Raw genomic sequence first — 64,654 nt, 5'->3', positions numbered from 1 at the left:
TGTGCCAAGTCAGAAGGCTGGTACAGGTGTATCCAGTGGCATGAGTGTCATTTACAGGAACAGAATGACATCACCCTGTTAGAGTTAGTAGGGTATTACCCAATTATGCCTGAGAAAATTTAGTAGGATACAAGGAACACCGGAAATGTAGCCTGGGTGAATGGGATAACATGGACCTGCACCATGAAGGTAATTGTGGGACAGCATTTTCCCGTACAATCTGTATAAAGAGGGAAGGATGAATATTGTGTCAGCATCATAACCGGGAATACCAGTACGGTACCAAGTTGACTTGTCCCATTGCGACAGGAATTTTTTGTTTGACCCCCCATCCAAACTGTGGGACTTGGGGCGTGGGTTTCATTAAGTATTTATTTGCATAGACAAGTAAATATCACTAAGAAAGGAGTTAAAAGTATAACTGCCAAAGGGAAGATATAATGAATTTGGATAGTTAATTAGGCCAATTGGGGACCAAATACAATGGGCATTAAGCAAAATGGGGAACAGAGGCTAGACGGTGAGGTGATACTTACGGTACATATGATCGAGATAGTCTGACAATGAACCACGAGATGATGTGTGGTTTTCATGTTATCTATTGTCACACACTATCGGTATGTGGCATGTGTGGGGGGGGTGGTGCCGTGCACGAGGCTGACATGCATCATTAAGTGTATAAAAGATTGCTTGGAACTTTGTATCATTGGAGAGGCCTGGCTACAGACAACCAACAGGCAGGCTCCCCACTGGTGCAAAATAAAGACTACTTGAATCTGCGAACCGCGACTTGATGTCGTATGTTTATTTTAAATACTCCACTACAGAGGGAGTTTTGATAGAATAAGGAGAAACTGATTCTATTGCCGTTCCTACTGATGTGAAGCAGTTTCGGCCCACATTGATGCAGTGGTGTAACCACTACCTTACCGTGGGTGCAGTATAACTTCAGCCTGCTGCAAAGCCACATTTTAGGTCTAGGGCATTACCTGGGAAGGTCATAAACTTCCTGTTCAGAAAAAGTGGATACTTGCTCCTGCTCACTTGTAAACTTAGAAAGAAGTAGCTAGCTCTTTCTGAAATATTCATCTATTTTACTCCAGATACTGATGTACCTGCTGTAGATTTTCAGTATTTGCTATATTTTTTTAATTAAGAATTAATTGTCTAGATCACACAGCATGTTACAGCCATTCGCCCAGTGACTCTTTGTCACTGAGCTCAGTGTGTTACAGGCAGCAGTATAGCTTGGGTTTGGTGTTGGTGTATTGTATTCCACATAGACATGGGTCTGGCAGCTTGAGTTAATAAAGGCCCAGGTGTGATGAAAGGCTAAAGAAGTTAGACTTTCTTTGGACAAGGCAAGAGTGATTTGACTGACATTTTCAAAAGGCAATTAACATTGACCAAAATTTGGCTGGAGCGAAGAGCAGAAGACTAAAGTCAGAAATTAAATCAAGTGGGACTTTTTTTTAGCCACAGAATAAAAAAAATGAACAACACTTCAAAAGTGTTTCTTTAATCTGTTAATCATTCAATTGTAACATCTACTTCAGTTTAAAATCATGTACAATGGAAGTCAAATACATCCAGTACGAATGAGTCAAAGGGCTACAGTTCCATGTATAACTACAAAACAGTCCTACAAACCACAACATGAAACATAAGTTCAGAAAAAGGCAATGAGCTCACACTTTGGCCCCAGTTCATGTGTTTCAGAAAGTCTCTGCCTTTATCTTTTCCAAACCAAATTATTTGAGGGACCTTGATACTAGCTATCCTGCACATCAGTGACGTTCCAAAGCAATTCATACACATCTCCAGTACAAGCAGAACCCACATATTGAGCATGCCTCTTTGGGATAGCAGTGTGGCATAAGAGTGACCGCAATCGAAGGACAGGGTAGGGTCGAAGCAGCACGATGCGACTGCTGAATGGATAAATGGCCCTGTCCCATTCTACAACAACAAATGTAAAATACTTCTGGCTGAAAGAGTATTTTGATAAATCACAATAGCCATGTGGATGTGTGTTCAAAATTGTACGGGCAAGTGTATAGTGGATCTTTGAATACCTATGATCTGGAATGCACTGACAAAAAGGGCGGTGGAAGCAGATTCAATAGTAACTTTTAAAAGGGAATTGGAAAAATACTCGAAAAGGAAACATTTGCAGGGCTACGGAGGAAAAGCAGGGTAGTGGGATTAATTGGGTAGCTCTCTCAAAGAGCTGGGACAGGCACGATGGAACGAATGGCCTCCTTCTGAGCTATATGATTCCATGAGTTAACAATTTTTCCTTTTGTTGGAGCATCTAAACTCAGTCACGCCACCATTTATTTTGGTAAACATCTCAAGACACTTCGCTAGTCAAGAACTGGATCCTGTAAGCTAGCCGTGACTACAGTGGAAATCCCAGAGAAATCTGTCATTTTCACTTTCTACGGGTTTCTATTGCTTTTCCTCCAAAGTTACGACAGCCGATCAGGAACCACCTGTGGAAATGTGTTTCCTGAATCAAGGACTGAAATCCTGAGAAGTGGAGAAGGATTCCAAACCTAAGAGTAGTGAGAACTGGATCAACCCAGCATTAACCAACGCAGCTCATGCAGTGCTCTTTGCAGAGATAAAACTGGCACTTATTTGGCTGATATTTCATAGCACTGGCAGAAAGTACTTTAAATAATAATGCAAATTGACACCTGCATTGAAGGGTATCTGCCTTTAGTCCTATTATCTTACTGAGTACCACCTCCTTAGTGATTATGTTAAGTTCCTCCCTCCCATAGCCCCTAGACTATTCACTGTCGGAATATTGTTAGTGTCCTCTACCGTAAAGACTGATACAAAATATTTGTTCAGAGTTTCTGCCATCTCCATGTTCCCCATTACTAATTCCTCTAAGGGATCAACATTTACTTTAGCCATCCTTTTCCTTTTTATATACGTATAGAAACTCTTGCTATCTGTTTTTATATTTTGCGCTAGCTTACTTTCATAGTCTATCTTCCCTTCCTTAATCATTTTTTTTAAAAAAAGACGTTCTTTGCTGACTTTTAAAAGCTTCCCAGTCTTCTGTCTTCCCACTAGTTTTGGCCACTTTGTATGCCCTTGTTTTTAAATTGGATAACATCCTTTATTTCTTTAGTTAGCCACGGATGGCTATCTTTTCCTCTTGCATCCTTTCCTCCTCGCTGGAATATATTTTTCGAGTTGTGAAATATCTCGTTAAATGTACACCACTGTTCATCAACCTTCCTACTCTTTAATCTATTTTCCCAGTCCACTTTACCCAACTCTGCCCTCATACCTTCATAGTCTCCTTTATTTAAGCTTATTACGCTGGTTAGAGATCCAACTTTCTCACCCTCCATCTGAATTTGAAAGTCAATCATGCTATGATCACTCATCCCGAGAGGATCCTTTTGTAGGAGATTGCTTATTAATCCTGTCTCATTACACAGGAGCAGATCTAAGATAATGGGACTAAAGGCAGGCAGTGACTAGTAGGGTGCCCCAGCTATTTACAATATACATTAATGATATAGACAAAGGAATTGAATGTAATAGCTCCAAGTTTGTAGATGACACTAAGCTGGGTGGCAGTGAGAGCTGCTAGGAGGCTGTAGGGGAACTTGGACAGGTTAGGTGAATGGGCAACTGCATTGCAGATGCAGTATAATGTGGATAAGTGTGAGGTTATCCACTTTGATGACAAAAACAGGAAGGCAGATTATCTGAATTATGACAGATAAGTAAAAGGGGAGGTGCAACAAGACCTGGGTGTCATGGTACATCAGTCATTGAAGGTAGGCATGCAGGTACAGCAGGCAGTAAAGCAAGCAAATAGCATGCTGGCCTTCATAGTGTGGGGATTTGAGTATAGGAGCAAGGAGGTCTTACAGCAGTTGTCCACCTTGAGTATTGTGTGCAGTTTTGGTCTCCTAATCTGAGGAAGGACATTCTTGCTATTGAGGGAGTGCAGCAAAGGTTCACCATTCGGATTCCGGGGATGGCAGGACTGACATATGAAGAAAGACTGGATCGAATAGGTTTATATTCACTGGAGTTTAGAAGAATGAGAGGGGATCTCATAGAAACATATAAAATTCTGACGGGATTGGACAGGTTAGATGCAGTAAGAATGTTCCCCATGTTGGGGAAGTCCAGAACCAAGGGTCACAGTCTAAGGATAAGGGGTAAGCCCTTTAGGACCAAGATGAGGAGAAACTTCTTCACTCAGAGAATTGTGAGCCTGTGGAATTCTCTACCACAGAAAGTTGTTGAGGCCAGTTCGTTAGATATATTCAAAAAAGGAGTTAGATGTGGTCCTTACGGCTAAAGGGATCAAGTGGGTATGGAGAGAAAGCAGGATTGGGGTACTGAAGTTGCATGATCAGCCATGATCATATTGAATGGCAGTGCAGGCTCGAATAGCCGAATGGCATACTCCAGCACCTAATTTCTATGTTTTTATGTTAAAGCAGATAAATCCCCTGGACCTGATGGCTTGCATCCGAGGGTCTTAAGAGAAGTAGCAGCTGGGATTGTAGATACACTGGTTGTAATTTACCAAAATTCTTTGGATTCTGGGGAGGTCCCAGCAGATTGGAAAACTGCAAATGTAACACCCCTATTTAAAAACAGGAGGAAGACAAAAAGCAACAAAAAGCAGACAAAAGACCAGTTAGCCTAACATCTGTGGTTGGGAAAATGTTGGAATCCATTATTAAAGCAGCAGTAGCAGGACATTTGGTAAAGCAAAATTCGGTCAGCCAGAGTCAGCATGAATTCATGAAGGGGAAGTCATGTTTGACAAATTTGCTGGAGTTCTTTGAGGATGTAATGAACAGGGTGGATAAAGGGGAACCAGTTGAAATGGTGTATTTGGACTTCCAGAAGTCATTTGACAAGGTGCCACATAAAAGATTACTGCACAAGATAAAAGTTCACGGGGTTGGGGGTAATATATTAGCATGGATAGAGGATCGGCTAACTAACAGAGAACAGAGTCGGGATAAATGGTTCATCTCTGGTTGGCAACCAGTAACTAGTGGGGTGCCGCAGGGATCAGTGCTGGTACCCCAACTATTTACAATCTTCATTAACGACTTGGAAGAAGGGACCGAGTGTAACATAGCCAAGTTTGCTGACAATACAAAGATGGGAGGAAAAGCAATGTGTGAGGAGGACACAAAAAATCTGCAAAAGGACATAGACAGGCTAAGTGAGTGGGCAAAAATTTGGCAGATGGAGTATATTGGAAAGTGTGAGGTCATGCACTTTGACAGAAAAAAAATTGAAGAGCAAGTTATTATTTAAATGGAGAAAGATTGCAAAGTGCCGCAGTACAGCGGGACCTGGGTGTACTAGTGCATGAAACACCAAAGGATAGTATGCAGGTACAGCAAGTGATCAGGAAGGCCAATGGTATCTTGGCCTTTATTGCAATGGGGATGGAGTATAAAAGCAGGGAAGTCTTACTACAGCTATATAAAGTATTGGTGAGGCCACACCTGGAATACTGCGTGCAGTTTTGGTTTCCATATTTACGAAAGGATATACCTGCTTTGGATGCAGTTCAGAGAAGGTTCACTAGGTTGATTCTGGGGATGAGGGGGTTGACTTATGAGGAAAGGTTGAGTAGGTTGGGCCTCTACTCATTGGAATTCAGAAGAATGAGAGATGATCTTATCGAAATTTATAAGATTATGAGGGGGTTTGACAAGGTGGATGCAGAGAGGATGTTTCCACTGATGGGGGAGACTAAAACTAGAGGGCATGATCTTAGAATTAGGGGCCGCCTATTTAAGACAGAGAAGAGGAGAAATTTCTTCTCAGAGGGTTGTAAACCTGTGGAATTTGCTGCCTCGGAGAGTTGTGGAAGCTGAGACATTGAATAAATTTAAGACAGAAATAGACAGTTTCTTAAATGAAAAGGGGATAAGGGGGTTATGGGGAGCGGACAGGGAAGTGGAGCTGAGTCCATGATCAGATCAGCCATGATCTTATTGAATGGCGGAGCAGCCTCGAGGTAGTCGTATGGCCTATTCCTGTTCCTATTTCATGTTCTTATGTTAGTACAGGAACAAAATCTTCACATTAAAGGATCAGCAGAGAGTGAAAGGGAAAAGCCAGAGAGCTCGCTGGCCATTCCTTTGGCTTCTCATACAGTCCCGGTAATAAGGAAAGATTATTTCAACAACGATGCTATTTTATAAAGCAAAAGCTTTTTGGCAGCAGAATTTGAAGCAGGTATAAGGGAAATGATATCACAGAAAGCTTAAAAGGAACCCATTTTCTTTTATTTCATGTCAGTTTCATGTCCTTTACCCTCTCAAAATTGCTACATTGGGATAACAACTAGTTTACTAACCATTCCAACTTTACATCATTATGAAATATAGCAATGTCACTGGATTAGACAGAGAGGTGGTTTGGGAGGTTTTTATTTGCTGGGTAGTGGCAGCGACACTAATCTACAGAGTTTACAGAAACAGAAATGCCCCACTACAAAACTATCAGTAAGAAAGATTGAAAAAGTGGATTTTTGGATTAAAGAACAAACTACAATTCATTGCTGTAGTCCAGAATAAATTGTGTGCAAATCACCTTTTCCCAGAACTCCACCAGCTGCTGGCCTGCAGTCTCATCACGTTCTGCTTCTCCTGCGGACTGAAGTGCAGGACGGTGAGAATGGCAGTCAGTGTCTGCTGGCGCCCCAGCGCATCCGACAAGGTCAAGAACCTGTAGGTCACGTTTTTTACGTACTCCAGATTGGCTCCTTCACGTTTCTGGTCCCTGAGGTGTTTCTGTATCTTGTCTTCAAGAGCTTCTACATTTTCTTTGTGTCGTTCTTTCTCCATCAGAAGGCTGTCCTCCAGCTGATGAACCACAGCTTCCACTTGGTGTTTCTGCTTCCTCAGTGTTGTGACCTCAAGCTCCTTTCGAGCCAGCTGTTCTGCATAGTGAAGAAAAGTAGGTTCATTAGGTCCTGAAAATTTAGCACTCTGCTTCAGAATATCTTGACAGAAATCTTCTTGAAGATGATGTTCATTCTGAGGGCCTTCCCCATCTGAACAAAACTTGTTTTCAACATAGTTTCTATGACTAGATAGCCCACTAGAGCCTGAACGTAGAGTTTCGGTGTCTCGGTCTTTCTCAGCCAACACTGCAAGAGCTCTGTCTCTATGTTTGTGCATTTCTTCTTCCAGTTTAATAACTCTCTCATGACATTGGCCCGCTACCTTATCTAGTTCTTTCTTGTGAGCTGCTTGGAGTTGAGTAATATCCAGTTTATTTGCCTCAGTGTCACATTTATGTTTGGCCTCCATTTCGTCACACGCGAGTCGCAGAGTAATATACTTCTCCTTCAGCTCTGCCTGCTGCTCGTGCATACTCTCTAGTTCTTTGGTTGTACTGCCATCTTTGGCATTCTTGTTTTTGAGGACAACTTGAGCCCTCATTTTGTACCGTTCAAACTCTTCCTTCAGCTGTTTCAACTCTTGCTGATAATAGAAAACAGAGGCCTTCTCTCCATCTGATGTTTCAGGTGTGCCTGTCAAATCAACTTCACAAAGCTTGTCCACGTCAAAGGGTTCCTGTGATTTCTGGTTTGCCAACACCAGCAGTCTCTTTAGCGTTTCCATTTTGTCTCTTAAAATATTGACGTCCAGATTAGATTCATCTACCGTTAGATCAGACGGGGCTCTGTTGGAAGCCGCAATGGCTAATGTCTTGTTCTCCATATCTAACTGTATTATACGTTCTTTCAGTTTGTGAATTGTCATCTTGTCTTTCTGTTTACTCTTGTCATAACTGCCGAGGAGCTCAGAAAGCTCAGAGACTCTGGTTTCCAAATTTGCAACTCGCTCCTCCTCCATTTGAGAGAAATGGCGTAGCTGTTCCTGGGCCTGAGCAACCTGAGACAGAGAGTGAAGGAAAATAGTGTTAACCACAACTTGATTAAAGGGATACAAAAGATTTATTAATGTATTTCTCTTCAGAACTACAGTGTCAGTCCGTCCATTCACATTTACTGATGATATTTGTGCAAGATTTTACATCGGGGGTGTATAATTCTCACGGTGGAAGTATTTCCTGTTCTTTGGTTGGTACTGAAAATAAAAACACTGTACAGATTCCATTTGCATATAGTTGTGATGGTGTAAAAGAACATTGAACTTTAGAAAGGCAGATTTTGTGTGGTGAGCTAGGCAGGCTGGACAGGGATGTCGGAAGGGAAATAAAAGAGTAGAGAACAAATGCCCATCATTGGGCGGAAAAGTCAATGTGACCAAGAATGGAAGCAATGGGGAGACTAAGGGCACAAAAGAGATTGTTCATATGGATAGCATAATGGATCAAGATGAATATAAAATCAAACCAACGGAAGTTAAAATAATCAGTACTGGAGCACAATGCATTTATATAGCGTCATTAACGTAGTAAAACTTCCCAAGACACATCACAGGAGCGTAATCAAACAAAATTTGACAGAGCCACATAAGGAAATATTAGCTCAGGAGCTTGATCAAAGAGGTAGGGTTTAAGGAGCATCTAAAAGGAAAAGAGGCAGAGAGGCGGAGAGGTTTAGGGAGAGAATTCCAGAGCCAAGGACCTAGGCAGCTGAAGGCACGGCCACCAATGGTGGAGCAATTAAAATCGGGGATGCGCACGAGGCCAGAATTGGTGGAGTGCAGAGATCTCGAAGGGTTGTATGGCTGGAGAAGGTTACAGAGATAGGGAGCGGCGAGGCCATGGAGGGATTTGAAAACAAGGATGAGAATTTTGAGAGAGACGTTGCCAGACTGTGAGCCTATGTAGGTCAGCAAGCACGTGACCAAATAGCCCAAGGTACAAGCTGCTGCTGAGTCTGTGGAATTGTTCATTATTGAAAACCAGTGTTTCATTTTGACCTTTGAAGAAAACAATGAGACCTGGGGGTGTATGTATACAAGTGTTTGAAGGTGGCAGGGCAAGTTGAAAAGGCTGTTTAAAACGGCATATGGGATCCTTGGCTTTATAAATAGAGGCACAGATTGCAAAAGCAAGGAAGTCATGCTAAACCTTTATAAAACACTGGTTAGACCCCAGCTGGAGTATTGTGAAAAATTCTGGGCACCACACTTTAGGAAGGACATCAGGCTTTAGAGTGTGCAGGAGATTACAAAGTATTTACAGCACTTACAGGCCATTCAGCCCAACAGAGCCATCCCAGTGTTTATGCTCCACACGAGCCTCCTCCCATCCTTCTTCATCTAACCCCATCAACATATCCATCTATTCCTTTCTCTCTCATGTGCTTATCTAGTGTCCCCTTAAATGCATCAAATCTACTCGCCTGAACTATTCCATGGTAGCGAGTTCCACATTCTAATCACTCTCTGGGTAAAGAGGTTTCACCTGAAGTCCCTGTGGATTTATTAGTGACTATCATATTTATGGTCGCTAGTTCTGGTCTCGCCCACAAGTTGCAACATCTTCTCTACATCTACCCTATCAAACCCTTTCATGACCGTAACAATCTCTATCAGATCACCCTGTAACTAGTGGGGTACAAGGGTCAGTGCTTGAGCCTCAGCTATTCACAATCTATATCAATGATTTGGATGAGGGGACCAAATGTAATATATTCAAGTTTGCTGAAAATACAAAACCAGGTAGGAATGTATGAGGAGGGTGCAAAGAGACTTTAAGGGGATATGGACAGGCTAACTGAGCGGGCAAGAACATGCCAAATGGAATATAATGTGGAGAAATGTGAAGTTATCCACTTTGGTTGAAAAAATAGAAAGAGTATTTTTAAATGGTGAGAGATTGGGAAATGTTGGGACCTGGGTGTCCTTGTACACGAATCACTGAACATTCACATGCAGGTACGGCAAGCAATTAGGAAAGCAAATGGCATGTTAGCCTTTATTGCAAGAGGATTTGAGTTTAAGAGTAAACACATCTTACTGCAATTATATAGGGCCCTGGTGAGACGGCACCTGGAATATTGTACAGTTTTGGTCTCCTTACCCAAGGAAGGTTATTATACTTGTCATAGAGGGAGTGCAACAAAGGTTCACCAGACTGATTCCTGGGATGGGGGGGCGGAATTGTCCTATGAGGAGAGATTGAGTAGGCTAGGCCTATAATCTCTAGAGTTTAACAGAATGAGAGGTGATCTCATTTGATCTCATTGAAAGATACAAAATTCTTACAGGGCTTGACAGGATAGATGCAGGGAGGATGTTTCCCCTGGCTGGGGAGTCTAGAATCAGGGTCACAGTCTCAGAATTAGGGGTTGGCCATTTAGGACTGAGACGGGAAGAAATTTCTTCATCAGAGGTTGATAAATCTTTGGAAATCTCTACCCCAGAGGGCTGTGGAGGCTCAGTCATTGAGTATATTCAAGACAGAGATCGATAAGATTTTTGAATATTAAGGGAATCAAGGGATATGGGGATAGTGCAGGAAAGTAGAGTTGAGGTAGATCAGCCATGATCTCATTGAATGGCAGAGCAGTCTCGAGAGGCCGAATGGCCTACTCCTATTTCTTATGTCACTTAGAACCATTCGAAGGTACGATGTCACTAAGAATCATTAGATGTCACAGCTTTGACATTTTTTTATTTCAGCCATTGCTGAATTGGGAAAAAAACATTCCTGGATAGAGCATGTTCAGAAGAGACAGAGAAAGCAAATCGAAGAGAGGTAGCATTACTAAGGATGTGGAAGAAGGAATTATTGATGGTAGTGTTTAGAGTAAGTCTCTCCGAATTGAACAGAAAAGATAAAGGCTCTGTATAAGTGTTGGACATTCATTATAGGGTTGCTAAATTGAGAGAAATAAATACAGGAACAGATTTGAAGGAGTAGTTAGCTACAATAATGGGGAATATCAGCTATCCAATAGCCTGGAAAAACATTGCCAACGGTGGTCAAAACAGAAAGTGTTCATAGTAAACAGTACTGAATACATTCTAAGTATTTTACAAGCCCAAAGTGGCAAGATGCAGTATTAGAACCTGGGGCAAGTAGGTCTGAAGTCCATACTCTACCTTCCTTATTTCCAATTGAAGTTGTGCCTGATAATGAGCCTTTGTCTCAGTCATTTCCTCCTGTAATTCCTGTACACGTGGATCTGGTCTTCTTTTCTCTTCTTCAGCAAATCGTAGTGCACTCTTCACCTCACCTACCTCCCTACTCAGAAGTTTCATTTGAGACTCACAGTCATCCACCCTGTCTGCTGCATGGCTTTTTGACGTCAATATATCCCTTGTATCTTCTAGTTTCAGTTCCACATCTTGACGTAAGGCTCTCTCTTCCTGCAACAACTTTTGAAGTTCATGAAGCATGGAGGCATGGTCATTCTGCTCCCGGCCTCGCTCGTGTTGCTGGGTAATAATGCGAGCTTTTGCTTCCGCTAGCTGTTCTTGGACTTTTTTAACCTCTGCTTCATATTTGGAGTTTTCTTCTTCAAACCTTTGTGTCAAGTCTTCCAGCTCTTGCCTCATTTTCTTCTTGTCTGTTAAATAGGAGGCCTCCATTCGTGATTTCTCCTGTGTGACAGTTGCCAAAGCATTGGTCAGTGTTGCCAACTGACTCCTCAATTGTATCTTTTTATCAGTGTCACTGTGGCTCTGCTGCTCCCCACTCCCAACACTGATGCCACTTTCAGAACCATTAGCTTCCTCAGACTTTGGAGAAGAGGTTCCTCCAGCCACCAGTTCCACCAAGCCCTTGTCCTCATCATTTAATTCTCCCTTGGTGCTATTGGTCAAACTGGCTGCAGTGTCCACACTATTGACTGTCCCCACACTATCCTCACTATGGACTGAGCTCTGGTCATCTCCAAGGTCAGAGACTATACTTCCAGCACCTATGTTTTGTAAACTTTTATCCGCCTCTTGTGATACGGAGAGGACTTTCAAACTGGCTTCTAAAGCCTCCTTTTCTTTCAGGAGGCTTTTATAAGCACGGACAACATCTCTCAGGCGTGTTTGGTACTGGAACAGCTGCTTCTTCTGTGCCTCGATTGTATCCAAAAGCTCTTTCTTATTGGGGCCACCACCAAAGTTCACACCAAACTTCTCCATGTCAATTCAAAGTGGTTCTCAAAGCAAGGAGCCCATCTGTAACAAGGAGATACACAAATCAGAAAATAATTATCTAATAAAAACATGTCAATCTCTTGCACTCCCAGCTGTATGGTTTCAGTAAAAAGTGTAAGGGTGGGTAAGTGAAATTTGACAAACACTTTTCATCTGCGCTTTTTAAGAATCAGCTCAGACAGCGGAAGTCAGTCAGGTAAGCAGCAGAAAACCAGTGAGGGAGAACTAACATCCGCACTGTGGGCAGACAGATATCAGAAAGAATCTGGAGTGGATTTGTTATTTGGTGGTAGCGCAAAATGAGCAAGAGCGAATCAGCTACCCGTTTTACACCCTTCCCAATTTTCTTTTCCAGACTGCCAAAGTCCAATTTCATCCTTTTATCTTTCTACATAGAAACATAGAAAATAGGTGCAGGAGCAGGCCATTCAGCCCTTCTAGCCTGCACCGCCATTCAATGAGTTCATGGCTGAACATGAAACTTCAGTACCCACTTCCTGCTTTCACGCCATACCCCTTGATCCCCCGAGTAGTAAGGACTTCATCTAACTCCCTTTTGAATATATTTAGTGAATTGGCCTCAACTACTTCCTGTGGTAGAGAATTCCACAGGTTCACCACTCTCTGGGTGAAGAAGTTTCTCCTTATCTCGGTCCTAAATGGCTTACCCCTTATCCTTAGACTGTAACCCCTGGTTCTGGACTTCCCCAACATTGGGAACATTCTTCCTGCATCCAACCTGTCCAAACCCGTCAGAATTTTAAACGTTTCTATGAGGTCCCCTCTCACTCTTCTGAACTCCAGTGAATACAAGCCCAGTTGATCCAGTCTTTCTTGATAGGTCAGTCCCACCATCCCGGGAATCAGTCTGGTGAATCTTCGCTGCACTCCCTCAATAGCAAGAATGTCCTTCCTCAAGTTAGGAGACCAAAACTGTACACAATACTCCAGGTGTAGCCTCACCAAGGCCCTGTACAACTGTAGCAACACCTCCCTGCCCCTGTACTCAAATCCCCTCGCTATGAAGGCCAACATGCCATTTGCTTTCTTAACCGCCTGCTGTACCTGCATGCCAACCTTCAATGACTGATGTACCATGACACCCAGGTCTCGTTGCACCTTCCCTTTTCCTAATCTGTCACCATTCAGATAATAGTCTGTCTCTCTGTTTTTACCACCAAAGTGGATAACCTCACATTTATCCACATTATACTTCATCTGCCACGCATTTGCCCACTCACCTAACCTATCCAAGTCACTCTGTAGCCTCATAGCATCCTCCTCGCAGCTCACACTGCCACCCAACTTAGTGTCATCCGCAAATTTGGAGATACTACATTTAATCCCCTCGTCTAAATCATTAATGTACAATGTAAACAGCTGGGGCCCCAGCACAGAACCCTGCGGTACCCCACTAGTCACTGCCTGCCATTCCGAAAAGTACCCAGTTACTCCTACTCTTTGCTTCCTGTCTGACAACCAGTTCTCAATCCACGTCAGCACACTACCCCCAATCCCATGTGCTTTAACTTTGCACATTAATCTCCTGTGTGGGACCTTGTCGAAAGCCTTCTGAAAGTCCAAATATACCACATCAACTGGTACTCCTTTGTCCACTTTATTGGAAACATCCTCAAAAAATTCCAGAAGATTTGTCAAGCATGATCTCCCTTTCACAAATCCATGCTGACTTGGACCTATCATGAAGAATCCCCACGGGTGAGCTGGCGGCATCCCACTTCATGGTACAGTACGAGTTGGTGCAGGAGGGCGATTGCAGCGAAGAAGGACGTCAAGGTCCAGATTGGTGATTGGAGGGTAGGCAGGTACAGCGAGGTCAGGGCGAAGGAGCGGTGAGAGAACGTAGAGGGATGTGATCAGGGCCCAGGAGAAGAGAGAGTTTGGGGCCAGAAGAGGCGAGGGCCCAGGGGCAGCACGGGCCAGTCCACACTGCGATGTGTGCGCACACTTGGCCCGTGCAGCAGAGCTGGTCTCCAGTCGTCTTGGGTAATCCTTGCCACTGGACCAAGACCTAGCTCTGTCAAGCCCGTATGGTGGCTGATGTGCAACAGCCACTGCATGTTAAAAAATCCACGCACAGGCATCTTCCACCCTTCAAGATGTAGTTCAGGATCTGGAATATTAGGTCCTTCATTGAAACACCTGTGAACTCATCTTTTTTTGGCATGGAAGCAAGTCATCCTCGTTTCGAAGGACTGCCTATGATGATGATGATGGTCATTATTTATGTAACTGTACGCAAATAAATATGTTCTACCGATTATACCAAGTGGCTTTCCTCGTACTCTATGTTCTGTATGTTTTACTAACTGTGAAATAAAGCAGCTTATAAACTTATACACTTAGTGTAAACTCAGTCTGCCTTTGGAGAGATTACCCATAAGACCAGGAGATCTGGTCCAGATCACAAAAGGTGCATTTTTACATGCCACGCTAACACATACAGGGCAGTGGGAGCCAGCTTCCTTTAAAAGCAACCAGACCACTTAACGGAGCGCGTGACATCATGAAACTGAGCAGATACCTGCAGCAGACCCGAATGCGTACAGGAGAGTACAATATAATAGCACTATCAGAAATAGAACTTAGGACAGGACAGGGAGCTCAGAATTCTTGGTTAAAAAATATCCAGAAAGAATACAGTAGGAAAAGTAGGATTCGCCAGATTCCATTACAGCACTAGAACACAGGGATGGTGCTCGCTGAGCTACATTAGCTCCTAGTTAAGCTACGCCACGATTTTAAAATTCTCATCCTTGTTTTCAAATCCCTCCATGGCCTCGCCCCTCCTTATCTCTAATCTCCTCCAGCCCTATAATTCCCCCAGACCTCTGCGCTCAACCCATTCTGGACTTTTGAACACCCCGATTTTAAATGCTCCACCATTGGCGGCCGTGCCTTCAGCTGCCCAGGTCCTAAGCTCTGGAATTTCCTCATTAAATCTCTCTGCCTCTCTACTACTCTTTCCTCCTCTAAGGCTCTCCTTAAAACCTACCTCTGCGACCAATCTTTTAGTCATCTGCCCTAACATCTCCTTATATGGCTCGGTGTCAAATTATTTTGGTAACACTCCTGTGAAGTGCCTTGGGACTTTTTATTATGTTAAAGGCGTGATAAATATGTTGTTGCTGTTTAACTACTACTCTAATAAAAATAAAGTAAGGAGTGAACAGTGGAAAGGAGATACAGTAGGTAAATTAGAGAAAAATGCAGGAATATCGAGTGACCTTAATTATTCAACGGTTGAAAGTAGTGAAATTGACAAAGGGAGGAGTTCTATGTGCCCAGCATTGCTTTCTAGATATATGTTTTTTGTCCAACAGGGTAGGTGGTAGTGCTGGATCTAGTTCTCTGAAGTGAAGTAGGACAAGTATTACTATGTAACATAAGAAATAGGAGCAGGAATATGCCATACGGCCCCTTGAGAGTGCTTTTGTTTATTCATTCATGAGATGTGGGTGTTGCTGGCAAGGCCAGCATTTATTGCCCACGAGGTAGTGGTGGTGAGCCACCTTTTTGAACTGCTGCAGTCCATCTGGAAAGGTACTCCCACAGTGCTGATAGGAAGGGAGTTCCAGGATTTTGACCCAGTGATGATGAAGGAACGGCAATATATTTTCAAGTCAGTATGGTGTGTGATTTGGAGGGGAATTTTTAGGTGGTAGTGTTCCAATGCGCCTGCTGCCCTTGTCCTTCTAGGTGCTAGAGGTCGCATTTTTGGGAGGTGTTGCGAAGAATCCCTGGAGATTTGCTGCAGTACATCTTGTAGATGGTACACACTGCAGCCATGCAGTGACTACTTAAGGTGTTGGATGGGATGCCAATCAAACAGGTCACTTTGTCTGGACATTGTTGAGCTTCTTGAGTGTTGGAGCTACACTTATCCAGGCAAGTGGAGACTAATATTAATGACATTAAGTTCCTCACTTTCATTCGTCCTTTGGTTTCCCCATTATGTGTTTTTTTAATGTCTTCTACTATGAATACAGATACAAAATATGTTTAACTTTGCTGCCATTTCCTTATTCGCCATTATAATTTCTCATGTCTCTGCCTCTAAGGGACCAACGCTTACTTTCACTAATCTCATCCTTTTTATATACTTGGAGAAGCTCTTACAATCTGTCTTTATATTTCTTGCTGGTTTGCCCAGTCTATATAAAGATTTAAGCCCCCCACGATTATTGCAATACCCTTGTTATATGCTCCTCTAATTTGCCAATTTATACTCTGTCCAACACTAACTACTGTAAGGGAGCCTATAACCTACACATGGGATTGGGGGTAGTGTGCTGACATGGACTGAGAAATGGTTGTCAGACAGGAAGCAAAGAGTAGGAGTAAATGGGTACTTTTCAGAATGGCAGGCAGTGACTAGTGGAGTACCACAAGGTTCTGTGCTGGGGCCCCAGCTGTTTACATTGTACATTAATGATTTAGATGAGGGGATTAAATGTAGTATCTCCAAATTTGCGGATGACACTAAGTTGGGTGGCAGTGTGAGCTGCGAGGAGGATGCCATGAGGCTGCAGAGCGACTTGGATAGGTTAGGTGAGTGGGCAAATGCATGGCAGATGAAGTATAATGTGGATAAATGTGAGGTTGTCCACTTTGGTGGTAAAAACAGAGAGACAGACTATTATCTGAATGGTGACAGATTAAGAAAAGGGGAGGTGCAACGAGACCTGGGTGTCATGGTACATCAGTCATTGAAGGTTGGCATGCAGGTACAGCAGGCGGTTAAGAAAGCAAATGGCATGTTGGCCTTCATAGCGAGGGGATTTGAGTACAGGGGCAGGGAGGCGTTGCTACAGTTGTACAGGGCCTTGGTGAGGCCACACCTGGAGTATTGTGTACAGTTTTGGTCTCCTAACCTGAGGAAGGACATTCTTGTTATTGAGGGAGTGCAGCGAAGGTTCACCAGACTGATTCTCGGGATGGCGGAACTGACCTATCAAGAAAGACTAAATCAACTGGGCTTGTATTCACTGGAGTTCAGAAGAATGAGAGGGGACCTTATAGAAACGTTTAAAATTCTGATGGGTTTAGACAGGTTAGATGCAGGAAGAATGTTCACAATGTTGGGGAAGTCCAGAACCAGGGGTCACAGTCTAAGGATAAGGGGTAAGCCATTTAGGACCGAGATGAGGAGAAACTTCTTCACTCAGAGAGTGGTGAACCTGTGGAATTCTCTACCACAGAAAGTTGTTGAGGCCAATTCACTAAATATATTCAAGAAGGAGTTAGATGTAGTCCTTACTACTAGGGGGATTAAGGGGTATGGCAAGAAAGCAGGAATGGGGTACTGAAGTTGCATGTTCAGCCATGAACTCATTGAATGGCGGTGCAGGCTAGAAGGGCCGAATGGCCTACTCCTGCACCTATTTTCTATGTTTCTATGTTTCTACTCCCACCAGTGTTTTCTGTCCTATGTTATTTTTTTAGCTCCACTCGTACTGATTCTATATTCTGATTTTCTGGGCTGAGCTCCTTTCTCATAGAAACATAGGCATAGAAAATAGGAGCAGTAATAGGCCATTCGGCCCTTCGAGTCTGCACCGCCATTCAATATGATCATGGCTGATCCTCTATCTCAATACCATATTCCCACTTTTTCCCCATACCCCTTGATGCCTTTTGTTTCTAGAAATCTATCTATATCTCCCTCAAATATATTCAGTGACTTGGCCTCCACAGCCTTCTGTGGTAGAGAATTCCACAGATTCACCACCTTCAGTGAAAACATTTCTCCTCATCTCGGTCCTAAATTTCCTACCCCGTATCCTGAGACTGTGACCCCTTGTTCTCGACTTCCCAGCCAGGGGAAACATCCTCCCCGCATCCAGTCTATCCAACCCAGTCAGAATTTTATATGTTTTAATGAGATCCCCTCTCATTCTTCTAAACTCGAGTGAATACAGGCCCAGTCGACAGTCCTGCCATTCCAGGAATCAGTCTAGTGAACCTTCGCTGCACTCCCTCTATGGCAAGTATATTCTTTCTTAGACAAGGAGACCAAAACTGCACACAATATTCCAGGTACAGTCTCAGAAAGGCCCTGTATAACTGTAGTAAGACATCCTTGCTCCTGTACTCAAATCATCTTGCAATGAAGGCCAATATGCCATTTGCCTTCCTAACTGCTTGCTGCACCTGCATGTTTGCTTTCAATGACTGGTGTACAAGGACACCCAGGTCCTTCTGTACATCGACACTTCCTAAGCCATCACCATTTAAATAATACTTTGTCCTTATGTTTTTCCTACAAAAGTGGATAACTTCACATTTATCCATGTTATACTGAATCTGCCATGTGTTTGCCCACTCACTCAACCTATCTAAATCGCCTTACAGCATCTTTGCATCCTCCTCACAACTCTCAATCCCACATGGTTTTGTGTTGTCAGCAAACATGGAAATATTACATTTGGTTCCCTCATCCAAATCATTTATATATATTCTGAATAGCTGGGACCCAAGCACTGATCCCTGTGGTACCCCACTAGTCACTGCCCGCCACCCCGAAAAAGACCAGTTTATTCCTACTCTCTGTGTCCTGTCAGTTAACCAATTTTCAATCCATGCCAATACATTACCCCCAATCCTATGTGCTTTCATTTTGCACATTAACCTCTTATTTGGGACTTTATCAAAGGCCTACTGAAAATCCAAATACACTACATCCAATGGTTCTCCCATATCTATTCTATCAGTTACATCCTCAAAACTTCAGTAGGTTTGTCAAACATGATTTTCCTTTCATAAATCCATGTTGACTTTGTTTAATCCCACTGATATTATCTAAGTGTGCCGTTATCACATCCTTTATAATAGACTCCAGCATTTTCCCTACTACTGATGTCAGTCTTTATCTCATTTTTTATTATTAGGGTTACCCCCCCCTGCCCATTCCATTTTGCCCATCTCTTCTAAAAGTCAAGTACCCTGGAATATTTAGTTCCCAATCTTGGTCACCCTGTAACCAACAACAACTTGTATTTATATAGCGCCTTTAACGTAGTGAACCATCCCAAGGCGCTTCACAGGAGTATTATGAGCCAAAAATTTGACACCGAGCCGCAGGAGAAATTAGGGCAGGTGACCAAAAGCTTGGTCAAAGAGGTAGGTTTTAAGGAGCGCCCTGAAGGAGGCAAGAGTGGTAGAGAGGCAGAGAGGTTTAAGCAGGGAATTCCAGAACCTAGGGCCTAGGCAACACATCTTAGTAATGGCTAGTAAATCAAACTCATTTATCTCTATTTGTACAATTAATTCATCAATCCTGTTATGAATGCTTCACATTCAGATACAGCACCTTTAATTTTAACTTTTTACTATTTTTTTCTACAGCCTACTTTTTACTATTTTTTCCTGATGTGAACTTAGTCTCTAATGCCCTATTACCATTGTTAAACTCTGTGTCCCTTCCTGACACACACTGCTTGCTTTTACCCAAATCGCGACTCGGCTCTACAACCCTGACTTTCTTTAGATTTATAAATTTACCCTTACCTGAAACTGTTGTGTATGGAGAAAGAGTCAGGCGGAACACTGAGCTCAAAGTGAAGTGTGACCGTAGTCTTTTATTGCAGGTCTCCAGGGTGCCTCTCCAACCTGTGAAGCCTCCTTAAATACCTGTGCTCCCAAGAGGTTATGGGATCCCTTGGGACTCCAGGGGAAGAGCCCTCTGGTGGCTGTACAGAGTAAATACAAGTCCACATTTATAACAGAAACCTCCTCTACACCCACTTATTAGTTTAAAGCCCCATCGACTGCCCTAGTTATTCGAATGGTCTGGACACTGGTCCCAGCTCAGTTTAAGTGGAGTCCGTCCCAACGGAACAGCTCCCTCTATCCCTAGTACTGGTGCCACTGTCCCATGAATTGAAACCCCTATCTCCCACACCACTCTTTTGGCCATGCATTCAAACCTCTAATCTGTTTGTCCCTATGCCAATTCATGCATGGCTCAGGTAATAATCCAGAGATATTACTAGACTAGACTCTAGACTCATTCCATACCATTCTCCTCCAACGTCTCTCTTCCATTGTCTAGCTGGGTGGGACTGCATTCACCTGGTTCCATTCCTATGTATCCAGTTGTAGCCAGAGAATCTCCTGCAATGGCTTCTCTTCCTGCTCTTGCAACATTACCTCTGGAGTTCCCCAAAGTTCTATCCTTGGCCCCTCCTCTTCCATGTGCTGGCCCTCGGTGACATAATCCGAAAACACATTAGATTGCACATGTATGCTGATGTCACCCAGCTCCACCTCACCACCAACTCTCTCGACCACTTCAGTCTTTAATTTGTCACATTGCTTGTCCGACACCTAGTTCCAGATGAACCAAAATTGCCTCCAATTAAATATTAGGAAAAACAAAGCCATTGTCTACTGCCTCAGCAACAAACTCTGTACTCTAACCATCGACTCCATTCCTCTCCCAGGTCCCTGTCTGAGGCTGAACCAGACCGCTCACAACCTTGACGTCCTATTTAACCCTGAGCTAAGCTTCCGACCATATATTCTATCCATAGAAACATAGAAAATAGGTGCAGAAGTAGGCCATTCGGCCCTTCGAGCCTGCACCACCATTCAATGAGTTCATGGCTGAACATGCAACTTCAGTACCCCATTCCTGTTTTCTCACCATACCCCTTGATCCCCCTAGTAGTAAGGACTACATCTAACTCCTTTTTGAATATATTTAGTGAATTGGCCTCAACTACTTTCTGTGGTAGAGAATTCCACAGGTTCACCACTCTCTGGGTGAAGAAGTTCCTCCTCATCTCGGTCCTAAATGGCTTACCCCTTATCCTTAGACTGTGACCCCTGGTTCTGGACTTCCCCAACATTGGGAACATTCTTCCTGCATCTAACCTGTCTAAACCCATCAGAATTTTAAACGTTTCTATGAGATCCCCTCTCATTCTTCTGAACTCCAGTGAATACAAGCCCAGTTGTTCCAGTCTTTATTGATATGTCAGTCCCGCCATCCCGGGAATCAGTCTGGTGAACCTTCGCTGCACTCCCTCAATAGCAAGAATGTCCTTCCTCAAGTTAGGAGACCAAAACTGTACACAATACTCCAGGTGTGGCCTCACCAAGGCCCTGTACAACTGTAGTAACTCCTCCCTGCCCCTGTACTCAAATCCCCTCGCTATGAAGGCCAACATGCCATTTGCTTTCTTAACCGCCTGCTGTACCTGCATGCCAACCTTCAATGACTGATGTACCATGACACCCAGGTCTCGTTGCACCTCCCCTTTTCCTAATCTGTCACCTTTCAGATAATAGTCTGTCTCTCTCTGTTTTTACCACCAAAGTGGATAACCTCACATTTATCCACATTATACTTCATCTGCCATGCATTTGCCCACTCACCTAACCTATCCAAGTCACTCTGCAGCCTCATAGCATCCTCCTCGCAGCTCACACTGCCATCCAACTGAGTGTCATCCGCAAATTTTGAGATACCACATTTAATCCCCTCGTCTAAATCATTAATGTACAATGTAAACAGCTGGGGCCCCAGCACAGAACCTTGTGGTACCCCACTAGTCACTGCCTGCCATTCTGAAAAGTACCCATTTACTCCTACTCTTTGCTTCCTGTCTGCAACCAGTTCTCAATCCACGTCAGAACACTATCCCCAATCCCATGTGCTTTCACTTTACATATTAATCTCTTGCATGGGACCTTGTCGAAAGCCTTCTGAAAGTCCAAATACACCACATCAACTGGTTCTCCCTTGTCCACTCTACTGGAAACATCCTCAAAAAATTCCAGAAGATCTGTCAAGCATGATTTTCCTTTCACAAATCCATGCTGACTTGGACCTATCATGTCACCTCTTTCCAAATGCGCTGCTATGATATCCTTAATAATTGATTCCATCATTTTACCCACTACCGATGTCAGGCTGACCAGTCTATAATTCCCTGTTTTCTCTCTCCCTCCTTTTTTAAAAAAAAGTGGGGTTACATTGGCTACCCTCAAAGCCATAGGAACTGATCCAGAGTCTATGGAATGTTGGAAAATGACTGTCAATGCATCCGCTATTTCCAAGGCCTTATATACTCTGGGATGCAGTCCATCAGGCCCTGGGGATTTATCGGCCTTCAATCCCATCAATTTCCCCAACACAATTTCCCGACTAATAAGGATTTCCCTCAGTTCCTCCTTCCTCCTTTTATATCCGGAAGGTTGTTTGTGTCCTCCTTAGTGAATACCGAACCAAAGTACTTGCTCAATTGGTCTGCCATTTCTTTGTTCCCAGTTATGACTTCCCCTGATTCTGACTGCAGAGGACCTAAGTTTGTCTTTACTAACCTTTTTCTCTTTACATATCTATAGAAACTTTTGCAGTCCGTCTTAATGTTCCCTGCAAGCTTCCTCTCGTACTCCATTTTCCCTGCCCTAATCAAACCCTTTGTCCTCCTCTGCTGAGTTCTAAATTTCTCCCAGTCCCCGGGTTCACTGCTATTTCTGGCCAATTTGTATGCCACTTCCTTAGCTTTAATACTATCCCTGATTTCCCTAGATAGCCACGGTTGAGCCACCTTCCCTTTTTTATTTTTACGCCAGACAGGGATGTACAATTGTTGTAGTTCATCCATGCGGTCTTTAAATGTCTGCCATTGCCCATCCACAGTCAATCCCTTAAGTATCATTCGCCAATCTATCCTAGCCAATTCATGCATCATCCCTTCAAAGTTACCCTTCTTTAAGTTCTGGACCATGGTCTCTGAATTAACTGTTTCATTCTCCATCCTAATGTAGAATTCCACCATATTATGGTTACTCTTCCCCAAGGGGCCTCGCACAACGAGATTGCTAATTAATCCTCTCTCATTACACAACACCCAGTCTAAGATGGTCTCCCCCCCCTTGTTGGTTTCTCGACATATTGGTCTAGAAAACAATCCCTTATGCACTCCAGGAAATCCTCCTCCACCGTATTGCTTCCAGTTTGGTTAGCCCCATCTATATGCATATTAAAGTCACCCATGATAACTGCTGCACCTTTATTGCACCTCCATCACCAAGACTGCCTACTTCCACCTCCATATCATTGCCCGTCTCTGTCGCTGACTCCCTTATCCATGCCTTTGCGACCTCCAGTCTCAATTATTCCAATGCTCTCCTGGCCGGCCTCCCATCCGCAATAAACTTGAGCTCATCCAAAACTGCTGCCCTTACCCTAACTCGCACCAAGTCCCGTTCACTAATCGCCAAAGTTCCCGCAGTGCTGCAGGAAGTACCTGTGCAGGCTGCCCACTGGCTTTTCCGTAGAAGATTTCGCGCACGTGCAAAATTCTGAATGGGCCATGCAGCCCGTTAAAGGGACCGCGTACCCAAAATAAATTAGGGGGAATATTGCCAATCGCCCCAGTGCTCACTGACCTAAGTTGGCTCCCGGTCTTTGTGTTCAAATCCCTCCATGTCCTCACCCCTCCCTATCTCTGTAACCACCTCCTGCCCTATTACCCTCTGAGAACTCTGTGCTCCTCCAATTCTGGCCTTATGTCGGTATTCGGACTTTTTCAGACTGGAGAGAAGTATACAGCGGTGTCCTCCAGTCTTGGGGCCGCTGCTCTTTTTGATATATATTGGGCCTGAAATTCGGGTCTGAGGCTTCCTTCGGACGAACACCTCCGACCCAAGAATTTTTAACGAATTTACCTGGTGGTCCCGGATGCGCCTCCGATGCGGAGGCCTTCTTTTCTCATCCTTCGGAGCACGCTCCCGTCTGAGGTTCGGACATAGAAGGTGCAATCAGGTACAGTATTCTCATTAATAGCAATGAGAACTCTGTATCTATGCATTCTTATTGCCATGAGAAAAAACAACAAACACACTAACCACATTATAAAAAATAAAAATACACCACATAATTAAAATTAATTGAAATTAAAGTTCATAAAGTTTCAGAAAAAAAGAATTAGAAAAAAGTGTTTTAATAGGGTTTCAAATAAACTTACCTTAGTGGACAGGGTTTTTAAAAACATAAAAATGTGTTTAATTTTTATTTTTTTTGTGTATTTTAAAACTCTTACCCTGGTAAAAGTAGGCTATGCGCCTCCTTTTACCAGGCGCAAGAGTTTTAAGGACATTCCCTGGGCAAGAGTTAGGCAAATAGCCCAATCTCGCCCGTGCGAATGTCCTGGCTGCGGGGATGCGGAAGTTCTGTCAAGCCAAAACTTGACAGATCGGAAAAGTCGTTTTTTGGCACATGCGCATTGTGCACCGAAAACCGGCTTTTGTAGGGCCTCGCTGGATCCGTATGTATTCTGTATATGAGGCTGGAATTTTAGCCCCATTAATGACCTGGACTTGAGCATACATGGCATAATTTCGAAGTGTGCAGATGGTCTGAAATTCAGAAATGTAGTAACGATGAGCAGGATAGTAACAGATATCAGGAGGACATAGACAGACTGATGAAATGGGCAGACACATGGCAGATTAAATTTAATAGAGAGAAGTTTGAATTGATACAGTTTGGTAGGAAGATTGAAGAGGGACAAATTTGAACAAAATGGTACAATTTTAGAGGGGGTGCAGGGATAAAGAGACCTGGGAGTGTAAGTACTTAATTTTTTGAAGGTGGAGGACAAGTTGAGAAGGCTGTTACAAAAGCATATGGTGTCCTTGGCTTTATTAAAGGAGTACAAAAGCAAGAAGTTATGCTAAACCTTTATAAAACACTGGTTAGACAGACCCCAGCTGGAGTATTGTAGCCAATTCTGGGTGTCATGTATTCAACCAGCATTGTAACCCATGTATAAACTGACCTAAGTTGTACACCGTGAGAACACTGACCACTAGGTGGGAGACACTCCTAACCTGGACCTTCAGGTATAAAAGGGGAAGCTCCACCCACCTTCATCACTTGAGTGCTAAGGAATAAAGGACAGGTCACAGACTGACCTTCTCTCAAGCATGGGCCTCGTGTGCATTTATACTGTATAGTAAGGACGTATCAATGGCGACAAGAAACTGGGATTTAAACCACGCGAGCATGGCCACTAGCAGAACAGACGAGCGGTACTGTGTTAAGGAATGGTTGGGACAGAGATTCAACATTGTTAAAGCAGCACACAGTTCTCCAGGCAGATAAGGGCAGTCAGGCATGCCCCAACATGTAGTCGAACCCAAAGGGGGAGTTCGACAGAGACAATGGCAAGCTGAACAGCGATTCACGCCATTGCAAGGGACAATGCGGCCAGTAATGGGGCCATCAACACCTGTTAATGGTGCACTCAAGGACAATAACAGGGGCAGTCAGGGACGATCGACCTGCAAGGGACCTTTTGTTTCAAACCGCAACTCATGCTGGAGGTGTGGAGGCATACATTCAGCCGGAGTTTGCAGAGATGAGCAAAATACCTGCAGAAATGGACAGTGGGGGAAATCGCTGGAAGCTGAAGTTCAGCGAGTTCATGTGGAGCACGTATACAGTTCATACACCAGGACGCCACCGATAATGATGAAAGTGCTCCTCAATGGCATCCCAGTATCAATGGAGTTAGACACGGGTGCCAGCCAGTCCCTGATGGGTATCAAACAGTTCGAAAAGTTGTGGGCATCCAAGGCCAGGAGGCCAAAATTATCGCCGATTGACGCACAGCAAAGCAGATCATTCCGGTGCTAGGCAGCGCCACGGTAGTCGTGACCCACAAAGATTCGGAAAACAGGTTGCCACTCTGGATTGTCTTAGGGCACGGTCCTGCACTACTGGGGAGGAGTTGGCTTGCTGTCATGAACTGGAAATGGGGCGATGTCAATGCAATTTCCTCTGTGGAGCGAGTATCATGCTCACAGGTCCTGGACAAATTTGACTCATTATTTCAACCCGGCATTGGCACTATCATGGGGGCCAAGGTAGTGATTCGCATAAACCCAGACGCCAGACCAGTACACCACAAGGCCAGAGCGGTGCCGTACGTGATGCGGGAAAAGATAGAAGGCGAATTGGACCGCCCGTTGAGGGAAGGCATCATCTCGCCAGTCGAATTCAGTGATTGGGCGAGCCCGATTGTGCCGGTGCTCAAGGCGGATGGGTCGGTCAGGATATGTGGCGATTACAAGGCCACCATCAATCGGGTGTCACTCCAAGACTAGTACCCACTACCGAGAGCGGAGGACCTCTTTGCGACGCTATCCGGTGGCAAACTTTTTTCAAAATTGGACCTGACCTCAGCTTACATGACCCAGGAGCTGACGAGTGAGTCGAAGAAGCTGACCACCATCACGACACACAAGGGGTTGTTTGAGTACAACAGATGTCCGTTCGGGATTCGCTCGGCCGCCGCGATCTTCCAACGAAATATGGAAAGCCTCCTCAAGTCGATTCCAGGGACGGTGGTTTTTCAGGACGACATCCTCATTACGGGTTACGATACTGAAGAACACCTCCACAACCTGGAGGAGGTGCTACGCAGACTGGACCGGGTAGGTCTGCGACTGAAAAAGGCGAAGTGCGTCTTTCTAGCTCCAGAGGTAGAATTCCTGGGGATGAGGGTAGCAGCAGACGGGATCAGCCCTACTGCATCCAAGACGGAAGTGATCCAGAGAGCACCCAGACCCCGTAACACGACGGAGCTGCGTTCGTTCCTGGGGCTCCTGAACTATTTTGGTAACTTTCTTCCCAAATTGAGCACGCTGCTAGAGCCGCTACACGTGCTCCTACGCAAAGGTCGCGAATGGGTCTGGGGGGACAGCCAGGAAAGGGCTTTTAATAGAGCACGCAATTTGTTATGTTCCAACAATCTGTTAACGCTATATGACCCATGTAAGAAACTTGTGTTAACGTGCGATGCGTCGTCCTATGGTGTCGGGTGTGTGTTGCAGCATGTCAATGCCAAGGGTCAGTTACAGCCGGTAGCTTATGCCTCCAGGAGTCTGTCCCAGGCAGAAAGGGGCTACGGGATGGTAGAAAAGGAGGCGCTCGCATGTGTATATGCGGTAAAGAAAATGCACCAGTACCTGTTTGGCAGGAAATTTGAGCTGGAGACAGATCACAAACCCCTAACGTCCCCTTTGGCCGACAACAAGGCCATAAATGCAAACGCATCGGCCCGAATACAGAGGTGGGCACTCACGTTAGCCGCCTATGACGACACAATTCGGCACAGACCGGGCACTGAAAACTGCGCCGATGCACTCAGCAGGCTCCCACTAGCCACCACTGAGGGGGCTACCGAGCATGGTGCTGAGATGGTCATGGCTGTTGAAGCTTTCGGAAGCGAAGGCTCACCCGTGACAGCCCATCAGATTAAAGTCTGGACAAATAGAGACCCGCTATTGTCTCTAGTCAAGAAATGTGTCCTGAATGGGGACTGGGCAGCCACGTACAGGGCATGCCCGGAGAAATTTAAACCATTTCACAGGCGCAAGGATGAACTCTCGATTCAGGCCGATTGCCTACTGTGGGGAAACCGCGTAGTCATGCCCCAGATGGGCAGAGAGGTGTTCATCAGAGAACTCCACAATGGGCACCCGGGCATTGTCACGATGAAGGCAATTGCCAGGTCACACGTTTGGTGGCCAGGGATAGACGCAGATCTGGAACTTTGTGTTCGCAGGTGCAACACGTGTGCCCAGCTGGGCCATGCGCCCAGGGAAGCCCCCCTTAGCCCCTGGCCATGGCCCGCCAAGCCTTGGTCACGCATCCATGTGGACTACGGAGGTCCTTTCATGGGGAAAATGTTTTTGGTTGTAGTAGACGCCTACTCCAAATGGATCGAGTGTGACATTTTAAATTCAAGCACATCCTCTGCCACGGTAGAAAGTCTACGGGCAATGTTCGCTGCCCACGGTCTACCGGACATCTTGGTCAGCGACAATGGCCCGTGCTTCACAAGCACTGAATTCCAGGACTTCATGGCAGGCAATGGAATTAACCATGTTAGAACTGCACCATTCAAGCCGGCCTCAAACGGCCAGGCAGAACGAGCAGTGCAGATAATCAAACAGGGGATGCTCAGATTCCAAGGGGGTTCCCTACAAATCCGCTTATCACGCCTCCTGTTGGCCTATAGATCCCGACCACACTCGCTCACAGGGGTTCCACCCGCAGAGCTACTAATGAAAAGGACGCTCAAAACCCGATTATCCTTTATACACCCCACCATGAAAGAAATTGTCGAGAGCAGGCGCCAGTCACAATATCACTACCATGACAGGAATGCGAGGGCGCGATGTATTGATGTAAATGATCTTGTTTTTGTCCTCAACTACGCTGCAGGGCCCAAATGGCTCGCAGGCACTGTGGTTGCCAAAGAGGGAAATAGGATTCTGGTAGTTAAACTTACCAATGGACAAATCTGCCGCAAACATGTGGATCAAACAAAAAGGAGGTTCAGCAACCCCATAGAAGAAGCAAAGGAAGAACACGATATAGCGTTCACTCCACCACAGGTGACCGAACACCGGAACCAAAGGGAGGAGAGCCCAGTCACTGTGGGCAGTCCGGACAGGCCTGAGGCACTGCAAACAACACACTCAGGCCAGCGCCCAACAACCGGAGCCCCAACTCAGGCGCTCTACAAGGGAGCGTAAACCACCAGAGACACTCAACCTGTGATCCCAATAAGACTTTGGGGGGGGGGGGGGGGGGGAGGGGAGGTGATGTCATGTATTCAACCAGCATTGTAACCCATGTATAAACTGACCTAAGTTGTACACCGTGAGAACACTGACCACTAGGTGGGAGACACTCCTAACCTGGACCTTCAGGTATAAAAGGGGAAGCTCCACCCACCTTCATCACTTGAGTGCTAAGGAATAAAGGACAGGTCACAGACTGATCTTCTCTCAAGCATGGGCCTCGTGTGCATTTATACTGTATAGTAAGGACGTATCACTGGGCACAGCACTTTAGGATGTCTTGGCCTTGGAGAGGGTGCAGAAGATATTTACGAGAATAGTACCTGGGATGAGGGACTTCCATTATGTGGAGGAGAGTGGAGAAGCTGGGCCTGTTCTCCTTAGAGCACAGAAGGTTAAGAGATTTGATAGAGGTGTTTAAAATCATTAATGGTTTGGATAGAGTAAATAAGGACACACTGTTTCCAGTGGCAGAAGGGTTGTTAACCATAGGGCACAGATTTAAGGCGATTGGCAAAATGAGGAAACTTTTTTTTTTAAAACAGAGTTGTTGTGATCTCGAATGCACTGCCTGAAAGGCAAATTTGACAGTAATGTTCAAAAGAGAATTGGGGAAAAAAATGCAGGGCTATAGGAAAGTAGCATGGGAATGGGATTAATTGAACCAAACAGCAAATGCAAGCTCGATGAGCCAAATGGCCCCCTTCTGTGTTGTATCATTCCATAATTATCAATCCCCGAATCGCTCCACCATTGGTGGCCGTGCCTTCAGCTGCAAGGCCCGAGGCTCTGGAATTCCCTCCCTAAACCCCTCTGCTTCTCCACAAGTCACTCCTTAAAACCTACCTCTGACCAAGCGTTTGGTCACCCGACCCATTATCTCCTTCCTTGGCTTGGTCAGTTTTTTTTCCTGATTATGCTCCTATGAAGTGTTTTGCGATAGTTTACTATGTTCAAGAAAGAAAGATTTTTAGAGCGCCTTTTACCTCAGAATGTCTCAAAGCGCTTTACAGCCAATTAAATATTTCGAAGCACAATCAGTGTTGTAGTGAAGGAAACATTTGCGCACAGCAAGTTCCCACAAACAGCAATGTGATAATGACCAGACAACCTGTTTCAGTGATGTTGGTTGAGGAATAAATATTGGCCAGGACACCGGGGAGAACTTACCCTGCTCTTCTTCCATACGGTGGGAACTTTTCAAACTATCTGAGAGAGCAGACGTTTAACGTCTCATCCGACAGAGCTGCACTCCCTCACTCGACCCTCCGGCCCAAGGCCGCGTTTCGCCAGCTCACCCCGGGCTCGAGTTTACTCCCCTCACCCAGATAAAGGCCGCTCACCCCGCGCACGGAGCAAACAGGCCCGGATCTAGATCCGCCTCCTCTCCGGGCCCGACTGCCGCCTTCAGTCCCAAGCCGAGCAGCTGAGACGGAGAAACCTTCGCTGACGTCGCCAATGGAACATGAAAGGCGCCATCTTGGGACGGTCGGAGCGCTGAGGGTGAAAGGTCACGGCGCCGTCACCTTTCCAGGAGTCCATTTGAGAAAAGCCGCTGATTGGCCGCTTTGTCCGGAAGCGGCGTCAGTAGTTCACCTTTCAACCCGCGTTCCAGCGTCATTTCTTCCTCGCTGGCCGGAATTGTCAGCAGAAACGTAATTGCCGCTCCTAGTCTAAGTCGTGAGTCGTTAGATCCCGGACTGGCCGCCCGAGCCGTTGGATCCCGGACTGCCAGCCCGCCCGTGTCGCCAGGCCCCGGACTGCCCACCCGAGCCGTTAGATCCCGCCCCGCTCCGCTCCCAGAACCATGGGACTCACAGTCTCGAGCATGCTGGAGAGACTCTTCGGGAGGAAAGAGAGGCGGATCCTGATGGGTAAGTCCAGGTCAGCTCCCGGTGTGTCCGGGGTCCAGGGGCAGGAGACCCAGGTTAACATTTGAAACCTCTTCAGACTTGATACTTGAGTTCTTGAGCCTGCGAGAATGAAAACAATGGATAATTCTAATTGTCCAGGTTTCAGTCTGTTGGGAGCTTCACTCCGGGAGGGTGGTCGGGTGTCAGAGTCTAAAGCATAAGTTGGCACATTTGATTCTTGTATAGTTTTGTTATAATAAACCATTGCCATCTGTGCAAAATGTATTAATTGATTCCAGACTTGTCCATTTAGTACATGTAGTGTATTATTTACAATCTATATTAACGACTTGGAAGAAGGGACTGAGTGTAACGTAGCCAAGTTTGCTGACGATATAAAGATGGGAGGAAAAGCAATGTGTGAGGAGGACAGACAAAATCTGCAAAAGGACACAGACAGGATAAGTGAGTGGGCAAAAATTTGGCAGATGGAGTATAACGTTGGAAAGTATGAGGTCATGCACTTGGCAGAAAAAAATCAAAGAGCAAGTTATTATTTAAATGGAGAAAGATTGCAAGGTGCTGCAGTACAGCAGGACCTGGGGATGGGTACTTGTGCATGAAACACACATGGTTAGTATGCAGGTATAGCAAGTGATCAGGAAGGCCAATGGAATCTTGGCCTTTATTGCAAAGGGGATGGAGTATAAAAGCAAGGAAGGCTTGCTACAGCTATACAGGGTATTGGTGAGGCCACACCTGGAATATTGTGTACAGTTTTGGTTTCCATATTTACGAAAGGATATACTTGCTTTGGAGGCAGTTCAGAAAAGGGTCACAAGATTGATTGCGGAGATGAGGGGGTTGACTTATGAGGAAAGGTTGAGTAGGTTGGGCCTCTGCTCCTTGGAATTCAGAAGAATGAGAGGTGATCTTATCAAAATGTATAAGATTATAAGGGGTCTTGACAAGTTGGATGCAGGGAGGATGTTTCCACTGATGGGGGAGACTAGAACTAGAGACCATGATCTTAGAATAAGGGGTCGCCCATTAAGACTGAGATGAGGAGAAATTTCTTCTCTCCAGAGGGTTGTGGCTCTGTGGAATTCGCTGCCTCAGAGAGCTGTGGAAGCTGGGACATTGAGTAAATTTAAGCCAGAAATAGTTTCTTGAACGATAAGTGGTTATGGAGAGCGGGCAGGGAAATGCACCTGAGTTCATGATCAGATCAGCCATGATCGTATTAAATGGCGGAGCAGGCTCGAGGGGCCATATGGCCTACTCCTGCTCCTATTGCTTATGTTCTTGTGTATTGCTGGGGCTTGGGGTCTGCTGTATCATGTTATGGTCCCAAAGCATTGTCTTTGTTTTGGTGATAAATTACAGGTTGATCAGTTCAGAAGGAGAATCTGCACCGGGAACGTTAACCTGTCCTCTCCTTCCAGCCAGGTGGACCTGTGCTGTATTTCCAGCTCTTTTAGAATCATAGAATGATACAGCACAGAAGGAGACCATTTGACCCATTGTGTCTGTCGGCTCCTTGAAAGTGCTGTCCAACTTTCCCCATAGCCCTACAAATGTTTCCTTTTTAAGTATTTATCCAATTCCCTTTTGAATGTCATGATTAAGACTGTTTCCACCGCCCTTTCAGTCAGCATACTCCAGATCACAACAACCCGCAGAGTAAATATTCCAGTTGAGTATTTTCACTTTTATATGGCCTAAAACAAAAGCAAATTAGTGTGGAGGCTGGAAATCTGACAAAAACAGAAAATGCTGGAAACATTCAGCAGGTCAAGCACCACCTGTGGAGAAAGAAACAGAGTTAACGTTTCAGGTCAATGATGTTTCACTAACTCCAGCCTCCCAACAGTCAGGCTGTTTCTGGTTTCTTCTTCATTGCTCAAGGTTAGTTCCACAATAGGTGGTGTTGATTATGGTAAGTTAGGGCCAAGTGTAGTTACCATTTTAAACTGATCTATTATTATTTTATGTAATACATTAGTTTTACATTTTAAATTGCTATGGGTACAGTAGCATCGTGCTTATTTTTTTTTAATTGTTCTGGGCTACGGGCATCGATGGCAAGGCCAGCATTTATTGCCCATCCATAATTGCCCTTGAGAAGGTGGTGAGGAGCCACCTTCTTGAACCGCTGCAGTCCATGTGATGCAGGTGCTCCCACAGTGCTGTTAGGAAGGGAGTTCCAGGATTTTAACCCAGTGACGATGAAGGAACAGCAATATATTTCCAAGTCTGAATGGTGTGACACTTGGAAGAGAACTTGGAGGTGATGGTGCCCCATGTGCCTGCTGCCCTTGTCCTTCTAGGTGTAGAGGTTGCGAGTTTGGAAGGTGCTGCCAAAGAAGCATTGGCGAGTTGATGCGCTGGTGGTGAAGGGAGTGAATGTTTAAGGTGGTGGATGGGGTGCCAATCAAACAGGCTGCCTTGTCTTGGATGGTGTCGACCTTCTTGATTTGGAGCAATACTCATCCAGGCAAGTGGAGAGTGTTCCATCACACTCCTGACTTGTGTTTTGTAGATGGTGGAAAGGCATTGGAGAGTCAGGAGGTGAGACATTCATCACAGAATACCCAGCCTCTGACCTGCTCTTGTTGCCATAGACTTTGTGGTTGGTCCAGTTAAGTTTCTGGTCAATGGTAACCCCAAGGATGTTGGTGGTGGATTTGGCGATGGTAATGCCGTTGAATGTCAAGGGGAGGTGATTAGACTCACTTTTTGGAGATAGGCATTGCCATGCACTTGTGTGGCATGAATGTTACTTGCTACTTATCAGCCCAAGCCCGAATATTGTCCCAGTCTTGCTGCCTGCTGACACTGACTGCTTCATTATCTAAGGAGTTGCGAATGGAACTGAACACTGTGCAGTCATCAGCGAACATCCCTACTTCTAACCTTATGATGGAGGGAAGGTCTTGATGAAACAGCTGAAGGTGGTTGGACCTAGGACACTACCCTGATGAATTCCTGCAGTGATGTCCTGGGGCTGAGATGATTGATCTCCAACAACCACAGCCATCTTACTTTGTGCTAGGTTATGTTCAAATCCCTCCATGGCAGTTTGAGAACTTGAATTGAGTTTAATAAAAAGCTGTTATCAATAAAAGTGACCATGAAGTTGTCAGAGTTGTTGTAAAAACCCAACTGGTTCACTAATGTCCTTTTTAGGGAAGGAAACCTGCCATATGGCACTACCACTGTGCTAAATATGTTAGATTAGGTACAGATCTAGCAGCACAAAAGTGGGCATCCATGAGGTGCTGTGGGCCATTTGCAGCAGCAGAATTTTATTCCACCATAATCTGTAACCTCATGACTCCGAAAATCCATTGCCATCAGGTAGGATGACCAACTCTGGTTCTGTGTCGAAAAGCTTGCCAGGAGCAGCATCACTTTTTTTGGGGCCGCACAGCATGCACGTTTTTTTCCATTTAAAGACTGGTGAGCTGGCTGCGTGGGACCACCAGAGCGTTGCATGGCTGCACAGCTTAAAGGAGACATTGGTACCAGGTGTACCTGAAAATGTGATGCCAACCTGGTGAAGCTACACATATGCATGCTAAACAGCAGAAGCAGCATGCTATAGAGAGAGCTAAGCAATCCAACAACCAACGGATCAGGTCAAAGCTCTGCAGTCGCAAATGGTGATGGACAATTAAACAACTAACTGGAGTCATACCTAGCACAAAGGAAGATGGTTGTGGTCATTGGAGGCCAATCATCTCTGCTCAAGGCATCGATGCAGGAGTCTTGAACTAATGATTCTACCTTTCAGCCAATTTCCCAGACTCCTCCTTCACCATCCCTGGGTATGTCCTGTCCTACCGGCAGGTGGTGGTGGCAGAGTGGTATACAGTTGGGAGGGAGTGACCCTAGGAGTCCTTAACATGGACTCTGGACCCCATGAAGTCTTGTGACTTCAAGTCAAGCATGGTCAAGGAAACCTCTGCTGAATACCACCTACTGCCCTCCCTCAGCTGGTGAATCAGTACACCTCCATGTTGAACACCACTTGGAAGAAGCACTGAGGGTAGCAAAGGCACAGAATGTACTCTGGGTGGGGGAGTTCAATGTCCATCACCAAGAAGGGCTCAGTAGCACCACTAATGACTGAGCTGGCTGAATGCTGAAGGTGCTGAGAGAACCAACACGAGGGAAAAACCTACTCTATCTCGTCCTCACCAATCTACTTGTCACAGATGCATTTGTCCATGACCGCATCGGTAGCAGTGAACACCGCACAGTCCTTGTGGTGACGAAGTCCTGTCTTCACACTAAGGACACCCTCCATCGTGTTGTGTGGCACTACCATCGTGCTAAATGGGATAGATTCAGAACCGATCTAGCAGCTCAAAACTGGGCATCTATGAAGCGCTGTGGGTCATCAGCAGAATTGTATTCCACCACAATCTGTAACCTCATAGCCCACTACATTACCATCAAGCCAGGTGACCAACCTTGGTTCAATGAGGAGTGCAAAAGAGCATGCCAGGAGCAGGCATGCCTAAAAATGAGGTGCGAACCTGGGGAAGCTGCAACACCGGGCTACATGAATGCTATCAGGAGAAGCAGCACGCTGTCAACAGAACTAAGCAACCCCACCATCAACGGATCCAATCAAAGCTCTACAGACCTGTCACATTCAGTCATGAATGGTGGTGGACAAACAACTAACAGGAGGAGGCTCCATGATTACCCCATCCTCAATGATGGTGGAGCCCAACACACGAGTGCAAATTACAAGGCTTAAGCATTTGCAACCATATTCAGCCAGATGTGCCGAGTGGATGATCTATATCGGCCTCCTCCTGAGGTCCTCGCCATCATAAAAGCCACTTCAGCCAATTTGATTCACTCGACGTGACATCCATAAACGGCTGAGCCCACTGGATATAGCAAAAGCTATTGGCCCCGATAGCATCCCAGCTGTTGTGCTCCAGAATTAGCCGCGCCTCTAGCCAAGTTGTTCCAGTACAGCTACAACACTGGCATCTACCCGACGATGTGGAAAACTGCCCGTATATGTCCTGTCCACAAAAAGCAGGACAAATTCAATCCGGACAATTACCAACCCATCAGTCTACCCTCAATCATCAGCAAAGTGATGGAAAGGGTCGACGACCCTTTCCATCAAGCGGTACTTACTCACCAATGACCTCACCGATACTCAGTTTGGATTCTGCAAGAACCACTCTGCTCCGGACCTTATTACAGCCTTGGTTCAAACATAGACAAAAAAAGCTGAATTCCAGAGGTGAGGTGAAAGTGACTGCCCTTGACATCAAGGCAGGATTTGGCCGAGTGTGGCATGAAGGAGCCCTAATAAAATTGAAGTCAATGGGAATGAGGAAAACTCTCCACTGGCTGGAGTCATGTGTATCCCAAAGGAATCCCAAAGGTTGTGGTTGTGGAGGTCAATCATCTCAGCTCCCAGACATCGCTGCAGGAGTTCCTCAGGGCAGTGTCCTAGGCCCAACCATCTTCAGCTACTTCATCAATGACCTTCCCTCCTGGAACTCCTTCCCTAGCAGCACTTTTTGGGAGCACCTTCATCACAAGGACTGTGGCTAAACACCACCTTCTCGTGGGCAATAAATGCTGGCCTTGTCAACAACGCCCACATCCCACAACAGAAAATAAAATAGTTACCACCATCGAATCCCCCACCATAAACATTCTGGGGACACAATTGACCACAAAATCAACCAGACCAGCCATATTAACACCGTGGTGACAAGTGCAAGCCATAATCTGGTTACTCTGGGATGCATGTATCACCACCTGATTGTGTAAGAGAGGCAGTCCTTGTGATGGAGAGGATATTGTTCTGTAAAGAGGACAAAACGGGTTATGAAATTTCAGATGTTGCAATGAAGTGGCTACAAATACTGCTGGCTTCCATTTTAAAAATGGCATTGAATTTCAACACGAAAACAGGCCTTTTAGCCTAACCAGACCAGGTTGTTCATCCTCCACACGAGCAGTATCTTATCCCTTTATTCCCTTTCCTTCAATCACCAGCTACCACATGGAGTGGTTCAGGCGACTAGCATAGACGCCTTTAAGGTGAAACTAGATCAGTTCACGAGGGAGAAAGGAATAGAAGGATATGTTGTTGGGGTTCAATGAATACGGGTGGGAGGAGCATCAGGGCCGGTGTACATCTATTGGGCCAAATGGCTGTAAATTCTAAGCAACCTATTCTTAAATTTGACATGGTTGCTGCTTCAGTCACCATCTCCAGTACTGAATTCCGTAGCCTTGTAACTCCTTTTTAAGGAAAGTTTTTCCAGCTCTCTCTCCTAAATCTCTTGCATTAATCTTGTATCGATGTCCCCTTGTTAGATTCAATCACTGAAAAACCACCTGCTTCTATCCACTGCCTGTTTCTATCCACTGCCTTCTTACTTCAAAACTTTATGTAGATCTATCATCACCCTTAACCACCTCTGTTCTAATGAAAACCACACTTAAAAAAAAACCTCCGGTCTAGCTACAAATTTGTATATAGTTCCTTCATGGGTTGTATGTGTACATTTAATTAGGGAATGCTGCATAGAAATGTTGAGGATTTAATATACTGTCATTGATGCTTTAGTACTATGTAAGTTGTCTAAACTAATTTGTTTCCCTCTGTACCTCCAGTGGGACTCGATGCTGCTGGTAAAACTACAATTCTGTACAAGCTGAAGCTGGGCGAGATTGTCACCACCATTCCAACAATTGGTAGGTTTCATTTTTGGGGTAGAACAGAAACATTCATTGTTTTCATTTAGTTCCTTTAACTGCTCAGAAGGTAAGCAGCTGACTACTTCCATCTCCACCACTTAGCTGCGAGATGTGCAAGAAGAACAATCCCTCCATTAAAGGATCTTGCGTCTTTAGTGTTAAATATACAACTTGCATTCATACAGCACCTTTAACATAGAAAAATGGGGCGTAATTAGAAAAACAAATGGGCACTGAAGCAAGGAGTGATCAAAAGCTGAGTTGAAGAATTGGGTTTTAAAGGAAGATAGGGAAGTGGACAGGTTTAGGGGGGAATTCAATAGTAAGGGGCTTGGGTGGCTAAAGGTGTGACCACCAATGATAGAGCAACCCCATGTCTGCGGATGATATTGCAGGGGACAACATTTGGAAGAGATTGAACAGCGATAATGGACCAAGGTGTTTGAGGATGTCATTTGTGACTTTGGTACAGCTGTGATTCCAGCAGGGAATTGTGGAAAAGGTGAGCATGGATTTGGGGACAATAACACATTCGAGAACTTTGGAGAGGAAGGGGAGATGGGGCAGTAATTTCAAGAACAGTGGTTGAGGGTGGGCCTTTTGAAGCGGGGGTGACGGCGGTTTGAAATGGAGGAGGACAGTACCTGAGGAGAGGGAATCATTAATGCCATGGGAGCCAGGGCGATAGATGAGCTTGGAGAGGGTATGAAGTGAGATTGGAGAGAAACTAGTGAGACACATGGATTCAGGGCGAGGTACGAAGAGTCTGAGGGTAGTTTGACTTGGGTGAGGGGAAAGGAGGGTAGCTGGATGGATGGTCTCATTCTTGATGGCAAATAAGTTCATGAGTTCCTCACACTGTTGGAGGTGAGGTTGGAACAGCACGTGATCATAAATGTGCATTAGAGAGTTTGTCTGGATAGACACGTTAAAGGAGACCAGGAGTGCCGTAAAATCAGAGGAGAGAAGGTGAGCTGAGATGGAGATTGAAATTACTGCGATGAGTCACTCAGTGCAGAGGCTGAAGTAGGATATCTTGGTGAAAAGCTTGGGTGACTGGATGGTGTGGATGGTTGACGATGAGGATTTTAAAGTCGTGGTTAGAACAGAGAAGTTCCAGAGAAGTATGGGGAGAGACCAGGGTGAGACTTGGTGATGAGGGCTGTTACCATGTCATTAAATGTGGCTGGGCAGAGAGGCTTTGGTGAAGGGCAAGGTATCATCCGTGAACCAAGTTCCAGTCAAAGCCATAACATCTGTGTAATCATTCATCATAAAGTCATGGATGGCAAGGGGCCTTGTTTGAGTGAACGGACATTCTGGAGGGAAATGCGGAAAGGCGATTGATCCACTAGCAAAGCTGATGAGGGTAGTGTTGGGTGGGATGAGTGGGAGACGAGGTTAATACCCAATGGATACACTGGGCAGGAAGACCAATGAGAGGAGGCTGGGGCAGTAGTGTTGCTGCTTGTAAGGAGACAATAATGGGTGCCTTGATGGGCTGTGTGGAGAATACAGAGAGGGGCACAGCGGGCTGCTGAGAGTTTATTCAGCAGGGAGTGTGGCAGGAGAGTAGGAAGGCAGAGGAATAGTGATGGGTTGGGGTAGAGATTGGCAGAGGAAACTTATCTGAGGCACAAAATTAAAGATGGCATGTCTGATTGAAAGTGGAAGCAACCAATGGGAAACTTGATTTTTGACATTAAAAATAAACTGAAACTGTGCAGTACTGGAGCAGATTGTGGTCTAGTAACTGATCATTAAGAGATTCTCTTTCAGGTTTCAATGTGGAGACTGTAGATTACAAGAATGTCTGCTTCACCGTGTGGGATGTGGGGGGTCAGGATAAAATCCGTCCTTTGTGGAGGCACTACTTCCAAAACACACAGGTACGTGAATGCTGATAACTCCTGGGCATGTCCTGGTGTATTGCAGTGGTTCTCAAACTGGGGTCTGCGGAGAGGTTCCAGGGGCCTGCGAAATCAGCACAGTCATTAGCTGCACATTCGGAAACTAGTGACTATACCCTGTGCTGCCGTACTGTATCCTGCACACACGGGCCTGTACTGCCCGTATACACACACACACACACACACACACGGGCTCGTACTGTCTGACTGTATACACGCATATACACACACACACACACACACACACACACACACAGGCCTGTACTGCCCGTACACACACACACGGGCCCGTACTGCCCGACTGTATACACAGGCCTGTACTGCCTGACTGTATCCTACACACACACTGTAGATTACAAGAATGTCTGCTTCACTGTGTGGGATGTGGGGGGGTCAGGATAAAATCTGTCCTTTGTGGAGGCACTACTTCCAAAACACACATCTACGTGAATGCTGGTAAATCTTGTGCCCTGCACTTTCAACCGTTAATCCCGCGCCAACATGCTAATGATTGACTTGATCCTCATCTAATCGCCGTAGACGTCTCTTCAATGAACCATTCCGAGGAGTACTTTCTGGTCAGCTGCGGCCAGTTTGAACATGGCCCCGCCCCCTCTCCTGTGTGCATGGTCAGCAGGAAAACACCATCCTGGTTCAAATCACTGTTCCTTCATTGTCACTGGGCTAGAATCCTTGAATTCCCTACTTGACACCATTTTGGAAGCACAGATTGAGTGGTTCAAGGAGAAGGCCCACTACCACCTTAGGGCACCTAATGATGGGCAAGAAATACGGCCTTGCCAATGACACCCACATTCCAAGAACAAATATAACAAAGGTTTCAGACTTTGTCTCTGAAGATAGTCTCGTCCCTCTGCAACTAATATAAATAACTCTTTTTCTGCAGACTGGTACTTTTTTTGCATGCACTGAGTCAGAAATGGCAAAGTATAAACCTATTTGGAAAGACTGATTTTAAAGCCACCCATTCCCAATTTGTATGAAAGTTTAAATTCATGTTTGTATTCGGAAGGGTAAGTTCTTAACCTGACTAAGTGGGAACCCAAGTAAACTGAAAAACATACACCTACACCACGATGCACCTTCGCTAAATGCTTTTGCAAAAGTTGTACACAATAGGCTATTAGTTAAACAAAAACCTGTTGGGAATGAATAAGAAACTGGCTGAAGTGTAGAACATGATGGTTGAAGAAATTATGTTGGACTTGGGTATAGTTTTGAATAGGACCCTTGTGACCACCACTGGTTCTAATTGACACACACAATCTGGATTCAGAAACTCAGTGCAGAATAGTGACATTTGCAGAAAAGGCTCAAGTTTGAGGAAAATTGGAAGAGGTCATTCAGATTGCTGAATGAGTTACACAAAATATATAAAGAACAAACAAATTTGCACTTTAGGACATTCCAAAGTGCTTTGCAGCCAATGAAGTACTTTGACATGTAGTCACTGCTGTAATGTGGGAAAATGCAGAAGCCAACTTGCGCACAGCGTGCTTCCCACAAATAGCAGTGAGATTACATTACTGACCAGATGATCTGTTTGTGATGGTGGTTGAGGGATAAATATTGGCCAGGACACGAGGAGAACTCCCCTGCTTTTCAAGTGGTGCCGTGGGATCTTTTATATTCACCTGATGGCCCTTTCTTCTTTATTCACTCTTGGGATATTGCCCATCGCTAGTTGACCTGGTTTGATGCAACGGAGCTTCTAGGGCACATCAGAGGTCAGTTAAGAGCCAATCACGTTGATGTGGGACTGGAGTCAGACCGGGTATCGACAATAGGTTTCCTTCCTTAAAGGACATTAGTGAAACAGTTGGGTTTTGATAATCCGACAGCTTCATGGTCATTTTTATTGAAACCAACTTTTAATTTCCAGTTTAAAAAAAAAACTGAATTCACATTCTCAAACTGCCAGGATCAGATTTGAACTCCCTCTCTCTGGATTACTAGACCAATAATATAACCTTAGTTTAACGGCACATTTTAAAGACTGGATTCCCTGGTCATGTACCTTTATGTGCTCGAGTACCTGTAGTTGGGTTTGGACCTATGACCACCTGGCTCGGGAGAGAGCAGTGTTCTGAACCAAGGTTTAAGATCTGACAGAAGAGACCTGTCCATGACCACAACAAACCACACTGGGTACAGGTACATTGTAAATAAGCATAACTGATTTTATTAATTGGTTTACTTCCAGTGCACAGAAATAATACTTAACAAGGCAATAGTTGACAGTCTGTTCCTTGAAACCTCAACGGAAGCCCACTGAGTGACTGTGGCCGGTGTCTTGCCGTGTTCTGTTGAGTGTTCCAGTCTTCCTCTGCGTTTGCACTGCCTTCAGGGTTCAAAGCGGCTTCTCTTAATAGTTTTTTTTTGTCCCTTTCAAATGCTGTGATAGCATTGAGCCTCACAATTCATCTCATTCTAAGACTCCCGCCACTGACCTTCAATAGCACAGATTATCTTGCTATCCTCCCTTTTTGCAGACAGAACCATTTTCCTTCTGAGAACTTTTACACAGACAACTTTACACACAATTCATTACTTGCAAAATAAGGATAACAAAATAATACATGCTGCAGACCCTTATCTTAATAATTTAATATTCTGGCCTTGACCACCCTAGCTCTAACAAAGCTGTTTCAGCACTTAAAAATGGTTAACATAATATTGGATCAATTTACCATGATGCTTTGCTTCTCGGTTTTTACCATGGTTAGCTAAGCTTACACACATTTTAGTTACTTTTATCATATATAACAATTAAACAAAAGCATTATTAAAACACTATCACAACATGCAGGTAAGTTTTATCTTACAAAGGTTATGAATAATGTGAGATACTACCACAACAACTTGAATTTATATAGTGCCTTTAATGTAGTAAAACGTCCCAAGGCGCTCATCGGGCAATTAGCCCAAAACATTTGACACTGAGCCACATGAAATATTGGAACAGGTGATCAAAAACTTGGTCAAAAAGCTAGGCGAGAGAGAGAGAGATAGATAGATAGAGAGTCGGAGGGTATTTCAGAGCTTGGGGCCCAGGCAACTGAAGGCACAGCCGCTAATGGTGGAGCGATTTAAAGTCTGGGAGGCGCAAGAGACCATACAAGAACCATCGAATCATAGAATGGTTACAGCACGGAAGAAGGCCATTAGCCTGTCGAGCCTGTGCCGACTCTCAGCTAGTTGCACTCCCCTGCCCTTTCCCCATAAAGCTGCAATTTTTTTTCCTTCACATACTTATCCAACTCCCTTTTGAAAGTTAAGATTGAGTCTGCCTCCACCTCCCTTTCAGGCAGTGCATTTCAGAACCCGATCACTCGTTGCATAAAAAGTTTTTTCTTGCATCGCCTTTGGTTCTTTTTGCCAATCACCTTAAATCTATGTCCTCCGGTTCTCGCTCCTTCTGCCATTGGGAACAGTTTCTCTCTTACCTACTTTGTCCAGACCCCTCATGATTTTGAACACTATCCAATCTCCTCTCGCTCTTCTCTGCTCCAAGGAGAACAACCCCAGCTTCTCTAGTCTATCCATGCAACTGAAGTCCCTCAGACCTGGAACCATTCCTGTAAGTCTTTTCTGCACCTTCTCTAAGGCCTTCACATCCTTCCTAAAGGGTGGTGTCCGGAATTGGACACACTACTCCAGTTGGGGCCGAACCAGTGTTTTATACAGGTTCATCATAATTTCCATGCTTTTGTACTCTTGGATCCCGTAATCCTTTTTAACTGTTTTCTCAACCTGCCCTATCACCTTCAACAATTTGTGCGCACATTCCCCCAGGTGTCTCTGTTCGTGCGCTCCCTTTAGGATTGTACCATTTAGCTTATATGTCCTCTCTTCTCATTCTTTCTACCAAAAGGTATCCCGTTACACTTTTCTGCATTAAAATGTTGTCTGCCACGTGTCCACCCATTTCACCTGCCTGCCTGCCTGAAGTCTATCACTCTCCTCCTCACTGTACATTACATTTCCAAGCTTCGTGCCATCTGCAAATTTTGAAATTGTGCCCTGTACACCCACATCCAAATCATTAATATATATCAAGAAAAGCAGTGGTTCTAGAACCGACCTTTGGCAAACATCACTGTGTACCTTCCTCTAGTCCGAGAAACAGCCGTTCACCATTACTCACTGTTTCCTGTCACTTAGCCAATTTTGTATCCATGCTGCCACTGTCCCTTTTATTCTATGGGCTTCAACTTTGCTGGCAAGCCTATTATGTGGCACTTTGTCGAACACCTTTCGGAAATCCATGCACACCATGTCAACCGCATTACCCTCATAAACCCTCTGTTACCTCATCATAAAATTCGATCAGGTTGGCTAAATGCAATTTTCCTTTAACAAATCCATGCTGGCTTTCCTTAATTAATCCACACATATCCAAGTAACTGTTAATTTTGTCCCTGATCATGTTTCTAAAAGCTTCCCCAATATCGAGGTTAAACTGACCGGCCTGTAGTTGCTGGGTTTATCTTTACACCCATTTTTGAACAATGGTGTTACATTGGCAATTCGCCAGTCCTCTGGCACCACCCCGTTATCTATGGAGGATTGGAATATTATGTCCTGTACCTCTGCGATTTACACTGTCAATTCCCTCAGCATCCTAGGATGCATCCCATTGCTCCTGGTGATTTATCTATTTTAAGTACAGCCAGCCTTTCTAATACCTCTATCGATTTTTATATCCTATCAAGTGTCTCCACTCTCTCCTCCATCATTATCATCATCATCATAGACAGTCCCTCGTAATTGAGAAAGACTTGCTTCCACTCTAAAAGTGAGTTCTTAGATGACTGAACAGTCCAATACGGAATTACAGTCTCTGTCACAGACAGTTGTTGAAGGAAAGGGTGGGTGGGGAGTATGGTTTGCCGCACGCTCCTTCCGCTGCCTGTGTTTGGTTTCTGCATGCTCTCGGTGATGAGACTGGAGGTGCTCAGCGCCCTCCCGGATGCTCTTCCTCCAGCGTGGCCTTTAGCCAGGGATTCCCAGGTGTCGGTGGGGATGTTGCATTTTATCAAGGAGGCTTTGAGGGTGACCTTGAAACATTTCCTCTGCCCACCTGGGGCTCGCTTGCCCTGTAGGAGTTCCGAGTAGAGCGCTTGCTTTGGGAGTCTTGTGTCAGGCATGCAAACAATGTGGCCCGCCCAACGGAGCTGGTCGGTGCTTCGATGCTGGGGATGCTGGCCTGATCGAGAACACTGACGTTGGTGCGTCTGTCCTCCCAGAGGATTTGCAGGATCTTGCGGAGACATCGTTGGTATTTCTCCAACGATTTGAGGTGTCTACTGTATATGGTCCATGTCTCTAAGCCATACAGGAGGGCGGGGATCACTGCAACCCTGCAGACCACAAACATTTTCAAAGTGTTCAGTCATTCTATCATTAATTATAGCCTCTAGTAATTTCCCAACAACAGATATTAGGCTAACTGGTCTATAATTCCCTGGTTTCCCCCAAAGCAAGCGCTCTACTCGGAACTCTTACACGGCAAGCGAGCCCAAGGTGGGCAGAGGAAACATTTGAGGACAGCCTCAAAGCCTCCTTGATAAAATGCAACATCCCCACTGACACCTGGGAGTCCCTGGCCAAAGATGGAGTAAGTGCATCCGGGAGGGCGCTGAGCACCTTGCGTCTCGTTGCCGACACCATGCAGAAAATCAGCGGAAGGAGCGTGCGGCAACCAGTCCCACCCACCCTTTCCTTCAACGACTGTCCCACCTGTGACAGACTAAGAACTCACTTTTAGAGTGGAAGCTAGACTTCCTCGATTTCAAGGGACTGCCTATGATGATATGATGGCAGACCATGAGCTCCTTCATAGACTATGTCTATGACAGCATCCTCTCCCTTGGTGAAGACAGATGCAAAGTACTCATTTGATACCTCAGCCGTACCCTCTGCCTCCATGTGTGGGTCCCTAATCGGCCCCACCCATCCTCTTACTACCCTTTTACTATTTATATACCTATAGAAGACTTTTTGAGTTACCTTTTTATGTTAGCTGCCATTCTATTCTCATATCCTCTCTTTGTCCCTCTTTTCTTTTTCACTTCTTCACTGACTTTTTGCAACCTGACATCTATCATACTGTTTGAAATGGGTTCCATACTGAACACCACATCAGTGTTTGATCAGAATATGAACGAGGTCAATGTTATGTTTGAAAGGGAGAAACACAAAACCAAGATTCTAGGATTTAGGTAAGGCTTACTTCAGCATGGATTTATGAAAGGAAAATCATGCTTGACAAATCTTCTAGAATCTTTTGAGGATGTAACTAGTAGAGTGGACAAGGGAGAACCAGTGGATGTGGTGTATTTGGACCTTCAAATGGCTTTTGACAAGGTCCCACACGAAATTAGTGTGCAAAATTCAAGCACGTGGTATTGGGGGTACTATATTGACGTGGATAGAAAACTGGTTGGCAGACAGGAAGCAGAGAGTGGGAATAAACGGGTCCTTTTCAGAATGGCAGGCAGTGACTAGTGGGGTACCACTAGGTTCAGTGCTGGGACCCCAGCTATTTACACTATACATTAATGATTTGGACGAAGGAATTGAATGTAATATCTCCAAATTTGCAAATGACACTAAGCTGGGTGGCAGTGTGAACTGTGAGGAGAATGCTAAGAAGCTGCAGGGTGACTTGGACAGGTTAGGTGAGTGGGCAAATGCATGGCAGATGCAGTATAATGTGGATAAATGTGAGGTTATCCACTTTGGTGGCAAAAACAGGAAGGCTGAATATTATCTGAATGGTGACAGGTTAGGAAAAGGGAGGTGCAACGAGACCTGGGTGTGGTGGTACATCAGTCATTGAAAGTTGGCATGCAGGTACATCAGGCGATGAAGGAAAATGGCATAGTGAGAGGATTTAAGTATAGGAGCAGGGAGGTCTTACTGCAGTTGTACAGGGCCTTGGTGAGGCCTCACCTGGAATATTGTGTACAGTTTTGCTCTTCTAATCTGAGGAAGGACATTCTTGCTATTAAGGGAGTGCAGCGAAGATTCACCAGACTGATTCCTGGGATGGCGGGACTGACATATGAAGAAAGACTGGATCGATTTGGCTTATATTCACTGGAGTTTAGAAGAATGAGGGGATCTCATAGAAACACATAAAATTCTGACGCGATTGGACAGGTTAGATGCAGGAAGAATGTTCCCGATGTTGGGGAAGTCCAGAACCAGGGGTCACAGTCTAAGGATAAGGGGTAAGCCATTTAGGACCGAGATTAGGAGAAACTTCTTCACTCAGAATTGTGAATTGTGGAATTCTCTACCACAAAGTTGTTGAGGCTAGTTCGTTAGATATATTCAAAAGGGAGTTAGATGTGGCCCTTACGGCTAAACGGATCAAGGAGTATGGAGAAAAAGCAGGAATGAAGTACTGAAGTTGCATGATCAGCCATGATCGTATTGAATGGTGTGCAGGCTCGAAGGGCCAAATGGCCTATTCCTGCACCTATTTTCTATATTTCAAATGGGTGAGACAAAGACTGTCCACAGTAACTGGGAAATCTGTTATTGGGTAAAATGACAGAAGATCAATGGGAGTTGTTTTAAAAAAAAATTAACATGATACAGAACCAGTTTATGCCTCCAAGGGGCAAGGGCTCTACTTGCCAAAAAAAAATTCATGGATAAAAAAAGAGGCAAGAGACAATGTAAAAATAGCGATTGGTAGAGATGCAAAGAACAACAAAAGGTGACTGAACAGATAGTAGGAGTTACAAAAGGGGGGTATGAGAATGCCCTAACTATATCTTCCAAAGTTCCTTGATTATGGAGCCGCTTCTTTGGATTGGAAAATTGCACAGCAATATACACAGCAAGAAGGTGCAAGGTGTTAACTACAGCTCTATAATTGCACCTGTCAGCTATTTAAGGTGAGAAAGGGGAAACCAGGGAATTATAGACCATTTAGCCTAATATTTGTTGTTGGGAAATTACTAGTCTATAATTAAGGATAGAATGACTGAACACTTTGAAAATGTTCAGCTGATCAGAGAGCCAGTATGGATTTCTAGCGGGTAGGTCATGCCTGACGAACCTGATTGAATTTTTTGAAGACGTGACTAAAGTAGTGTACAAGGAATGTCTATGCAATGCTAATTACATGCGTTTCCAGAAGGCATTCGATAAAGTCCCTCATAAACATTTAGCTAAAGTTGAAGCTCATGAATTAATAAGAACATAAGAAATAGGAGCAGGGGTAGGCCATCTGGCCCCTCAAGCCTGCACTGCCATTCATTAAGATCATGGCTGATTTGATCATGGACTTGGCTCCACTTCCCTGCCCGTTCCCCATAACCCTTTATTACCTTTATCGCTCAAATATCTGTCTATCTCCGCCTTAAATATATTCAATGACCTAGCCTTCCTCCACAGCTCTCTGGGGGAGAGAATTCCACAGATTTACAAACCTCAGAGAAGAAATTCCTCCTCATCTCAGTTTTAAATGGGCGGCCCCTTATTCTGAGACTATGTCCCCTCGTTTTAATTTCCCCTATGAGTGGAAACATCCTCTTTGCATCCACCTTGTCGAGCCCCCTCATTATCTTGTATGTTTCGATAAGATCACCTCTCATTCTTCTGAACTCCAATGTGTATAGGCCCAACCTACTCAACCTATCTTCGTAAGTCAACCCCCTCATCTCCGGAATCAACCTAGTGAACCTTCTCTGAAAAGCCTCCAGTGCAAGTATACCCTTCCTTAAATACGGAGACCAAAACTATACGCAGTATTCTAGGTGTGGCTTCCCCAATACTCTGTACAGTTATAGCAGCACGTCTCTGCTTTTATACTCTATCCTCCTTGCAATAAAGACCAACATTTCATTTGCCTTCCTGATCAATTGCTGTACCTACATACTAACTTTTTGTGTTTCATGCACAAGGACCCCCAGGTCCCTCTGTACTGCAGCACTTTGCAATTTTTCTCCATTTAAATTATAATGTGCTTTTCTATTTTTGTGCCAAAGTGGATAACCTCACATTTTCCCACATTATACTCTGCCAAATTTTTGCCCGCTCACTTAGCCTATTTATATCCCTTTGCAGATTTTTTGTGTGGTCATAATTTGCTTTCCCACCCATCTTTGTATCATCAGCAAACTTGGCTACATTACACTTGGTTCCTTCATCCAAGTCATTAATATAGATTGTAAATAGTTGATGACCCATCAACAATCCCTGCGGCACCCCACTAGTCACTGTTTGCCAACCGGAAAATGATCCATTTATCCCGACTCTCTGTTTTCTGTTAGCATGGAAAGAGGATTGGCTAACTAATATATTGCCCTCAACCCTGTGAACTTTGATCTTGTGCAGTAACATTTTATGTGGCATCTTATCGAATGCCTTCTGGAAATCTAAATACACCACATGCACTGGTTTCCCCCTTGCCCATGCCCATTACATCCTCCAAGAACTCCAGCAAATTTGTCAAACATGATTTCCCTTTCATAAAACCATGCTGACTCTGCTTGATTAAATTATGCTTTTCCAAATGTCCCGCTACTGCTTCCTTAATAATGAACTCCAGCATTTTCCCAACGACAAATGTTAGGTTAACTGGTCTATAGTTTCCTGCTTTTTGTCTGCCCCCTTTTTTAAATAGGGGCGTTACATTTGCAGTTTTCCAATCCACTGGGACTGCCCTAGAATCCAGGGAATTTTGGTAGATTACAACCAATGCATCCACTATCTCTGCAGCCACTTCTTTTAAGACCCTAGGATGTAAGTCATCAGGTCCAGGAGACTTGTCCACCTTTAGTCCCATTATTTTACCGAGTACTACTTCATTAGTGATAGTGATTGTATTAAGTTCCTCCCTCCCTATAACTCTTTGATTATCCACTATTGGGATGTTTTTAGTATCTTCTGCTGTGACGACCAATACAAAATATTTGTTCAATGTCTCTGCCATTTCCCTGTTCTCCTTTATTAATTCCCCAGTCTTATCCTCTAGTGGACCAACATTTACTTTAGCCACTCTTCCTTTTTATGTACTTGTAGAAACTCTATATCTGTTTTTATATTTCGTGCTAGTTTACGTTCATAATCTGTCTTCCTCCTCTCATTTTTTTTAGTCGTTCTTTGCTGGCTTTTAAAAGTTTCCCAATTCTCTGGCCTCCCACTAGTCTTGGCCACATTGTATGCCCTTGTTTTCAATTTGATATCATCCCTTATTTCCTTAGTAAGCAACAGATGGTTATCCCTTTTACAGTCTTTCCTTCTCATTGGGATATATTTTTGTTGCGAGTTATGAAATATGTCCTTAAATGTCTGCCACTGCTCATCAACCGTCCCACACTTTAATCTATTTTCCCAATCCACTTTAGCCAACTCTGCCCTCGTACCTTTGTAATCTCCTTTTATTTAAGCTTAGGACACTGGTTTGAGATCCAACTTTCTCACCCTCCAACTGAATTTGAAATTCTACTCATTCCTAGAGGATCTTTTACTATGAGATCATTTATTAATCCTGCCTCGTTACACAGTACCAGATCTAAGATAGCCTGCTCCCTGGTTGATTCCGCAACGTACTGTTCAAGGAAACTATCCCGGATACACTATGAACTCTTCCTCAAGGCTACCCTGGCCAATTTGCTTTGTCCAATCAATATGAAGGTTAAAATCGCTCATGATTATTGTCGTTCCTTTATTACAAGCCTCCATTATTTCTTAATTTATACTCTGTCCAACAGTGTAGCTACTGTTAGGGGGCCTATGGACTACGCCCACCAGCGTCTTTTCCCCTTATTATTCCTTATCTCCACCCAAACTGAATCAAAATCTTGATCTTCTGAGCCAATATAGCTTGTCACTAACACATTGATCTCCTCCTTTATCAACAATGCTACCCCACTTCCTTTTCCTTTCTGTCTGTCCTTCCGAATTGTCAAATACCCCAGAATATTTAGTTCCTGGTCACCTTGTGACCACGTCTCTGTATTATCAGATCATACCCATTTGTATCTCTTTGTGCCGTCAACTCATCTATTTTGTTACGAATGCTACGTGCATTCAGATAAAGAACTTTTAAATTTGTTTTTTTTACCATTTTTTTTCCTGCTTTGATGACTCATCTTTATGTTTATACATTCTGTCCCTTCCTGTCACGCTCTGGTTTTATTTCCCTCAGTGCTACCCTGCTCTATTGCCTTCTCCTTGTTCTTTGACTTTTTACATTTCTGCTCACCTGAACCCTCCCCCACCCCGTCCTGCATTATTTAGTTTAAAGCACTCTCTACAGCCCGAGTTATTTGATTCACCTAGACCCTAGTCCCAGCACGGTCTAAGTGGAGCCCGTCCAATCGGAACAGCTCCCTCTTACCCCAGCACTGGTGCTAGTGTCCCACGAACCAAAACCCATTTCTCCCACACCAGTCTTTGAGCCGCGTGTTTAACTCTCTGATCTTATTTACCCTATGTAAATTTGTTCATGGCTCAGGTAGTAATCCAGAGATTATCACCTTTGTGGTTCTGCTTTTTAATTTGGCCCCTAGCTGCTCATACCAGCTCTGCAGAACCTCTTTGTTTGTCCTACCTATGTCGTTGGTACCCACATGGATCATGACATCTGGATCTTCCCCCTCCCACTCCAAGTTCCTCTCCAGCCCAGAGGAGATGTCCTTAACCCTAGCACCTGGCAGACAACACAACCTTCGGGATTCACGCTCACGGCTGCAGAGAACTGTATCCCCCTAATGATACTGTCCCCTACTACTACCATGTTTCTTTCTACTCTCCCCACTTGAATGGCCCCCTGTACCACGGTGCTGTGGTCAGTTTGCTCATCCTCCCTGCAGTCCCTGCTCTTGTCCACACAGGGAGCAAGAGCCTTGAGCCTGTTGGACAAGAGCAAGGCTGCTCCATCACTCCAACCTGACTCCCCATACCTTCCTCGCTTGTAGGTCACACCTTCCTGTCCCTGGCCACGGATCGAATTTGAATTAATTACTATAATTGGTGTGACAAGCTCCTGGATTGCGGCGTCCAGGTAACTCTCCCTCTCTCTGATGTGTCGTAGTGTCTGCAGCTCGGATTCCAGCTCATCAATGCGAAGCTGAAGTTCCTTGAGCTGCAGACACTTGCTGCAGGTGTGGTCCCCGTGGACCTCAATGGTGTCCACCAGTTTTCACATGTTGTAGCAGTGACACATCGCCTGTTGTGCCATCTATAATGTATTTAATTAATTAGATTTAGTTTTTAGTTATTTATCCCAGCCCCTAATCCAAGGCCCTTAATTTAAAGCAAGAAAAGAAAGAGAAAAACTCACCAACCAATCACTTCCCTGCCTTCCTATGACGTCGAATGTCGTCGCCCTGTTCTCCTTTATCGCCCTCTCTTACCTGCTCACACTGCTGCCTGTGGTGGCTGCTTTAAGCTCCGCTGCTCCTCTGGTGTTCCCTCCAAGGTCGGGGGTGGTTAGGAAATTGGCTGAGCGACAGGTGACAAAGTGTAGGGATAATTTGCAGGTCCTCTGATTGGCAAGATGTGACTAGTGGTGTTCCACAGGGATCTGTGTTAGGACCTCAACTATTCACTGTATTTATTAACAACTTAGATGATGGGATAGAGAGCCACATATCCAAGTTTGATCACACAAAGATAGATGACATTGTAAGCAGTGTAGATGGAAGCACAAAATTACAAAGATATTAAAATAGATCAAGTGAATAGGCAAAATTGTGACAAATGGATTTCAATGTGTGAGGTTATCCACACACTGAAGAGAGACTTTGGGACCCATGTGCATCAATCATTCAAATGTCATGGATAGGTGCAGAAAATAATCAAAAAGGCGAATGGAATGTTGGGCTTTATATCTAGAGGACTAGAATACAATGGAGTAGAAGTTATGCTACAGCTATACAAAGCTCTGGTTAGACTACACCTGGAGTACTGTGTTCAGTTTTGGGCACCACACCGTAGGAAGGATATATTGGCTTTGGGAGTGCAGTGTAGATTTACCAGAATGATATCTGGACTGCAAGGGTTAAATTCTGACCAAATGACAGTTGATGCTAGGTCAAATGTTGCATTTAAATCTGAGATTGATAGATTTTTGTTAACCAAAGGACTTGAGGGCTATGGGGCAAATATGGGTATATGGAGTTCGCTCACAGATCAGCCATGATCTCATTGGATTTCGGAACAGGCTCGAAGGGCTGAATGGCCTACTCCTTTCCCTATAAACAAATCAAGTCGTGCATTGGAGGTTGGATTAGTACTTTGAAAACTGCAGACTTTTTCAATGCTAGTTTAATTTTTCAGTCAAATAATGAACTAAAACACAACACAGTACTCTGAATTGTTTAATGTTAGCATGCCATTTATTCTCTATGGGTGCAATTCTTTTGCTTATAAAGAAACTTTTATAAAAAATATAAATAGGCAGAACAATGGCCAGATGTAATTTAACACGGATAAGTGTAAAATATACTCCATGTAGGACAGGAAAAAATATACATTGCACCTAGTTCATGAATGGATTACAGCTGCTTCATTAATGACCTTCCCTCCACCATAAGAACAGCAATGGTTCTGTTTGCCAACATTGTACTGTTCCACTTGCAAATTCTCCAATAATGAAGCAGCCCATGCCAGCCTACATAAGGATTTGGACAAGATCCCGGTTTGGGCTGACACATGGCAGGTAATAGTCATGATGTATAATTACAGTTCATATAGAGACATTACATAGAATTTACAGCAAGAAACAGGCCATTGGCCCAACTGGTGTGTGCTGATGTTTATGCTCCACATGAGCCTCCTCTTGCCCAATCAGCATATCCTATATTCTATAAAGTAGTCCTACTTTACAAGAGTGACTACACTTCAGAAGTATTTCATTGGTTGTAAAGTACTTTGGGACATCCTGAGGTTGTGAAAAATAGAAAATAGGAGCAGGCCATTCGGCCATTCGAGCCTGCACCACCATTCAATATGATCATGGCTGATCATGCAACTTCAGTACCCCACTCCTGCCTTCTCTCCATACCCCTTGATCCCTTTAGCCGTAAGGGCCACATCTAACTCCCTTTTGAATATATCCAATGAACTGCACTCAACAACTTTCTGCGGTAGAGAATTCCACAGATTCACAATTCTCTGGGTGAAAAAATTTCTCCTCATCTTACCCCTTATCCTTAGACTGTGACCCCTGGTTCTGGACCTCCCCAACATCGAGAACATTCTTCCTGCATCTAACCTGTCCAATCCCGTCAGAATTTTATATGCTTCTATGAGATCCCCTCATTCTTCTAGACTCCATGAATATAAGCTGAGTCGATCCAGTCTTTCTTCATATATCAGTCCTGCCATCCCAGGAATCAGTCTGGTGAACCTTTGCTGCACTCCCTCAATAGCAAGAATGTCCTTCCTCTGATTAGGAGACCGAAACTGCACACAATACTCAAGGTGAGGTCTCACCAAGGCCCTGTACAACTGCAGCAAGACCTCCCTGCTCCTACACTCAAATCCCCTCGCTATGAAGGCCAACATGCCATTTGCTTTCTTAACTGCCTGCTGTACCTGCATGCCTACTTTCAATGACTGATGTACCATGACACCCAGGTCTCGTTGCATCTCCCCTTTTCTTAATCTGTCACCATTCAGATAATTATCCACCAAAGTGGATAACCTCACGCTTAGCCACATTATACTGCATCTACCATGCATTTGCCTACTCACCTAACCTGTCCAAGTCACCCTGCAGCCTCTTAGCATCCTCCTCATAGCTCACACTGCCACCCAGCTTAGTGTCATCTGCACACTTGGAGATATTACATTCAATTCCTTCGTCTAAATCATTAATATATATTGTAAATAGCTGGGGTCCCAGCACTGAACCTTGCGGTACTCCACTAGTCACTGCCTGCCATTCTGAAAAGGACCCATTTATTCCCACTCTTTGCTTCCTGTCTGCCGACCAGTTCTCTATCCACGTCAATACATTACCCCCAATACCATGTGCCTTAATTTTTTGCACACTAATCTCTTGTGTGGGACCTTGTCAAAAGCCTTTTGAAAGTCCAAATACACCACATCCACTGATTCTCCCTTATCCACTCTACTAGTTACATCCTCAAAAAACTCTAGAAGATTTGTCAAGCATGATTTCCCTTTCATAAATCCATGCTGACTTGGACCGATATGTCACTGCTTTCCAAATGCGCTGCTATTTCATCTTTAATAATTGATTCCAGCATTTCCCCACTACCGATGTCAGGTTAACCGGTCTATAATTCCCTGTTTTCTCTCCCTCCTTTTTTAAAAAGTGGGGTTACATTAGCTATCCTCCAGTCCATAGGAACTGATCCAGAATCCATGGAATGTTGGAAAATGACCACCAATGCATCTTCTATTTCTAGGGCCACTTCCTTAAGTTCTCTGGGATGCAGACTATCGAGCCCTGGGGAATAATCGGCCTTCAATCCCATCAATTTCCCTAACACCATTTCCTGACTAATAAGGATTTCCCTCAGTTCCTCCTTCTCGCTAGACCCTCGGTCCCCTAGTATTTCTGGGAGGTTATTTGTGCCTTCCTTAATGAAGGCGCTTATATAAGTGCAAGTCTTCCTTTCTCCCTCATGTATTTATCTAGCAGATTTTTGAATGATAAGGGAGTGGAGTGTTATGGGGAATGGGCTGGGAAGTGGAGCTGAGCCCAAGATCAGATCAACCATGATATTAAATGGCAGTGCAGGCTCGAGGGGCCAAATGGCCTTGTCCTGCTCCTATTTCTTATGTTCTTCCCCTTAAATGCATCAATGCTATTCGCACCAACTACTCCATGTGGTAGCAAGTTCCACATTCTTGCCACTCTGGGTAAAGATGTTTCTCTTGAATTCCCTACTGGATTTATTGGTGACTCTTGTATTTATGGCCCCTAGTTTTAGTTTCCCCACAAGTGGAAACATCTTCTATATGTCTACCCTTTCATAATCTTAGACTTCCTCTGGGCCACCCCTCAGCCTTCTCTTTTGCAGAGAAAAGAGACCCAGCCTGATCACTCTTTCCTGATGGGTATAACCTCAATTCTGATGTTGACATTAGTGAGGGATGGAGCTGAACTAGGTTTGGTGTTAGTAGATTTGACTCTCAAATTGTCCAAGCAATGCAGAGTAGCAATCAGCAAAACCAATAGGATGCTGAACTCTTGGCAAAGCAGCAAAATACAAGTCTGAGGAGGTTGTGGTCAAGCTATTGTGATCTGGTCATACTGCATCCAATTCTGTCACTGAGACATGAGGGAGACATTCAATGACTGGAAGCAGTGCAGTAAAGTGTTGGTGTTTGTGGTTAAAGTTATAAGGAAGGACAGCACAAAGTTGGGCTTTTCAGCCTACAAAGATGACTGGAGAGGTGATCTTTCGAGGTTTACAAAATTGAGAATGGAGAAAGTAAGCCTGTAATACTTTAAATTAAATTGTGAGGAGAACAAGGGTACACAGATTAAACATTTACCGAATAATTGGATTCAACAACACAGACTTTAGAATGACCACTTTCCTCCAATGTTTAGAAAAAGTGTTTTTACTAATTTAATACATTAGTTTGCATTGATTTTGGTCTGTATTCCATAGTTTGCTCTGCAACCTTACAGTAAACCTGTATTAGCAGCATGAAATTTGGTCATAACCATTTTAAAAAGTACTAATTTACTATTAATAGCCTTTTTGGGTGGTTCATATGCAGAGCAAACGTCATGCCCAACATTGTTTGTATGCCACTCTGGGCTTTTCCTGTAAATAATTGGTCTCTGACAATTATTCTTGAGGTATTTTGAATTGCAAAGACTATGATTCAGCTGTAATGCCTGTTAAGAAAGCTTTGAGAAGTTACACATCCAGGAAAAAAGAACTGCTCAGTTGGAATTCTCCAGACTTAGTCATTTGTATTTGATGTACTTGTTTCATACTTTCTAATGTGATTGTTATCTTTAATGGTGTGCACTGTTGGAGTGAGTTGTGTTCTGTTGTACAATGGGTAACTCGCTATAACTCTATTGGTTGTTTCTCCATTTAGGGCCTGATCTTTGTTGTGGACAGCAATGACCGAGAGAGAGTGCCCGAAGCGCTAAATGAACTACAGAAAATGGTGAGAAATGGCAGTGCGGTGGTTCTGGGGCAAGCCACATTTTCTAAGAGTATTTGAGGAGCAAGGTGGTGTTTCCCAATTTTTCAGATTTTGCCAAATCAAACTTGTGTTGTATCTAAACTGGCCATCTCTGTTTTAAAGTACACTTCAGGTAAACTCTCTCTTGGAATTAATGGATTTACATATTTTGCCCTTCAACCACCAAGGATGTTTGGAAAAACACAAGCCCATTTTGCTTCAGGCTAACCATTTATACAGGATCCCCTTAGTTTCTGAGGAAATCCCTTTTACTTCACCTGGTACAGATTTCTCAATGATCATTTCTAAATTTCTGCACAAAGCTATTCTCTGAATGGAGCCAGTAGTCAAGGAAAAAATTGCAAAATGTTGGATGATGGACCAGGGGATACAAAATGGGGTCAGACTCCAAATGAAAGTTACAGTTCGAGTCCATCAAATGAAATGTTACATAGCAGTGATTGTGGGAGAGGCCCTGATTCCATTATAAATACAGACGGCATTAGACCGAGCATTTGATGCATTGATGTGAGGGAACTGGCCTTGTTGAGAATTTCAAGATTCCCTTTAACCCGCAATGAAAGTTTGTGGAGATTTCCTTTTGTGTAAAAAAAAAAAAAAAAAAAAGTTTTTGTGGAGCACATTGAAGAAATAGTGGCAAGTCCTCACACGGCCCAGCGGCCGAGCTACATTCACCAAAAAGGTCCCAGGTTCAAGTGTTGGCCTTTATTGAATTAGTTAATCTCATCTGAAACAGGTGTTAAAGGCATGGAAGTCAACCTCCATACCCTGCATTATAGAGCAAGGAAATTCAGCTAGAGTTCCTGCTCCGAATTATGGCCCAGAAATCGCGGCCTCCCTGGGTCCGTACGGAATGTGTATGGACCCGGCTAGGCATCGCAAAAGTCGGTTTTCAGCGCACAACCGGAATTTCAGGGCCATTATTCATTAATTCACATGCAGGTGTGTAGATGTTTGGTACAAACGGGATTGGGCTTGAATAGCCCATCAACCTTGGCTGTCCAGTCTTGGGTTTGTTCATTAGTACAATAATAACAAATCGAACTCTGGGATCTGACGCCACGACTGGCTTAATTACTGAAAGTCGCTCCTATTGCCCATCATTGAGGGTTCATGTGCTGCCGTTGCACCCGTTCCTGTCTCTGGGAAACTCTGATATTGAAGTTTGTAAACATTCGGAAAATGGAGGTCTGTGTGTGAGATGGAAATTTCACTTGTGTAATAGTTTCTTAAACTCTTAAATTTCTTGCTTCTAAGACTGTTGCACTGTTGGCTTTAATTTTGATCTGTGATGACTGAGCTGACGCTGCATGTACTTTTGCTTTTTGTTCCCAGCTGCAAGAGAATGAGCTGAGAAATGCAGTGTTGCTGGTATATGCAAACAAGCAGGATTTGCCAAATGCCATGAAAGTTAGTGAGCTCACGGAGAAACTGGAATTAAACCGTCTGACCGGCAAAGTTGTAAGGCTTTTGTATTTCTCTAAAATGTACACACCCATTGCTGGTGTTGAAGATGTCTTTTCTTTAAGGTCGCCAATGACTAACAGGGTAAAAGAATACACAGCAATAAGGTGCTAGGTTTTAACTAAAGCTCTATAATTGGCCTCGGCATTCCTGGCTAGAGAGGGGAGGAAGCAGCTTGCCTTTCTGACCATAAAGGTGTCAGCAGTGGCTCAGTGGTAGCACTCGCTTCTGAGTCCGAAGGGTGTGGGTTCAAGTCCCACTCCAGAGACTTTATCAGTTAATCCAGGCTGACATGCAAATGTTCCCCTAATATTTTGGGGGCTATACGCTGCCTTTAACTGGCTGCGCGGTCCATTCAAAGTTTTTTTGCATTGGGAAGCCGGCTCACCGGCTGCGCGGGACCTTGAGATAGCTGTGCAGCCGCGAGATTTAAAGGGAATGTTACTGACGCTTTGGTGCAGCACAGAGCGAGTGCTGCACTGTCGGAGGTGCCGTCTTTTGGATGAGACGTTAAACCTCTTTGGTGAGTGTAAAAGATCCCATGGCACTATTTGAAGAACAGGGAAGTTATCTTTGGTGTCTCGGAAAATATTTATCCCTCAACCAACATCACTAAAACTGATGATTTGGTCGTTTTCTCACTAGTTTATGCGAGCTTGCTGTGTGCAGATTGGCTGCCATGTTTCGCACATTACAACAGTGACTGCACAGTAATAATGCTCTGTAAAGCGTTGTGTTGTCCTGAGGTATTGAAAGGCATTGTAGAAATCAGAGTCTTTTTATCACCCAGTGGCCTTGCTGGGACTGCAATTGTGTGAAGTTTGAACTCAGTCGCCCTTGTTGAACAGCAACAACTATTACTTGCATTTATCTAGGGCCTTTAACAAAGCAAAACGTCCCATGGCGCTTATCTTAACTTGCTTACGCTTGTTGTCTAAGCTCATGTAAAGAATGACCCATTGGGAGCTGTTTCCAATCCCTGTGAAGCTACCCAACACCTCAGGAGGAGGCAGCCATTTAGCCCATTGTGGCTGTACCATGGTTAGCGCCACATCAGAGCTATCTGCACTAGTTCCATTCCTCGGCTCTTTCTCTGTACCCAATAATATATTTCTTTGCATGGTATCACTTTCTCCTCCCGTATAATTGACTTGGCTTCAAAGCCATTTGGGGCAATAAATATTCTAATAATTTACAGGATTGATGCCAATTGGGAGGCTTTTTGTAAAATGCTCTGGCCATACATTTCCTTCATTTATAGTGCATAGTTACAGGGCAATTTCACTCCATCACAGTTATATTTTTCACTGCTTCCTGTCACACATTTCAGATAATGCACAGCTTTGGTCTGCGATCTTGCATTAAAGATTCAGACTTTAGCAGAACTTCGAAGTTAAATCTGAAAAAAATAATCTTGCAAACTCCCAAACACTCCTGTATGTACATGTTTGTTATGACATCACTCATCCCTTTCAGTGCATTACAGCATTTTTAGCCTTATTACCGCAGTGTATTGTGACCAGTGGGTCTTGCTATGTAATGCAATGAAAGATTCTTTTGTGTGTAATGAATGCACTTTCTTTAGATAGGATTGTTGTGAATGATAATTTTTCTCACTTTGTCCTCAGTGGTGCATAGAGGGCACGTGTGCCATTCAGGGTGATGGTCTGTATAAAGGACTGGATTGGTTGTGCAACGAGCTGGCCAAATTGTAAAAGAACAGCTTCATCCACAATCTCGTCTACATCAGTGTGTCAATTGCTGGGACTTGAACTCAAGGACTTTGAATAATAGCTTCCTTTCCTATCTCTTGTTCTATAATCCTTATTTTACTTTTCACCTCTTGCCTGTCAACTCTCTTTGGTGCAGATTTTCTTTCATTAAAAAAAAATCAAAGTTTGGACAGGAGTAATCCCTTCATTTCAGTAATGGATGGATGCCCCCGTGCAAGACCAGTTCGAGGAGCGACTGCATCTGTTGCCTCGGCTGTGAGATAGAATCCTCAATGTGATTAAATGAGAATGTTGCAAGTTGCTCCCAACTACAATAGTTTCTCACTGCAGTTATAAATTGATGTCTTAACAACTGGATGAACAGATCTGCACAGGATCCCGCTGTGCTCGTTTAATCTTCTGATTTCGGATCATAGAGTATTTTAAATGGTTGTTCAACGTGCAGTAATTCTCTCTTCAGTGTTCCACAGCCACCACAATGTAAATATTGTTTGAGGATTCCAGCGAAGGAAGCGGCTTTGCAGATGTGAATCATGATGCTCTCTAATACAGCAGATGCTAAGTTGGATGCTGCAACAGTAATGACCATGGCTGTATTGTTTCAGGATTAGAGAATGTGTGGACACGTGGAGCCTTGTTCACTCATTGACTAAACTGCAGCTTGGAGACTGAGTTTTTGATCTGCATTTGTGAGGAGTGGCAATTATAAGATGAACAGACTCCTCAAGCAGCTCTTGGCTATTCCAAGTAACTCCCTCTAACCTAACTGCAGCCTTCACCTGTTGACTGGACAAGCTAACTTTCTTTCCATTTCGCTCAATGTTACTCTGCACACAGGAGCTTTTTACCTCCAGCCTGTTTAAGCGGTTCTATTGATCTTCCCACTTACTCTTGGTGACATGCTCGTGTGTCTCATCCCCAGTATATCCCTGTGGGGCAGGATGCCAGTAGTGGCATTTCTCCCATCAGTGCAACAAAGGGCCACTGCAGTGAGCTCTAGCCTGATGTCACTGCTGTGCTAACCCAGATCTTGGTAGGGAATGCTTTGTGAATGGAATTATATAACTTAAAACCACAAATTTGTATATTTCACTTTGTGGCTGTGCTTTTGATTTTATTTTCAATTTAGGAATAAACTATCAGGTTACAAAGGAACTGGTTTACTGTTTTAATGGGTGGAGGGTAATTAGTAATTTCCATAATTGTACAGAGAAAACTCAGTTAATAATTGTGCCTCTTTGAGATATATAAATATATATATAGATATATATACAAAGTTTAAAAATACAGCCAAATCTTAAATTGTATGCATGGAGCATTTGGCTCATCCTACCCAAGGTATTGAATTTGTGCTAATGTAAAAATGATGGGGAGCCCTTCTGAAATTCCCCATTCGTGTTAATGTAATGTCCTTTTGGTTATGTAAACCTTTGTGTACTTTCGCAGGTATGGTTACAGCATCTAATGTATATTGCATTCCCTTTGGAAACAGTGATCCTGATAACTGGCATTGTTCAAAACAGTAAATCAGTGAGCTGAGGCAAACCATACTGTGAACATAGCCGAAGGCATAGCATCTTTTCTGAAACATTGATTCAACTTTAATAAAGGCCTTTTCAGAAACATTCCCTAATATTTTGTACATGAATTGTGCTTTCAACTTTATTCAGGAGCATATTGACTTAAAAAGGAAAAGAACCAGTTACAACCGGTGTTTGTGTGAGTGACATGGGTTATGTGATGTCCTAGGAACAGCTGCCCATACATGAGGGCAATGCAGCAGCCTTGGGCGATAATGGCAATCCAGCAGGCTGTCAAGGAAGGAGGGAGAAAAGAGTTCTGATATTAGGGATTTTATTTGGTTTACAGATAGAATTCTGTGCAATCTGGACCTAGTTGTCTCCGCCGGGGGTAGGGATCGAGGATCTGGACGCAGTAAAACAAAAGGTGTCTGTCTCCGGGAGTAGGGATCGAGGATCTGATGTCCACAATTTAGAATGCGCGAGGGAGTTGGCGAGGAACCAATTGTGATCGATGTGACTTGCTCTTCAGCTTCCTTCCGAATGCACTAAATATGGTGAGGGTCGGGATCTCCCCTGTAGCCATGCACTGCTGAAGAGAGACGGAGAGTAATTAGGCAACAATGGTGGTTCAGGCTTTGGAGTAGGGACACCTCTTGGAATTGGGGAGCTGATACAGGCCGGATGGATTCTACCTAAACAAAAAGTGGGGGGGATGGGGGATGAAGGTTGGCAGGCAGGGTGAATAAAATGGTATGAGTGGTTACAAAGTTTCATCTGCACCAATTGGAGCAAACCTTAAGGTGTACGGTGTACTGGTGAAAACACAAATCAAAGTTTAATGTCAGCCCAATAGTGGGAGATAAACAAAAGTAAAAAAGTTAATAGTGAGAATGGTACAAAGTATTGGAGCTGTGAAGTCTGACAAATATGAGATCTGGAAGGTCTTGCAGAGTTGATAGGGCATCACAGAGATGGTGCCTGTTGTGTATGTATAACATAAGTATACTCCCTGTACACTCAATGTAGAGTTACATAAGACTACTGGATGTACCTTCACACTGTACACTATGCTTGTACCACCAGAGGGTGCAACTGGTGGAGACCTAGGGGTCACCTGTAAACAACAGGTAACCAGGTATAAAGGGAGCTCACTATACTGTACCCTCACTCAGGAGCTGTAATAAATGGACTAAGGTCACCACAATTCAAGTACAGTACCTTGCCTCGTGGAGTCATTACTCGAGTGCTTACAAACAAAATAACTGGCGACGAGATTACGAATTTCCACGCGAAAATGGCTAACCTTGGCACGGTTCAACAATTCGCTGATGGGGAAGATTGGAAGGCCTTTGTGGAAAGGCTCGAACACTTTTTTTTATTGCGAACGACCTGGTGGTAGACAACTCGACCTCGTTGGCTGATAAGCACAGAGCTATCCTGCTCACCAGTTATGGGCCCACTATCTATGGCCTCGTCAGGGACTTGCTAGCCCCAGCGAAGACAACGACCAAAACATATGTGGAGCTCGTAACGATACAGGAACAACGCAAATCTAAAGAGAGCATCCTCATAGCCAGACATCAGTTCTACACCCACCGGCAGCCCGAAGGCCAAGAAATCGCAAGATATGCTGCAGACCTCAGACGATTGGCTGCACCGTGTGATTTTGGCGACCACTTCACTGAAGTGCTGCGGGACAGCTTCGTTATTGGAATCGGCCACGAGGTCCTTCTCCACAGGCTGCTCGCTGCGGCTATCATGGTCACCCTGCAGAAGGCAATTAATGAGAGCCAGGCGTTCATGATCTCGGCCTGCGATTCTAAGCTGATGACTCACCCCCAGGACTCTAACGCGGCAAGTACTGTAAACCGACTGGCACCTTTTTAGAGGCAAGGCTGCTACAAGCAGTCGTTCTCAGGGAAGAGAGAACAGAACCCCGAGTCCGCCACATGGGGCCAACCAGCTAACCCCATGCTGGCGCTGTGGAGGAAATCATAGGGCCCACCAGTGCCACTATAAAGACTATACATGCAAAGGCTGTAACACATAGAAACATAGAAAATAGGTGCAGGAGTAGTCCATTTGGCCCTTCAAGCCTGCACCGCCATTCAATGAGTTCATGGCTGAACATGCAACCTTAGTACCCCATTCCTGCTTTCTCACCAATCCCCCCAGTAGCAAGGACCACATTTAACTTCCCCTCCCACTCCCCTCCCCTGAACACATCCAGTGAATTGGCCTCAACAACTTTCTGCGGCAGAGAATTCCACAGGTTCACCACTCTCTGGGTGAAGAAGCTTCTCCTCATCTCGGTCCCAAATGGCCCACCCCCAATTCCAAACACGAAGGGCCACCTCCAGCGAATGTGCAAGAGAAATTGTACTCACCGAGTCAATGAAGAGTTGGCCGATCATCCGGACTCCAGCGACGATGAAGAGAGTCCATGAGGCAGCTCAGCCCCACGATGAGGTGTACGGAGTGTTTACCTGCACCACCGAGAGTTCCCTGTTGAAACTGGAAGTGGAAATCAAAGGCACTCCAGTCACGATGGAAGTGGACACAGGGGCGAACCAGTCGCTGATGAATCAGGCGGCCTTTGAGAAACTCTGGCACAATCCAGTCGGACGACCTAAAATGATCCCGATCCAAGTGAAGCTGTTCACCTATACAAGCAACTCCATCCCAGTCGTTGGCAGCGTGGATGTCCGGGTGTCCCATGACGGCGCGATGCACAAGTAACCTTTGTGGATCCTTGCTGGGGATGGTCCAATGCTATTAGGAAGAAGATGGATGGAAAAGATCTGTTGGAGCTGGGAAAACCTCCAACCTCCGGTGATCGACGTCCTCCGCGGCCCCGAAGTGAGATCCAGCACAGCACCCGAGAAACTAGCCGCTCAACTCGACTGCGTGGAGACGCCCCAGACCGCTCAACCCAACTGCGAGATGATCCAGCCAAAATGACCTGACCTCACCTTCCAGGCTCCAGTGGCAGGACTCCGGAGGAAGAAAATCAGCGCAGAAGGCAACTTCCCTGCTTCCATGGCAGAACCCAGGGAGAATAGGATCACCGCAGCCTACCTCGTGGAGAGAAATAAGATGGCGCTCGAACCACGAGGTGAAGCGCCAAAAGTAAAGAGGGCAGCGGCCCGATCACGAGGGGCAGCGTTGATGGAGCAACACGTGATGCCGAGCAGTGAACCAGATTGGGGTAAAGATTGCAAGGCCCTCTTAAAGGAGACCTGCAACCCATCACAATTAAAGGGACAGTTCCGCTCTTTTATACAGCGATGCCGCTGATACATTATATAAAAGATGTAACTGACACATTCAAGTTTGTAAATGTAACTAACCATAATAAGTCGGGCGATTGCGGTCGGAATCAATGTAGTGTGAGAGTAAATGAAGTGATGATGTACGATGCTGGGTTTTACATGCATGCCGACAAAACCAAGGGCAATCTCCCGTCGGAAGCACCCAGGTCCAGTGGGCTAC

The 64,654-nt window shown here is 44.6% G+C and overlaps 2 protein-coding genes across 4 annotated transcripts; one reads left to right on the top strand and one right to left on the bottom strand.

The window, feature by feature from the left end:
- Positions 1–6,283: 6,283 nt before the first annotated feature.
- gcc1 (GRIP and coiled-coil domain containing 1) lies at positions 6,284–30,221 on the bottom strand. 3 transcript variants are annotated; one of them, XM_070897296.1, is made up of 3 exons: positions 29,904–30,221; positions 11,049–12,122; positions 6,284–7,922 (listed from the first exon to the last, which is right to left on the bottom strand). In XM_070897296.1, exons 2-3 carry the CDS (start codon positions 12,084–12,086, stop codon positions 6,609–6,611), a joined length of 2,352 nt encoding a protein of 783 aa, XP_070753397.1. In that variant the 5' UTR covers positions 12,087–12,122; positions 29,904–30,221; the 3' UTR covers positions 6,284–6,608. The 3 variants fall into 3 exon arrangements, with proteins under 3 accessions (XP_070753397.1, XP_070753398.1, XP_070753399.1); XM_070897297.1 differs by having other exon boundaries at positions 30,077–30,221; XM_070897298.1 differs by lacking the exon at positions 29,904–30,221 and adding an exon at positions 19,632–20,250.
- A 117-nt stretch (positions 30,222–30,338) lies between these two features.
- LOC139278477 (ADP-ribosylation factor 4-like) lies at positions 30,339–61,264 on the top strand. The gene is made up of 6 exons (XM_070897295.1): positions 30,339–30,607; positions 37,253–37,333; positions 39,116–39,225; positions 56,332–56,403; positions 57,778–57,903; positions 59,535–61,264. Exons 1-6 carry the CDS (start codon positions 30,541–30,543, stop codon positions 59,619–59,621), a joined length of 543 nt encoding a protein of 180 aa, XP_070753396.1. The 5' UTR covers positions 30,339–30,540; the 3' UTR covers positions 59,622–61,264.
- The last annotated feature ends 3,390 nt before the right edge of the window (positions 61,265–64,654 follow it).

The sequence above is a fragment of the Pristiophorus japonicus genome, chromosome 13, assembly GCF_044704955.1.
Source record: "Pristiophorus japonicus isolate sPriJap1 chromosome 13, sPriJap1.hap1, whole genome shotgun sequence".
Taxonomy (NCBI): Eukaryota; Metazoa; Chordata; class Chondrichthyes; family Pristiophoridae; genus Pristiophorus; species Pristiophorus japonicus.
The sequence above is the reverse complement of the archived record's forward strand: the minus strand, read 5'-3'. Positions and strand labels throughout refer to the sequence as shown.

Bases quoted from the DNA above. Each gene is read 5' to 3' on its own strand.
- gcc1 (XM_070897296.1), bottom strand. From the start codon at position 12,086: ATGGAGAAGTTTGGTGTGAACTTTGGTGGTGGCCCCAATAAGAAAGAG. The intron at 7,923-11,048 runs GTAGAGTATGGA...TCTCTGTCTCAG, and splicing joins TTCAATTGGAAATAAGGAAG to GTTGCTCAGGCCCAGGAACA.
- LOC139278477 (XM_070897295.1), top strand. From the start codon at position 30,541: ATGGGACTCACAGTCTCGAGCATGCTGGAGAGACTCTTCGGGAGGAAA. The intron at 30,608-37,252 runs GTAAGTCCAGGT...CTGTACCTCCAG, and splicing joins AGAGAGGCGGATCCTGATGG to TGGGACTCGATGCTGCTGGT. The intron at 57,904-59,534 runs GTAAGGCTTTTG...CTTTGTCCTCAG, and splicing joins ACCGTCTGACCGGCAAAGTT to TGGTGCATAGAGGGCACGTG.